Consider the following 71,584-nt stretch of genomic DNA (forward strand, 5'->3'; position numbering starts at 1 on the left):
TGTGTGATGTCTGTGTGGGCTGTGTACAGAAGAGTTATACGTGAGTGCTGGAAATATGTTCTTAATGTGTTTGGGAGGCAGTGCATAAAGCCAGCCAGCCCTAGCCAGAGGAACGTCCGACTGGCTTGGGTACAGGCAGAGAACAACGAAAGTACATTTACAGATAAGGTAAATGAAGCAATGCGGCCGGCAGGGAAGGGCTTAGTGAGCACGCCAGGGACAGAGTCCGCACCCTCAGGAAGTCTTCCTGGCTCCTGAAAAAAATGCAGTCGACTTCCAGGACATACTGTTAGTTAAGGAAGAAAGAGAACGGCCCCCTCCGAGCCCGTGGAAGCTGGGTCCCCTGGCCTGGATGGCTGGTGACGTCGCTGAAACCACTTCTTAGGTAACAATTGTAACGTGCTAAAACTGAGTTGTAGTCACTGGAAAGTCTGCTTTGTTTAGTTTTGTTTGGAACCAATCTGGTCTCTTCTTCTCTTGCTTAGTATCACTTAAATGGCTGTTCTTTGTTAATAAACTGAGTCTTATTTTTCCTACCTATCAATGCTGTTATACTGGAGTGTAGACTGAGTCCTCAGCTCAGCTCACAGGCTGGGGTGTGCTGTGTGTCTCTTTGGAGACAGAAAACTTAGTAACGTTTTGCCAGTGTCCTGTGAGAGCGACTGGACGCTGCAGAGAAATGTCTCTGGGGAACTCGGGAAGTGGAGATCATTGATTTGTTACCTGCAAGCTATGGTAGAGACTGGCAGAGTCTCGAGGAGTTTGCTGGTGAATTGAACAGAAAGGTGTGGCAGGGAGCGGACACCGTCTAATCTCCAGTAAAGCTCACTCTTTCTAAAACAGAGGGGTAACACTTTGGTTTACAGTTCTGGGTGTCCGGAACAGAACTTTACACCCCTCCCACATAGGTTTGATTTTTCTCTCAGGAGATGGGGAGGGAGGTGCTTCTGTAGGTGGGGGCTCAGGGAGACCTGTTTATTGCTGGAGACAGGCCCCCCCACCCAAGTGATCCCTCCTCCCTCCCTCTTGCTCCAAGGAGGCCCCCCTATTTCAGGCTCACCCTGTGCTCTGTTACGTCCCCACAGTGTTTAAGGTGGTGAAAAGTGAGGAATGTGAGTTTTGCACTTCACCTACCTGATGGGGATGACTGTGACGGTGAAGGAGTGGGAAGGGACTTGGAGGATTCTCAGGTCCCCTCGGGGCCATTAACTGCATTATACAACTTCCAAAGGAATGGCAAGCCCAGGCCCCCAGTAAGTGTAAGGGGGCCAGTAGGCCAGGGAAATACCCCAGCCCTGGAGGAAATAGCCACAGGGGGGCAGCACAGGGGAGGAGTGAGACTTCAGCCATGTGCAGGGAGCTGGTCCCAGCGCGATGGAGGGAGGGGTGGGAGAGCTGGGGAAGAGGATTCGGAAGCTGGGCCAGGGGAAGGGGAGTGAGAGCGCGGCCCCAGGGCGGCGTGAGCGAGGGGCCCGGGCTGGATGAATCGGACTCACTCAGGGGAAGGAACCAAGATGGCTTTTCTCCCTCTCTCCCCATATGTTCATTCCACCCAGGCTACATGGCTCCCCCCTGCCTCCTCCCACGTTTCTCATCTCAGCACTTTCCCATACGACCATACAACTAACCTTCCCAGCCCTACTATGCACCCAGTCGAGTCCATCCTTGGTGCTGTCTGTGGGGAGGGAGCTGATGAATCAGAGCTGCCTGACTGTCATGCTGCGGTCAGGCAGGGGAGACTGGAAGCAGGTTTGCATTTTGCTGTTAAAAGGGCTTCATTCTACACCCCTGGTGATGCAACTGATTTAAGATACTGTCCCTGCCTTTAGCAGAGGGTGCAAATGATTTAGCAGCCACACACACACTATGGGAGACACGACATTATCAAAGATATTCACTTTTCCTTTGTGTTCCTGTCTCTGTACTGCCCTGCTGTAACACAACGAGAATACCAGTATAGCTCCCTTGTGTGCAGGGGTGGCAGGTTTGTAGAATTTTTGGTGGTGCCCAGAACGGGTCCAAGTCGTTCCCTGCCCCCTAAGGCTCTGGGAGGGAGTTTGGTTGCGGGAGGGGTGTGGGCTCTGGGAGGGAGTTTGGGTGTGGGAGGCGGTTTGGGGTGCAGGCTCTGGGAGGGAGTTTGGGTGTGGGGTGCAGGCTCTGGGCTGGGGCAGAGGATTGGGGTGCAGGAGGGTTGAGAGGTTGGGCTCTGGGAGGGAGTAAGGTGCAGGGTGCAGGATCTAGGCTGGGGCAGGAGATTGGGGTGTAGGAGGGGGTGAGGGGTTGGGCTCTGGGAGGGAGTTTGGGTGTGGGAAAGGGTGCGGGGTGCAAGATGGGGTGGGGGGTGTGGCTCTTACCTGGGGCAACTCCCATAAGTGACCTGCACCCCCTCTCTGGCAGCAGCTCCTTGGTGGGGAGGGGTCTCTGAATGCTGCTGACTGCAGGCCCTGGCCTCGCAGCGCCCATTGCCAGCAGAGGGGCTCAGGGCAGGGGCAGCATAAAAACATAAGAGCGGCCAGACGGGGTCAGACCCAAGGTCCATCCAGCCCAGTGTCCTGTCTGCCGACAGCGGCCAGTGCCGGGTGCCCCGGAGTGAGGGGACCTAACAGGGAATGATCCAGGGATCTGTCTCCTGCCATCCAGCTCCCTCCCCTGACAAAGAGAGGCTAGGGACACCCTTCCTTACCCATCCTGGCTAATAGCCATTCATGGACTTAACCTCCATGAATGTATCCAGTTCTCTTTTAAACCCTGTTATAGTCCTTGCCGTCACAACCTCCTCAGGCAAGGAGTTCCACAGGTTGACTGTGCGCTGAGTGAAGAAGAACTTCCTTTTATTTGTTTTAAAACTGCTGCCCATTAATTTCATTTGTGGCCCCTAGTTCTTCTATTATGGGAACAAGTAAATAACGTTTCCTTATTCACTTTCTCCACACCACTCAAGATTTTATAGACCTCTATCATATCCCCCCTTAGTCTCCTCTTTTCCAAGCAGAAAAGTCCTAGCCTCCTTAATCTGTCCTCATATGGGACCCGTTCCAAACCCCTAATCATTTTAGTTGCCCTTTTCTGAACCTTTTCTAATGCCAGTCTATCTTTTTCGAGATGAGGGGACCCATATCTGTACACAGTATTCAAGATGTGGGGGTACCATGGATTTATATAAGAGCAATAAGATATTCTCCGTCTTATTCTCTATCCCTTTTTTAATGATTCCTAACATCCCGTTTGCTTTTTTAACTGCCACTGCACACTGCGTGGACGTATTCGGAGAACTGTCCATGATGACTTAAGGTCTTTTTCCTCATTTGTTGTAGCTAAATTAGCCCCCATCATACTGTATGTATAGTTGGGGTTATTTTTTCCAGTGTGCATTACTTTACGTTTATCCACATTAAATTTCATGCGGAAACACACACATTCCCATTAGGGGCCGCAGACGCCAGGCACGGAGCGGGTGGATAGGAAGCCATTTTAGCCCCATTGCACTGCCAGGTGGCAGCAAAAATCACACCGGGGGGCGTGCAGAGGTGGCAGCAGGCATGGCTGCGGGAGAGACCCGGCCTTGAACTTTGGTGGAGCTGGGCCCCATGCTCTAAATATTGGTGAAGCATGGGCACCACCGGCCCATACAACTCACTGTCCATGCCTATGTGCTAAGATGCACCTGCTGAGCATGGCCTTAACCCCTGTCATTTCATAGACCCAATAAAGGTGTCGTTGACGCCCACATTATTTTGTGCTTCCTGTTTTTCTGGCTGTAATTTCTGGCCCATTTACCCACCAAAGAGCAGAATTGGGTTGAAAAAGGGATGGATTCAGTTGTGTGTGTGTTGGGCCCTCCCCTGCCAGCTCTCATAGCCCCAGTGGGAGGTCAGCGGCAGAGAGGTCACCATAGCCCAGAAACAAGTATGGGGAGTTTGAATACATAACTAGTCCCCCTAGCCCTGCCATTGACATTGGCAGCAGGGAGCCCTGGGCAGCTTTGCGTTAACAGGGGTAGAGAGGCAGCTGGAGGGAGCAGCCATGGGGAAAAGGCTGGTGATTAGCATCTGAAGAGGATTAGCTAGGACCAGACAAACCAGGGCTGGGCACCCTCAGTGGGAGATATATGCAGTTATTCCCATCCCTTCCTGTGACCTAGCTGGGCCCTGTTGCTGGTACAAATTGGCCACACATTCCAACATGGCTAGTAATCACCCCAGGGCCCCATTTTCCTGTACTCACAATGCTTTTTTTAAAAAAAAAAAAAAAAAAAAAAAAATCCCCCACACTCTTTCAACTCACTAGGCTGTGGAACCCATGTCCCATGCCTAGTGAGTGCTGTTCAGTTGAGGGTGAGTACCTCAATTGGAAAATGCCAAATGCAGTTCTGTTGTCCTTCATTCACACAACCAGTATTGTTACCCTTGCCTCAATAACAAAGAGACTGGGGATCCCACACCAGCCGAAAGTGACAGTTAGGCCAGAAATCCCATCATGCTGTGCACCTAGGCAGGGTGGGTGGGTCCATGCAAATGAGATCAGCCCCTGAAGTCCTTTTCCACAGCTCACCACCAGATGTCAGGTAAACCAGTGGTTCTCAAACTTTTGTAGTGGTAGTGACCCCTTTCACACAGCAAGCCTTGGAGGGCGACCCCCCCCTTATAAATTAAAAACACTTTTTAAAATAAAAAGAAAAGGAGTACTTGTGGCACCTTAGAGACTAACCAATTTATCTGAGCATAAGCTTTCGTGAGTTACAGCTCACTTCGTCGGATGCATAAAGTGGAAAATGCAGTGAGGATATTTTTATACACACAGACCATGAAAAAATGGGTGTTTAACACTACAAAAGGTTTTCTCTCCTCCCACCCCACTCTCCTGCTGGTAATAGCTTATCTAAAGTGATCACTCTCCTTACAATCTGTATGATAATCAAGGTGGGCCACTTCCAGCACAAATCCAGGGTTTAACAAGAAAGTCTGAGGAACAGTGGGGCGGGGGGGGGGGGACAGGTAGGAAAAAACAAGGGGAAATAGGTTACCTTGCAGAATGACTTAGCCACTCCCAGTCTCTATTCAAGCCTAAGTTAATTGTATCCAATTTGCAAATGAATTCCAATTCAGCAGTCTCTCGCTGGAGTCTGGTTTTGAAGTTTTTCTGTTGTAATATCGCAACTTTCATGTCTGTCATCGCGTTATGTTAATTTCAAAACAAAAGGAAAAAAAGAAAACCACGTCATGTGCTCCATGACCTTCACGCCACCGGGGAAAGAAAACACAAGTGTCAATAGTCCGACAAAGTCTAGGAAAAGTTGTTTCCCAGGCAGCACTGTCAGCTTGTGGTGCATACAAGTGTGTAAGTATCATGAATTTGTTTTCGATGTGCTGCAGGAAATTATTTGCAGATTTCACACAAATAGTTTTGGTCGGTCACAAAAAGGCCAGAGGAATTCATACTATCCCCCCCACCCCCCACCCCATCCCCATTTCACCCGGTGGTTATGGCACTCACCAGGTGTGTGAGGCACCCAGGCTTGAATCTCCAGAATAGCCCCAAAATTGACTTTTTTGATTCACTGGAAATTCCAGAAAAGACCGACTAGTTGGACCTGAAATGATTTTTATTCTGAACTGCCACGGAACCAAAAAGAGCAATCTCCTCAACACTGCCGTTGTCTTCAGCCAAAGGGAGGTACTTGAAAATGCGAGTCTCCTGCTGCCAACCCTTGCAGCTCAGTAGAACTAACGGTGGGTGGTTCTTTAAGGATACCTCTCCTCTCACATTAATTAACTGGAATTACTGTAACTATCCAATTAATCAGCTGCTTTCGCAAACCAGCTCAGGAGAGCTGATGGAATTTAAAAAGCCAAGTGATCTTAAAACTTCTCAGAAGCTTCATTCCAGGATCCAGGAGGGACACAAAGGTGGCACCAGCTAAAGGCGGGTGGGGGGGAAGGTCAGCCTGCCACATGAAGCCCCATGTGACTCCTCCCCACCCTGCCCCCCGCGCTCTCCCTGTCCCTCCCATCCATCCCATGTTACCTGCGGGGGCCTCTGTCCTGAGCCACAAGGCTCTCGCCGCAGCGGACTCCTGGCCCAGGGGTCTGTACAGCCCTGTCAGAGGACAGAGCTGGGGGTGCTCTTGGGATCAGTGGCCCCATGTTCTGCTCCTCTCGCCGCTGCGGTTTGCGGTTGAGCTGCAGGGCTCTCCCAGGAACAGCAGTGGTGAAAGCAGCAGAAAGTGGGGCTGCCTGGCGGCCTCACACTGACAACTCCTCCGGCACAGCCGTTCCGGTACCATCCCTAGCCCTGACGCGGCTCCATCTCTCGGCATCTGTCCAGCCCCGCCAGAAGACAGGGCTTGGGGCGGGGCTGGGGCGGTACCAGAACAGCCGCGCTGGAGAGCTGCTGGCATGGGGCTACTCCTGTGCCCCCCACGGCGTCTGGGGAGGGGCATGTGGCCCTTGCCCCTCCCCTTGTCGCCTCTGCATCTACTTGGTGAGTACTGGCTGCTTGAATATCACCTAAGTGAGCCTTTATCTATTCCATGGGGGAAACGCTGATATCAAATCTCCCATGTTAAATTTGTCTGACATATACATATATCTCATTAGAAATAGAAATTCAAAGCAATATAAACTGTATTTCAGTTCACTTCCCTTGTAACTTGTCGGCGAGGTTCCATGGCCTGCAACGTGCAGGAGGTCAGACTAGATGATCACGATGGTCCCCTCTGACTTCAAAGTCCATGAGCCTATGAGATCTTTGCCCCAGACTTTCAGACCACAGAACATTAGTAAGGAAATAATTGTTTCACACATTATTCATGAAGACAGGACTGAATGACCTCAAAGGGAAATCTGTAATTATCTGCTTCTTTTAATTCAGTTTACAACAATAGATTGATCCAAATTTCTCAGCATGGGACTGCTCCTTCTTTGTTGCCATTGTAATGTTTCAGCTCCGCCTATGGGACTGACTCCGGTCATTTCTAATATTCTGAACAAATCAATTCATCAAAGTATTTCTCTGAACCAGTCCCTACCAAGAGTTCTGGTTGTTCTGCATTCCTTGAAATACTGAGTGGAAAGTCCCCAAGCAAAGATTTTAGGAGGGAATCTATAAGTATTCGGGTTTCAGAGTAGCAGCCGTGTTCCTCTGTATTCGCAAAAAGAACAGGAGGGCTGGTGGCAGCTTAGAGACTAACCAATTTATTTGAGCATAAGCTTTCGTGAGCTACAGCTCACTTCATCGGATGCATTCAGTGGAAAATACAGTGGGGAGATTTATATACACAGAGAACATGAAACAATGGGTGTTACCATACAGACGGTAAGGAGAGTGATCACTTAAGATGAGCTATTACCAGCAGGAGAGCGGGGTGGGGGGGAGAAAACCTTTTGTAGTGATAATCAAGGTGGGCCATTTCCAGCACGAAAGCTTATGCTCAAATGAATTTGTTAGTCTCTAAGGTGCCACAAGTCCTCCTGTTCTTTTTATAAGTATTCACTTCCTGAGTTTCCCTGCCACTGGGTCAGGTGGGGATTGGTTCCCTGCAGTAAAGGCTGTGTGAGACATGCCCCAGACTGGGGGCATCCCCTAGGATCTGCAAAAGTTCAGGGACTTCCACACCCAGACCATTTGATCCCACTTTGATTCTGGGCCTCCATTCCCTGGCAGCAAGGACTCACCATGGCCATGACTGCCCTTGTTCCCATGCCTTTGGGTGAGGGCTCTGGCAACAAGTGACTAGAGCCTGTGGCTACATGGACTTTCCGGGGTCAGTTCTGGGGGCTCATAGGGAGGATTAGATGGTTCTGCCTCATCCTCAAACTGCCCACTCCTCCCCTTGCCCTCCCTGCCTTCATCTCCTCCCTTTCTTGTGGACTGTGGACCATTCAGAGACGCCTTTACAGGGTATGGAAAGAAGAGGGCTAAAATAGCACCAATATCCAGCCTCTCATGTGCCCTTTTCTTCTCCCTTTTTTTTCATACTGTTCATTTTTACTCATTTTTTCTGGCACTAGTTTCCCCTCCCTGTTTATTTCTCTGTCTCTCTCCCACTCTCTTCAAATCCCAGTCACAAGCCACACTCCAGGACACTGTATGTTCCTGTTTTACTTTCATGCACCTTTTATTCTTGTGTCTTCTATTTCCTCTGGTTGAGGCAGCCCTGTCCCTGTCTCTTCCAGTTTTGCCAACCCCGAAAGTTAAAAATCATGAGTCAGATGCTGAAAAATGAAGAGGTTGACCCCAAATCATGATCTTACTTTTAAAGATTATATAAAGTTTTCGGTCTATTTTTTAGATTTTACAACTCCCCCTACCCATCACCCATGTGTGTGTGACTGTCACTGTCTGGCGTGGTTCACAACCGACCTCAGGGCAGACTGTCAGAAACAGGGCAGATACCCCAGACTGGCAGTGTGTTCTATAATTAGATTGCTCCAAGCCGGTAAGAAATGTGAATTCCTGGTTTACCACAGACAGTCCCCATAGACTCTCCAGTCTATCTTGCCACCCAGACAAACTGGACTTAGTGATACATGGTCACTTACACCAAAACTCACACCAAGTTCAGGTTGCTTCCAGTCCCAAGAAACCAGTCACTTACCCCAGATTATTTGGTACCCTAGATCTTACACCAAAGACAATGCCTGTAGCCAATCCTGTAATAAACTATCTGAGGATTTATTAACTATGAAAAAGAAATAAAAAAGTTATTTACAGGTTAAAGCAAGCAAACATACACACACAAATGAGTCACCATATAAATCCTAAGAGTGACAGAGCTGTAGGATCTGTCAAGTTTAAGTGTCTTTCAGGGCACACCCAGGAGGCAGCCCCTGGGGACCTCTGGCTTCACCTTGGTTTCTCTGGCCCTGTGAGAGATCAAACAGTGAAGAGATGGAAAAATTTCCTGTGACCTTATTTTATTCCCTTCATTCAGCTTCCAAGTCCCCAAGGATTAGCTGCCTGGCAGGTAGCATTTTCAAGGTACAATAGGGCCATTACCCTACCCTTTGTGTTGTGATATTCCTTGATGGCCCATCTGATTTTGATAGTCCTTCTGGATGGGTGGGGTGTGTGTGTGATTCCTATGTTTGGGCTCATAAGTTCAGAGCAAACATTTTAAAGCCAAACCTACCTAGGGGTACGTCTACACTACGGAATGAGGTCGAATTTATAGCAGTCGGTGTTTTGGAAATCGGGTTTATATAGTCGAGTGTGTGCGTCCCCACAGAAAATGCTCTAAGTGCATTAAGGGCATTCACTGGGCGGAGCGCTTCCACAGGGCCGAGGCCAGCGTCGACTTCCGGAGCGTTGCACTGTGGGTCGCTACCCCCCAGTTCCCGCAGCCTCCGCTGCCCACTGGAATTCTGGGTTGAGATCCCAATGCCTGATGGGGCTAAAACATTGTCGCGGGTGGTTCTGGGCACATATCGTCAGGCCTCCGTTCCCTCCCTCCCTCCCTCCGTGAAAGCAAGGGCAGACAATGGTTTCGCGCCTTTTTTCCTGAGTTACCCGTGCAGACGCCAGACCACGGCAAGCCTGGAGCCGCTCAGCTCACCGTCACCGTATGTCTCCTGGGTGCTGGCAGACGCGGTACGGCATTGCTACACAGCAGCAGCCACCCATTGCCTTGTGGCAGCAGACGGTGCAATAGGACTGGTAGCCGTCATCGTCGTGTCCGAGGTGCTCCTGGTCGCCTGTGTGAGGTCGATCAGGAGCACCTGGGCAGACATGGGCGCAGGGACTAAATTTGGAGTGACTTGATCCGGTCATTCTCTTTAGGCCTGCAGTCAGTCCTATTGAACCATCTTATGGTGAGCAGGCAAGCGATGAGGATGGCTAGCAGTCCTATTGTACCATCTTCTGCCGAGCAGCCATGAGATGTGGATGGCATGCAGTCCTTCTGCACCATCTGCTGCCAGCCAAAGATGTAAAAGATAGATGGAGTGGATCAAAACAAGAAATAGACCAGATTTGTTTTATACTCATTTGCAAACACCCGCCCCCCGCACCCCGTCTAAGGGACTCATTCCTCTAGGTCACACTGCAGTCACTCACAGAGAAGGTGCAGCGAGGTAAATCTAGCCATGTATCAATCAGAGGCCAGGCTAACCTCCTTGTTCCAATAAGAACAATAACTTAGGTGCACCATTTCTTATTGGAACCCTCCGTGAAGTCCTGCCTGAAATACTCCTTCATGTAAAGCCACCCACTTTGTTGATTTTAGCTCCCTGAAGCCAACCCTGTAAGCCGTGTCCTCAGTCGCCCCTCCCTCCGTCAGAGCAACGGCAAACAATCGTGCATCTGAGTTGAGAGTGCTGTCCAGAGCAGTCACAATGGAGCACTCTGGGATAGCTCCCGGATGCCAATACCGTCGAATTGTGTCCACAGTACCCCAAATTCAACCCAGCAAGGCCGATTTAAGTGCTAATCCACTTGTCAGGGGTGCAGTAAGGAAATAAATTTTAAGAGCCCTTTAAGTCGAAATAAAGGGCTTCATCGTGTGGACAGGTGCAGGTTTACATCGATTTAAAGCTGCTAAATTCGACCTAAAGTCCTAGTGTAGACAAGGGCTCAGAGCCCAGGCAGCAGACCCAGCATCCCGACCGTGGGACGGTCTCACCCTCTGGATCCAGCCCCCCTCCATCCCCATAGCCCTGGGGCTGCTGCCGCTGTGTCTGTGTGACCCACCCTGGGAAGGGGAGTGCCCCACAGCTCTGGGCTGGAGAACCCTCCCTGGGACCAGGCTGGCTTGGGGGATCATTAATGGGGCTGAGAGCCTGTCACCCCGAGGGCCCAGCTGGGACCTGGCCCCAGCTCTGACATGGCGCAAAGCCTGTCCCGTGTGAGGGGGGCCCAAGGGCCTGTGGGGAAAGAGCTGAGTGTCCCAGCCCAGGCCCTCGTGGGGCAGTGTCTCGGTCCCAGTACCCCCACCCCACGGGGAGTGACCAGGCCCCTTGGAGGCTGAGAGAAGAAGCTGAGAAGAAGCTGGGCCTGGAGAATGAGCCCCTCTCTCATCCCTGGGAGAAGCCCCTCCAGGCCCTTGTAGGGAACGTGGGGCTGGGCCAGGTGTGAGGGGAGCTGGCCCTGCCTGGGCTGGGTTTTCTCTCTGGATGGAGAGAGGCCCCCAGTCTCCAGGCCAGCCCCCTCCCCGGCAGATCGTGCAGGCAGTAAATTCCCTGGCAGCAGAGGTCACGGCCCCGTTAGCCCTGCCTGTGGCCCAGCTCCCACCCACTCCCCATCTGGCTCTGGGGGGAAGGAACTTAGAGCAAAGGAATGGGAGGAATAAACACGCTCATGTCTCTGCAGGGATGAGAAGGCCATGTCTCCGCATCCGGTGCCCAAGTCCCCTGAGCTGGAAAAGAGAATCCGGGATTTCCCTCGAGAGAACAATCTCCAGGGGGCTGTGACGGGATTCCTGGGTAAGGGGCGCTGCTGGGGTTCCTGTGTGCCCCTATTACTCGTGGATCAGAGCTTCATTCAGAGCACTGTGACTGCCCAGCCAGAGGGGCCCAGATCCTGGGAGAGCCCTTGGGGTCCCAGCTTCCCTGGCTGCTCAGAGCAGAGCCCAAAGGGGAAGATTTCAGGAGAGCAGATAATTCATAATCATGAATCTGTGTGCCCAGTGCTGTCTCCTGCTCTCTCCCTGGCTATCTGAGGGCAGGGGCGGGTGCTCTTGGTTAACAGGAGACGTTATCACGGATTCTCAGCCTCCCTGACTGACACCAGCTGAGCCTCAGGGCCCTAGTGTTTAAGCACCTTGGGCCACACTTTCAATGGTATTTAGGTGTCTGGTGGGAACCTCCAAAGCACCTAACTCCTATGGACTTGCCTAACCTGCTTCAGCCCTTTTGAAAATCCCATTCTCCAGGCTGTTTCCCTGCCATAGGTCTGGTGCTCTTGAACAGTCCCTGGGAGGAGCTCTTTAGTGTGGCAACCCCTTAAGGTCACACTTTTTCCAGTTTTCAGAGTAACAGCCGTGTATTCGCAAAAAGAAAAGGAGTACTTGTGGCACCTTAGAGACTAACCAATTTATTTGAGCATGAGCTTTCGTGAGCTACAGCTCACTTCATCGGATGCATACCGTGGAAACTGCAGCAGACTTTATATACACACAGAGAATATGAAACAATACCTCCTCCCACCCCACTGTCCTGTTGGTAATAGCTTATCTAAAGTGATCATCAAGTTGGGCCATTTACAGCACAAATCCAGGTTTTCTCACCCTCCACCCCACCCCCCACAAATTCACTCTCCTGCTGGTGATAGCCCATCCAAAGTGACAACTCTCTACACAATGTGCATGATAATCAAGTTAGGCCATTTCCTGCACAAATCCAGGTTCTCTCACCCCCTCACCCCCCTCCCAAAAACCACACACACAAACTCACTATCCTGCTGGTAATAGCTCATCCAAAGTGACCACTCTCCCTACAATGTGCATGATAATCAAGGTGGGCAGACCGCGGGCCAAAGCTGGGCCACCCGCTGCTTTCCAGCAGATCCTGAAATCTTTTGATTGTTTTATTAGATCAGGATTGTTACTAGTTTTTATTGTTTTCTCTGAAGTCTGGACCTTGACGATGCCTCGACCAAGGCATCTGGACCTGACTAAGAAGTAACGGGCTCCCCGCCCCCCAGCGGCCGCCCCGGGTCCGGGGGCCAGGCGGGGAGCGTGCGCAGCGCCCCCGGGCGCAGGGGGGGAACTCAGCCCCCGGGCGCTCGCAGGGGCCCCGGGCACCGGGACGGGAGCTGTCCCCCCGGCGCCCCGTGGCGCTGCGGCCAGCCGGACGAGTCCGTTCCGCGGCCGGCAGCTGGGCCCCGGGGCGCTCGGCGGCCCGTGAGGCCCGGATCCGGGGGATTCAGCCGGCGTGCGCGGGAGCGGGGGGAGGAGCCGGGCCTGGCAGCGCCGCCCCTCCGCCAGGTAGTCGCGCGCCGGCCGCGAGAGGGGGCCGGGGTCGAGGCCGCCCTGAGCCGGCGGCGGGAGTGGGGCCAGCCACGAGGGGGGGGGCGCAGCATAAAACCAGCGGCTTTGAATTCCCGACCCCCCCACACCCAGAGACCCACAGAGAGACCCCCCCACACCCCCGACACACAGACCCAGAGACCCCCCCACACACAGAGACCCAGAGACAGAGACCCCCCCCACACACCCCCCACACAGACCCAGAGACCCCCCCACACACAGAGACCCTGAGACAGAGACCCCCCCCACACCCCCGACACACAGACCCAGAGACCGAGACCCCCCCCACACAGAGACCCTGAGACAGAGACCCCCCCACACACACCCCACACAGACCCAGAGACCCCCCCACACCCCCGACACACAGACAGAGAGACCGAGACCCCCCCACACACAGAGACCCAGAGACAGAGACCCCCCCACACCCCCCGACACACAGACCCAGAGACCGAGACCCCCCACACACAGAGACCCTGAGACAGAGACACCCCCACACACACACCCCACACAGACCCAGAGACACCCACACACACAGAGACCGAGACCCCCCCCACACACCCCCCACACAGACTCAGAGACACCCCCACACACAGAGACCCACAGAGAGACCCCCCCACACCCCCGACACACAGACCCAGAGACCGAGACCCCCCCTCACACAGAGACCCAGAGACAGAGACACCCCCACACACACCCCCCGCACAGACCCAGAGACCCCCCCACACACAGAGACCCACAGAGAGACCCTCCCACACCGACCCAGAGACCGAGACCCCCCCACACACACCCCGCACACAGACCCAGAGACCGAAACCCCCCCACACACAGAGACCCCCCCACACCCCCCCCACACAGACCCAGAGACCCCCCCACACCCCCGACACACAGACCCAGAGACCGAGACCCCCCCACACACAGAGAACCAGAGACAGAGACCCCCCCACACCCCCAGACACACAGACCCAGAGACCGAGACCCCCCACACACAGAGACCCTGAGACAGAGACACCCCCACACACACACCCCACACAGACCCAGAGACACCCACACACACAGAGACCCAGAGACAGAGACCCCCCCACACACACCCCACACAGACCCAGAGACACCGCCACACACAGAGACCCACAGAGAGACCCCCCCCCACACCCCCAGACACACAGACCCAGAGACCGAGACCCCCCCTCACACAGAGACCCAGAGACAGAGACCCCCCCACAAACCCCCCACAGAGACCCAGAGACCCCCCCCACACACAGAGACCCAGAGACAGAGACCCCCCCCACACGCCCCCCACAGAGACCCAGAGACACCCCCCACACACACAGAGACCCGCACACACGTCCTGTGAACCGGGAGTTCTCTGCTATTTCTTAAACCGCGGGCAATTAGCAGCAAGATTTGAGGAGTCCCTGAACTAGTTAATATCCAAGAATAACAATTACTGCAACCCGATCAAGTAATTTTCATAGTGTGTGTACATATAGACACACACACACACATATATTGGGTCTGTCAAGCGATTAAAAAAAATCACGATTAACTGTGCGGTTTTTCAACAATAGAATACCATTTACTTTAAATATTTGGCATGCTTACATTTTCAAATATATTAATTTTAATTACAACACAATACGAAGTGTACAGTCCTCAATTTATATTTATTTTTGATTACAAATATTTGCTCTGTAAAAAACAAAAAAATTGTAAAGATTCTTAAACCTTGGGCCGAGCGCTGTTGCTGTTTTTAGAAATCTCACATTGGTACCTTCTTTGCGTTTTGTCAAATCTGCTGTGAAAGTGTTCTTAAAACGAGTATGTGCTGGGTCATCTTCCAAGACTGCAGTAACATGAAACATATGCAGAATGCAGGTAAAATAGAGCAGGAGACCTACAATTCTCCCCCCAAGGAGTACAGTCACAAATTTAATTGATGTATTATTTTTTTAACGAGCATCATCAGCATGGAAATATGTCCTCTGGAATGGTGGCCGAAGCATGAAGGGTCATACGAATGTTTAGCATATCTGGCATATCTTGCATCGCCGGCTACAAAAGTGCCATGGGAACGCCTGTTCTCACTTTCAGGTGACATTGTAAATAAGAAGCAGGCAACAGTATCTCCTGTCAGTTGTAAACAAACTTTTGTCTTAGCGATTGGCAGAATAAGAAGTAGGACTGAGTGGACTTGTAGGCGCTAAAGTTTTCAACTGTTTTGTTTTTGAGTGCAGTTATGCAATCAGAAAAAACCCAACTGCATTTGTTACACTTTCACAATAAAGAGTTTGCACTTCAGTACTTGTATGAGGTGAATTGAAAAATACTATTTTTTTTGTTTTATCATTTTTACAGAGCATATATTTGTAATAAAAAAATAATAATATAAAGTGAGCACTCTGCACTTTGTGTTCTGTGTTGTAATTGAAATCAGTATTGAAAATGTATCAAAAAATATATAATAAATTGCAAATGGTATTCTATTGTTATAAGTGTGATTAATCGCGATTGATTTTTTTGAGTTAATCGTGTGAGATAACTGATTGACAGCCTTAACGTACATATATAAAATAATACCAAATCCTCAGAACACCAATATAATGGGGAAACTAATTCTTACCTTAAAATGACAAGTGATTTTATGTACTCATGTGGCACTTGTTGGCATTGCCCTAGCAACAAAGCTATTGAAACAGAAAAGCAGGCAGGGTGCGGCAGTGAGGCTGATGCCTCGCAGGGCTACCAGGGGGGAAAAAAAATCTTTTCATTTTGCCTGTACTCCTAAGAGGTTGAAAGTTACCTAAACCCCAAAGCATAAAAGTGGGAGTGGGGGCAGGTGCTTTGAAACTTCCATTCCCAGGATCGCCATGGCAAATGGGTCATGAGAGACAGAGTCTACAGGGCAGGGCTTGCAACTAAACTCCCATGTTTCCCTCAGGATTTTCAAACTACACTGGACCCTCACTAGAATGTGGGATTTGGGATCCATGCCAAATCCCGCATTCTAGCGGGTACTGCATTACAGTGGGGACCACGTTACAATGAAAGTTAATGACGGTTACTAAATTTGGGATCCGCAACCACGTTCTATCAGAATTTGTGTTATATAGACACGTGTTCTAGTGAGGGTCCGGTGTATAACTTTCAGGTTCTCGTCTCTGTCAACTCAGGCTATGTCTACCTTATAGCATTTACAGCGGCACAGCTGCAGTGGGCTAGCCCCTTGTTCTGTGTTTGGGAGTGGCAGGGGATTCCTTCATGGTCTTTTTCCTCTTTCAAGTGCTTTCAAGGGTCATCATGGTGCACCTTGGTAAGTGCAGACAGGGCTTGTTAAGGGTTGCGTGCACATCATGTTGTACTGAAAGACCCCAGTTTCTGCATCCCTCTAAATCAATCACAGTTAGTGGAGAATGTGCAGCCTTCACCGCTGAACTCTCTTAAGGGTTGGTAGAGCAAATCTGTCATCTTTATTGTAAATAAATTGCTTTAAGACCTCAATCTCCTGGCAAGGTACAGACTTCGATTCCATCATGAAGAATAATCTATTGTTGCTGCGTAAGGGAAGGTTACAGCAGTTTTCTTGAGCACATGTCACAAAACCGGTTGAAAAACTTCTAGGTAACTCAGTGTGTTTTCCAATCTCAACTATTTGCTTATTTCTCTTCAAAGACAATAGGTTTTCCTTGGTGATCCTCCGCATACTTGGAGTACCAAAGACTCTTTCTTCATTTCTTTGCATGAATCCTTGAGAATATGTATATATGCAATCACCCTTCTTTTGGCCACAGGAAATGGGATGTTTCAGAGTAGCAGCCTTGTTAGTCTGTATCCGGAAAAAGAACGGGAGGACTTGTGGCACCTTAGAGACTAACAAATTCATTTGAGCATAAGCTTTCGTGGGCTACAGCTCACTTCATCAGATGAATAGAATGGAACATATAGTAAGAAGATCTATTTACACATACAGAGAATCATGAAAAGGTGGGAGTTGCCATACAAACTGTAAGAGGCTAATTAAGATGAGCTATAATTTGTTAGTCTCTAAGGTGTCACAAGTACTCCTGTTCTTTTTGAGGAAATGGGAACGGGTCTCATTTATGGAGACGCTGAGCTGGCCGAGACAGCAGTAAAAGGCACTTCAAGCCACTAGAGGGTTGGTGAGAGAGACAATTACTCTCACTTCTTAAAAGTCTCATTAACTATTGGAACAGTTGATCCAGGGTTGTCGTGAATTCTCCGTCACTGACAATTTAACTTGAGATTGGATGTTTTTCTGAAATATATATGCTAAGAATTATTTTGGGGAAGTTTATAACATGTGTTATATAGGATGTCAGACGAGATAATCACAGCGCTCCCTTCTAGCCTTTGAATCTGTGCGTCTAGAACAGTCATATTGCAACTCCAGCTATAAACATAAATCATCTTTCTTTCAGGTCTTTCTGGATTTTTCCCATTGCATCCTATGACAATCACAAATGCAGAAAGATTAAGGAAGAGAAGAGCCTTGAAAGCCATAACAGCTTCTGAGGAAGAAACTCCAGGTGACTGATAACATCTAACTGAACTGAATTACTCAAAAGATTACTGTACAGACAATGATCAGAACAGTGTGCCAACTAAAAAGGACAATATATTTACTACAGACAAAGAAATAATAGTGGATGTGAATTATTTCATAAGAACATTAAAGTATTTTGAAGCTTTAGGAGTCCTCAGACAAGGATTCTGATTGTCCTCATTTGTTAATTACTTCTTATTTTTCACAAATTATTAACCTTTCATGTTTGTCAAACTGCAATTACTTAGGCCCAGATCCACCAAGGTAAAATTTAGGCTCCTAAATTCCACTGAAATCCAATGGAAGTCAAGAACGAAAATATCTTTGTGGATCTGGCCTTCCAGATTACAGCATTCATACAAACTGAATACAAACTCCCGTTTTCTAAATAGCTCTATTGTGGAGGTAGAGAGAGCGTTACTGACTGTCGTAAGAGTCTAATGTATAGGAAGTTGTGCTGGATCAACGAACAGGTGAGGATGCACCTGGAGGCTTCCTTCTAAACGTCACCTTACCATTACTTAAGACAAGCCACAGTTGGTTTTTAATTTTACAGGGACACTCAGACCTGGCCACTGTTGCTTCTTTATTTTCACCCAATGAAGCTGCAAATAGTGTAAGCAGCAGAAAATCCTTTTTTCGGTGCAGGGGTGCAGCACAGAATGTGACACGAATTACTTAACCACACTACTGTTCTTCCAGAAGGTATCCCACAGAACATGACCACTCTAAACATAGCAAATACTTGGATGGTTTTATACCTTTCTCCCTGAACAGTATTTGATCAAACATTATACATGCATCCCGCTAAAACAATAATTTAAAAATCCAGGAATTACTACATGATGTTCATAGATTATCAGCCACCCATAGCAGCCATTCATATTCCAGCGTGTTAAGTACAATAAGAATTGAGCTATGTTCAGAGGCAGACGGCTATCCCTGTTACTGGGAGGAACTCGCACATCATTCATTCTATCGTCTTCCATCCACATTCTAACTCGCTTAAATGTCTTAGGTAAGGCTTGTACCATCCCCGAAGATCACCAACCTCAGACTCTGGTAGACCAAACAAAGCCACTGAGTTTGAGTCATAGAACCATCACCCCAAAAGCCTTAATGCCAATCAGTGCAAATCTCAGAATTGATGATGGGGAGCACATGAGATCTTTCTCAGCCCACACAGTGCAGCGCATCACCCCTTTTAAAGCACTCGACGTAACAAAGCTGAGAGACGCTCACTGGACGATGACAGTATCCTGCTTATTTAAGAAGAGCACAATACAATAGACCACTCTAGTGCTGACAGAAAAGTCGCCTTCCTCAGCTGTTGCTCCAAGATGGCAATCTGCTGCTGTTCCTGCATGTGAGGAAGTTGGTGGGGCTCAAAAGGAGGGCAGCTCACAGCAAGAGAAATGGCTGAGAAGAGCTAGGCAAGTCAGAGGCACTTGAGATTCATTGCAGGCCTGTGTGTTGCTCCCTTGGCAGCACACCCATAAGGGTGCGGGGAGAACCATGGAAACTCAGCCAGCTCTCACTTGCCAGGCAGCTGGGAATTGGTTACATTTTTAATGGAGAAGTAAAATCTGAGCAAATGTATACATGGAACCAAAGAAAAATAAGATCGTTTGGGTGATACCTGAAGTCCTGCCTGAAAAGGTTCAGGCAGACATGGCTGGTTTGGATTTTGCCTATTAGTACATTTAAACCAGGGGTTCTCCGAACACATTTTTTGGTGGCCTCGAACTGTGACCCACCAATTCTTGCTGGTGGCCGCACTGACACTTTTCCCTAAAATACGTAAGGTGTAGGAAAACAAATAAATATGCAAATACGCGTCTCCAAATCCTTGTAATTTATTTATGTAGGGTTTTTTCAGACTCACAAATAATATGAAAAATTATATTTGTATGTTGAATATTGCTTTTCGCAGCACACTCAGTAGCTAGCTGGGAGTTTGTGAAAAGTGATATTAACAAACATACAAGTATCACTTTTCACAGCCTCCCAGGTAGCTAGTCAGTGTGCTGTGAAAACTGATACTTGCATGTTTCTTTGTTTCGCTTTTCTCAGCAAGCCCCAGGTTTGGAGAGGGAGGCAGCAGGGGTCTGGGGCAACGGGGGGGATAGAGGTGGAACCAGGGAAGGCAGTGGGGGCTGGGGGCGATAAATGGGGGTTCGGGGAGGCGTCGGGGAGAATGGTGAGCCCTGCTGCCATATGGCTGGAGCTGGGAGGCAGCACCCCCAGGGTCCAGAGCGAGCGGCTGGAGCCCAGGGTTGGTGGCGGCTGCTGCTGAGCAGCTGGAGGTGTGGATCAACACCCACCACCCTGGGGCTGGGGCTGGGGCTGGGGTTAGGGAGTGGGGTGAGGGCTGGGGGTCGGTGCCAGAGCCCGGAGCCAGCACTTGCTGCTGCACAGCCGGGGTTAGCGCCCAGGGCCAAGGTCACGTGGCCGGAGCCTGGGTCAGAGCCCGGGGCTCAAGCCGTGCAGCTGAAGCCCTGCGGCCAGGTTCTCACCCAGGGCTGAAGCCCAAGCCCCAACGTGCCCTGCCCACCCCACAGGTGAGTCAAGAACTCACCTGGCTCCTGCAGCATTGTGCCCCACCTGTCTCCAGAGGCGGTGCATGGTGGCTCATGCAGGAGCACCAGGGAGGGAAGGGGAGAGGCTGATGCTTTGGCCTCTCCACCACTGCCCAGGAGCCTGTTAGGCCTGCACAAAAAGCCCCTGGTGGCCGCATGCGAGAAATGCTGAGTTAAACTCACTTCCATGCTCTCAAAACCTTTGCCATTGTACCTCCTAACTGCTGGTTGCTCAGGTCAGAGTGTACTTAAGAGTTAAGTGAAGCGCTGCTGTAAGAATAAGCTTCGTGTCCTTTAAAGGAAACCAAGACAGAAAAAAATACTGATGATTTTTAATATTTTTTCTTTATCTAAAACAATTAATGAAACAATATAGAAAATTCTATTAAACACACCTTTTGCATTTTACAGATTTGTAGTATGCAAAATTTGATTTTATGTAGTGCCCATCCCCATATATATTCCAGATTAGTATAAACCAAGACATGATTTCCCTGGTAACTGGGACCAGTTTTTATTCTGTCTCCTCAAATTTAGAAGTTCATTTGTATGTAGGCTTCGGAAAGAGTTCCTTTCTCATTTCTAAACACACAACTCGGGTTTTCTTTTCTGGATTTCTCGGCCTCAAATACAAGGAGGTGGGTCTGCAGGGTTGCTTCTGGACCAGTCTGAATGAGGGATGGTTTATTCTGCTGTTTAAAAAAACAAAATTATTTCTAGTGTTACAGGAATAAAAGACAGAGAAGTCTGGTTTATAAAGCTGGATCTCTGCATCCCTCTCCCAAAAGGACTGCATGATCAGGCTCAAGGGAGTATTCAGAAATAAATTGTTTATCATCCCTTTAATCGAGTTATACCAAAGCAAGAGTTAGACAGTGGTTGGGCAATCACCATACAGTTAAATGGAGTAAATATTAATTAGAATGTTACTGCCAATAAAGACAGGTGACTCAGTAGTAAAGCTTTGATAATTAGGGGAGGCAACATTGTCTAGTAATAACTGGCTGAACGAAGAGAGGTCCTACACTCAACAGTCACTCCCATGTTGGAGGAATCTCAACTACAAAGCTGAACAATCATCTTCCCAAAATAATTTTAAAATGGTGACACCCCCAATGACTTATCTGTCAGACAGAAAGAAAAGAAAGAATGGTGGGGAGAAAAGGGGACCCTGGTCTGGGGAGAGGAGGCATACAGAAGTTCTGTGTGGTAGGGGAAGGTCAGAGGGCACACAGAGCCCCAGCCTGGGGGAGATGAAGAAACATGGGACAGAGCCTGTGACATGAAAGAGGGGTGAGCAGATGCAGGGAATCTGTGAAACAGAGAGGATGGGAGCGTGGCACATGGGGCGGAGGGGAATGGAGGGCAGCCAGGAGCCCTCAGTGTGTGCAATGAGTACAGCCTACAGAAGCATCGAAGTGTGAGAGGGCCAAGTTCATAGTACTTTGCATGTCTAAAATGACTTTTATCACTGTCCCAAAGACCTTTAAAAATGCAGATTATTTCTTCCCATTTACAAATAAACTCTCTTGCCATGGTTTTCTGGCGAGAGCTGCAGAGTCAGAGTATTAGCTCTGTTTCTGGCTCATGACCAAAACAGATAATCTGTCAACATTTGCTTTACGTGCATGTAGCATTCAGGGGTGGGGTTCTGGGAAGGGGTCAGGAGTGATGCTTATATGCCTAAATCGTCCAGTAGGAGATTTTGGAAGTAAAAGATGTCTGACAGAGGCAGGGTTCGGTATGAACCTAGCTCTCAGGTGAAGCCTGGCCCCTTCTTGGTGGCTGTAGAGCATTCTTCCTTAAAAGACCTAGTCTTGGACTGCAAAGGTGTGGGGATGCATTTCAGGAGCACTGACAGGGGATGCATACTTCCTACTGCCAAGGAGCTCAGCTGCACGGGGCTCACTGCACACCACTATACAGCGGAGATCTGGAACTTGATCAGTGGATCCTTTGTGTTCTCTTAAATAGTAGGGATGAATATTCCTTCCACTGCGGGAATTACTGGGTAAAATCATATTGTTGGTGTAATGCAGGAAGTCAGATTAAAAAACTCACATTAGTCCTGTCCATGGAATCACAGAACTGGAAGGACTGGCCTAGTCCCGTCCCCTGCACTCAAGGCAGGACTAAGTACAGTAGAACCTCAAAAATACGAACACCAGAGTTACAGACGGACCCGTCAGCCAGACACCATGTGGCCCCAGAAGTACGCAATCAGGCAGCAGCGGAGACGAAAAACAAAAAAACCCAACAAATACTGAGCTGTGCCGGCATGGCATCGTCCAGTTAGGCACATCGGGGCTGCCTGTCCCCACCCCCACCCACTCCTTGCCACGCGGAAGGCCAGCCACATACAGGTGAAGACGCTGAGGTTCACAGGCACAGCTGTGAGCTCCCGAGAAGGAGTGCTGGGGTCGGCACTAGCCACAGGGGCTGTTTCCCGCCTCTGGCTGGGAGGGGGACAAGCCTGCAACCTTAGTCTCAGTCCAGGAAAGAAGCTCCCTGAGCTGCTGCTGGAACCTGGCCGAGAGCGTCAGCTGCTGGAGCCCGAACTCCTGCCCGCCTGCCGCGCTCTGGAGGAGCGGCTGCGTTTGAAAGGGCCCCGGCCTGCACTGCGCACCCACTGGTGCCAAAGCGCCCCCGGGTGCCTCACGCATCACCCTTGCCGTCAGGGGGCGAGAATCAGAAACTTGCCGGGCAGCCGCTGCAGAGTGTGAGCCCCCGTTCCCAGCACTCCGCCCTGAGGAGCAGCCCATAACGGCTTGGGCAAAGTTACCAACAACCTCCATTCCCGAGGTCTCCGTAATTCTCCTGTATTATCTAGACCAGGGGCTGTCAACAGGCGAACCACGGGCCAAATCCGGGTTGCCAGACGCTTTTGAACGGACCCCGCAAACTTTTTATTTACATGTTATCATTATTATTATTTTTTAAATGATTTTCTCTGCAGTCTGGCCCCTGACTGTACATTGATGAAGAATTTGGACCTTGACAAAAAATAATTGACTACCCCTCATCTAGACCATCCCTGAGCGGTGACTGTCGATCCTGCTAAGAACCTACAATGACAGAGATTCCACAACCTCCCTAGGTAATTTGTTCCAGTGCTTAACTATGCTGGCAGGAAGTTTTTCCTGACGTCCAACCTAAACCTCCCTCGCTGCAATTTCAGCCCATTTCTTCTTGTCCTGTCCTCAGAGATTCACAAGAACAATTTTTCTCCCTCCTCCTTGTAACAACCTTTTATGTACTTGAAAACTGTTCTCATGTCCCCTCTCAGTCTTCTCTTCTCCAGACTAAACAAACCCAGTTCTTTCAACCTTTTCTCGTAGATCATGTTTTCTAGACCAGCGGTTCTCAACAGGGGGTTCGTGGCCCACTGGGGGTCCTTGAACCCTTTCAGGGGGGCCGCAGGGCCCCGTGGCTAAAATCCAAAGCCCGAACCCCAGCACCTCCCGCAGGGCTGAAGCCGGGAGCAGCAGGGCTGAATTCTGGAGCCCCGAGCCCCGGTGCTTCCCAAGGGACAGAAGCCCTGAGCCCATGGGCAGAGTTGGGGTTACACAGGGGTGTTACACCCCCCCCAAACTACAGTGCAAGAGCAGGGCAGTCCTGGGGTAGCTCCACACCCCCCCTCCACCACCTCCTCTCTCCACCCCCTGGCTAGGTAGGAGGTGGGAAGCCAGAGTCCAGCAGCATGGGACAGCTGCTGCTCTGACTGGTGCCATGGAGCAGGCAGCCGCAGTGTTGCCTCGTCTCCTGCTGCTGCAGGGGGTTGAAGCTGCTCCCCTTTGCTCATGCAGCTGGTAAGAGCTGCCTGGGCGGGGGAACCCGGCTGCTTTGTGGCTGGCAGAGCCCTCAGGGTACAGGGATCGCAGGGGAGCCCTGAGAGCACACAGCCCCTAGCTACCTCCTCCCTGCACCCTGAGCTACCCCCCTGCACACAGCCCCTAGCTATCCCTATCCCTGCACCTCAAACTTTTTGAGCTCAGCCCCCCCACCTTTGAGTTATAATTTTTGGTTGTAGGCCCCCCCCCAAGTCCAGACAGGCGGGTGGCCTGCTGAGGTGAGTCAGGGAGTGGATGTAGCATACCCTTCCCAGACCCCGATGTCGGAGCTGGCTTGAGCCTCACTGGCCCCTGCCCACCCAAAACAGAAGTCAAACTATACCTATGCAAACTTGTTTTCCCCCCTTTCCACAGCCCAGAGCCTCCCCCTCCCACACTGGGCCCTGGAGATTTTAATGGCTTGTTGTGGGTGGCCTCAGAAAGAAAAAGGTTGAGAACCCCTGTTCTAGACCTTTAATCATTTTTGTTACTCTCCTCTGGACCTTCTCCAATTTGTCCACATCCTTCCCGAAATGTGGCGCCCCGACTTAGACACAATACTTTAGCTGAGGCCACATCAGCATGGAGTAGAGCAGAAGAATTACGTCTTGTATCTTGCTTACAACACTCCTGCTAATCCTGCCCAGGATCAGGTTTGCTTTTTTTGCAAGTGTTACACTGTTGACTCATATTTAGCTTGTGGTCCACTATGACCCCCAGATCCCCTTCCGCAGTACTCCTTCCTAGGCTGTCATGTCCTGCTCTGTATGTGTGCAGCTGATTGTTCTGTCCTAAGGGGAGTACTTTGCATTTGTCCTTATTGAATTTCAGCCTGTGAACTTCAGACCATTTCTCCAGTTTGTGCAGATCATTTTGAATTTTAATCCTATCCTCCAGAGCACTTGCAACCCCTCCCATCTTGGTATCATCCGCAAACTTTATCAGTAAAAAGAAAAGGAGGACTTGTGGCACCTTAGAGACTAACCAATTTATTTGAGCATAAGCTTTCGTGACCTACAGCTCACTTCATCAGATGCATACTGTGGAAAGTACACAAGATCTTTTTATACACACAAAGCATGAAAAAATGGGTGTTTACCACTACAAAAGGTTTTCTCTCCCCACACCCCACTCTCCTGCTGGTAATAGCTTATCTAAAGTGATCACTCTCCTTACAATGTGTATGATAATCAAGGTGGGCCATTTCCAGCACAAATCCAGGGTTTAACAAGAAAGTCTGAGGAAGGGGGGGAGGTAGGAAAAAAGAAGGGGAAATAGGTTACCTTGCAGAATGACTTAGCCACTCCCAGTCTCTATTCAAGCCTAAGTTAATTGTATCCAATTTGCAAATGAATTCCAGTTCAACAGTCTCTCGCTGGAGTCTGGATTTGAAGTTTTTTTGTTGTAATATCGCAACTTTCATGTCTGTAATCGCGTGACCAGAGAGATTGAAGTGTTCTCCGACTGGTTTATGAATGTTATAATTCTTGACATCTGATTTGGGTCCATATATTCTTTTACGTAGAGGCTGTCCAGTTTGGCCAATGCACATGGCAGAGGGGCATTGCTGGCACATGATGGCATATATCACATTGGTGGATGTGCAGGTGAACGAGCCTCTGATAGTGTGGCTGATGTGATTAGGCCGTGTGATGGTTTCCCCTGAATAGATATGTGGGCACAGTTGGCAACGGGCTTTGTTGCAAGGATAGGTTCCTGGGTTAGTGGTTCTCTTGTGTGGTGTGTGGTTGCTGGTGAGTATTTGCTTCAGGTTGGGGGGCTGTCTGTAGGCAAGGACTGGCCTGTCTCCCAAGATTTGTGAGAGTGTTGGGTCATCTTTCAGGATAGGTTGTAGATCCTTAATAATGCATTGGAGGGGTTTTAGTTGGGGGCTGAAGGTGACGGCTAGTGGCGTTCTGTTATTTTCTTTGTTAGGCCTGTCCTGTAGTAGGTGACTTTTGGGTACTCTTCTGGCTCTGTCAATCTGTTTCTTCACTTCCGCAGGTGGGTACTGTAGTTGTAAGAAGGCTTGATAGAGATCTTGTAGGTGTTTGTCTCTGTCTGAGGGGTTGGAGCAAATGCGGTTGTATCGCAGAGCTTGGCTGTAGACGATGGATCGTGTGGTGTGGTCAGGGTGAAAGCTGGAGGCATGCAGGTAGGAATAGCGGTCAGTAGGTTTCCGGTATAGGGAGGTGTTTATGTGACCATCGTTTATTAGCACTGTAGTGTCCAGGAAGTGGATCTTAATCGCGTCTCTGCTAAGGCTGCGTCTACACTCCCCCTTGTGTCGGTAGAACGTATGTGGCTCGGGGTGTGAATAAGCCACCCCCTGAGTGACACAAGTTACACGGACCTAAGCGCCTGTGTGGACAGTGCTATGGTGCTGGGAGAGCTTCTCCTGCCAACATGGCTACGGCTGCTCGTTGAGGGTGGAGAGCTCCCTCCCGTCGGCTTCCAGCCGCTCCAGTAGAGACTGCCGCTGGGGGCCACGTCACTCACAGCTGTGAGGGCCGAGCGGTTAAGGCGTTGGACTCGAAATCCATTCGGGTTTCCCTGCGCAGGTTCAAATCCTGCTCACAGCAAGGCCTGTGTTTTAGCCACACTTGCTCACCAGGGCAATACATCTCCACCGACCCTGAGACGCTCTCCATACACTCCCCACCCCAGGTAAACCCTGTTCTGCTCCTTTCATGGGGATGCCTGGGATGGTGCCTCATGCTGTGTCCCTGCGGTCTCAGCTCCCGAGGCCTCTGCCCCTCACCCAGGACCCCCCGGCTCAGCCCCACCCCTGGGTGCTGCTCCTCTCCAGAGCGTGGCAGGAGCTGAGCACGGGCAGCCCGTACAAGAGGCCACGGGAGACTGAGCCTCACCCAAAAGGCCGTCCATGTGGGGCGGAAACGCTGGGGATGTGGGGCGGGTCTCCCATCCGGAGGCCATTGGGCCCGTGGTCATCTTTCGAGCGCTGGAAGCGAAGCTCCAGAGAAGTGGGGGCCCCACCTACACCCCGCTCCCCTCTGCCTCTTAGCCCGATGCCCTGCTCTTGCTCTGCCTCTTCCCATCCCCCCTCCGCCTCTTCCCCCAAAACCTGCGCCCCATCCCCCTCGGCCTTTTCCCCCGTGGCTCCGTCTTCTCGTGCCTCTTCCTGTCCTGCTCCACCTCCTTCCCCAAGGACCCCACTGCCCCCCGCTCACCGAAGACAGAGAAAAGGGACGGGTGCCTGGCCCCATGGCCCCCCGGTAGCCCCCCTTCGGGGAAAGGGGCGGAGAGGAGCAAGCAGGGGGTGAGTGGAGTCTTGGGGGAAGAGGCGGAGAGGAGCGAGGGGCAGGTAGGGGGACCTCGGGGGCCAGAGGAGTGAACAGTGGGTGGGCGGGGCCTCGGGGGAAGAGGATGACTGGGGGCGGGGCCTCTGTGGCAGGGCCATGCTCTAGACCCCGGTGGCCCCCCAACTTCTCGGGGTCATCTGAAACCCAGGATGAAGGTGACACAGGGCCTGGTTCCTCTTTGGGCTAAGATTCCATAACACCTCTCCCTTCCTGGCAGTGTGAAGGGGCTGCACAGGGGCATAAAGCCCTCCAGACACGGCCGGAGACAGGGACAGGGCCGTCAATGCGGAAGAGAATCAGGCCCAGAGTTAGACAAGGGGTGCAGAGAATATTCTGGATTCTGGTCATTGCACTTCGCCCTTGCTCGAAATGCTTCCTCTATTTTCTCCATTTCATTCCCTGACTCTCGATCTCTGCCCCTTTCCCCGTTTCGTCCTCAGAATTAGCATGTTCAGCCAGTTAATCGCAGCAATCCCGCCATAAGACGGCAGCCTGAAATCTCAGCTCTCCCCCACCCCTCGCACGAGACCTGCTGCCAGCTGAACTGGAGAAAGAATGGGGACCGTCTCTGGCAGAGGGTGTGAAACAGACACCCGGAAAAGGTGAGCTTTCACAGGGACTGCTGGGCACGCATGGACTGTGGCTGGGGAGGGGGCTGCCAGACCTCTCTCGGGTGACCAGACAGCAAGTGTGAAAAATCGGGACGGGGGTGGGAGGTAATCGGAGCCTATATAAGAAAAAGACCCAAAAATCGGGACTGTCCCTCTAAAATCGGGACACCTGGCCACCCTAGACCTCCCCCACAGACTGCCACTGAGTGAGTGGGGGGCATTTGCACAGACCTGCAGTGACCACACGGATTGTGAGGTTTGCTCCCCTCCTGTCTCCAGTGGGGCTGAGGTTTCTCCCTGAGCCTGCTGAGCCCTGTGGCCCTTCCCAGCCACGCCCATGGGAGCAGAAAACACCGAAAGACCAGGCCGGGGAGGTCATATGGTTTATTGGACCCGGTTCTGTTGGGGAGAGTGTAGCCAGACAGCCCTGTCAGAGGCCCTGTGACAGACATGGCTCTTAGCCCCTACTAAATAGCGTGATGCACACACACCAACATCCTAGGTGGGAAAATATTTACCCTGATAAAAGAAATGTCCAGTAGTCGACACTTATTGTTTCTCTCCCTTGCAAGTGTAAACTACTCTTGCGAAAGCTGGCGTCACCCCGACAGACCAGCCTCAATTTGGCATAAGAAAGGAGAAAGAGAATAAAGGAGTACAGAGGTATAAGTAGGGGACCTACAGCACCATGATTTTTGAGTGCTTTTCACTATCTATCTGCTGGTCAGATAAGTGACAGCCTCCCAAGGCTTCTGCAGCTAAGAGGGTCCCTACGCCTTGTCCCTTATTCGTCTTTCCGCGGAATTGAGTGACCGATCCTGGCTTGGCACCGCTGGAATCGAGAGATGCAAGGAGGGTAAGAAGCACCCACACCTGATCTCCTATCTTTAGTGTACACATATTTTGAAATAGAGCTCTATACTTTGTTTTCTTTCTTTGGGATTGTGGCTTCAGTTTTGTAACTTGTTTGTGTGTGTAACATCTCTACATTTAAATAAGTAGGCACTAGCAATTTTGTAACCACATGATTAGAATGTAGCTTAATAAATTTTGGTAACCATTTATGCATAAGCCTGACTTGTTTTCTCTGGTTTACTGTAAAGCAGCCAACACAATTAAAGAACCTCAGCCGTTTTGGCTCTAAAGCCTGGCCATTAGGTGAGAGTACTAAGAGCCTAGCGTTGAGTTGTGTCGCCTCCACGGGGCAAACTCTTGGGGCACCTGTCAGTCAATCCTGGCTGCCCGCTGCGAAGGAGCTCTGAGCTCTAGCAGTTAAAGTCACGGGTGGTTAGGACCTTGGGGCATCCGTCAGCCTAGCCCGGGCTGCCCGCCGCGAAGGGACAGTGCATCCTAGCGGTTAAAGTCACGGATGGTATAAACGGGCATAGCTGGCTCCTCCCCAAACATCCTTGGCCGTCGGCTAACAGAGAGAGACCAGGGCCTGAGGACAAGATCTGCGGAGCTCGAAGGCTTGTCTCTCCCCAGCAGAAGTTGGAGAATGAAAGAGATCCCCTCCCCGCCTTGTCTCTCTAATCTCCTGGCACCGACCTTGCAAACAGAGAACTCTGAGGCAGTTCAGTGCTTCCGACCGAGCCCCAGGAGCCCGTATGTAACACGGACGTTGCACTCATTCAAACAGTGCCTAGCACAGCTGGGGGACGGGCTTCAAGCTGCTGCCAGCCACAGCCCCTTCTGTGCCCCAAACCGGGGGCGACTGCGCCTACCGGCCAGACCCCTCTGTTCCAGGACGGAGGTGCCCTTTGGTCTCTCAGCCCGGCGCTCTCACACAACCACAGCAGCTCCAGTCACCAGGTCCCCTCTTGGCGCAGTGGGAGGGGGCAGCAGGACAGAGCAGGCAGGCCACCGAGGGGGAACTGTACTCCAGGAAGCCGTGACTCTGTCAAGGATTTAGGTGTCATACCGCGCAAGCCGCTCAACATCCATTCCCGGTGCGATGCTGTGGGGAACAGGGCCAAAGCCATCGGTGATGACGGGGGGATTTTCTTGGTTTTTCAATGGTTTGCATGCTGTGTGTGGGACTCAGTTTCCCTGGGTGCTGTTTGTTTAACGAGGTGGCACTGGTGGGAGAGGTAGTTTGCTGTTACAGAGGACCAGCGGTGATCTCTCCTGTCAGTTGGGCCCTCAGGCAAAGGCCTGGAGAATGGATACCCCAGCGACTGGTGAGCGGGAGGCCCAGCTTGGAAGTCACAGCCAGGTCGGGCCAGTAGTAGGACAATGGGCTGAGGAGAGAAGACCCGGTGACTGCTTCCAGCCAGGGGGAAAGAAAAGAGGGAGGAGAGGAGAGGCTGAGATAGAGGAGACCCAGGCAGCCTGTTCACCTGGGACAGAAGACAGAGGACACAGGCTTGTGGGAAGGTGATATCGGACGCTTAGCTGGAAGGAGCGGGCTTCTGGACTTGGGGAGAGAAAACAGCCAGAGCCCACACGGGTGCAGGAGAGACCTAGATGGACTGTGCAGAGGGAGGTTAGGCCTGAGGCCCTGAGAGTTTCCTGTGCTGTGTTCAGATGCTCAGTAAACCCCTCTCTTTTACGCTGGCTGAGAGTCACGGCAGTCTCGGGATCGGGGTTGCGTTCTTCCCTCTGGGAGTAGAGGCCCCAGGGGTCCAGAGTGAGGGGACTCCCTGAGGGGGCCCACGGCAGACAGGCATGCTCAAGGCTCAGAGAAGAGGGGTTCCAGGAGGCGGAAGGGCCTACGGCTTAACCCTTGAGAGAGTGGATCTCCAAGAAGGGCTGTCACACTGAAGGGGGTTCCTCCCAAGGACTGTACGAGGCTGAGAGAGAGCACAAGTCCTGTGAGTCCGTGACGCCATCCATGGATACATAAAGAGAGGATGGAAAGGGAGGTGATTCAGCAGCGGGGAGACTGACACTGGAATACTGCATCCCGTTCTGGTGTCCACATTTCAAAAATAACGTTAAAAAAACTGGAGAGGGTGGAGAAAAGAGCCATATTTGAGGGATGGAGAAGACTTATAAGGAGGGATTGAAAAACTCAGTCTGTTTAGTTTTTAAAAAGATGGAGAGGTGAGCTGATGGCAGCCTGCAAGTGCCTTCGCTGAGAGAAAACACCAAGTATTTAAAGGGCTCTTTAGTCTTGCAAAGAAAGGCAGAACAAGAACCAATGGCTGGAAGCAGAAATCAGAAAAATACCATTAGAACAAGGCAGAGATTTGTAAGAGGGAGGGCGACTCATCACTGGAACAAACTGGCAAGAGAAGTGATGGATTCTCCATCTCTTGATGTCTTCCAGTGAAGACTAGATGCCTTTCGGGAAGGTGCTTTCATCAAAAAGCAGCTCTTGTGACACACGGGAGGGCTGGGAGATGCAGGGCGTCATATTAGATGCTCCAATGGTCCCTTCTGGCCTTAAGTCGACTAATTTATGAAAAACTGGTGGTTTATTGTATAGCCGGCTCCATCCCCCGACTCACCAGTCATTGAGTGCGGAGATCCGGGGGCAACAACTGCAAGCTCCAAGAGGCTGGGCAGGGGCAGGACATCAGCTGGGAGGGGAGGGGTGGGGGGGCGGTGACATCACAAAGGCCTTTTGCAGGACCTCAGCACATTGGGCAAAGGTGGTGGGGAGGGGGTGACCTCACAGAGAGACCCCGACATCAGCGGGGCAGGGCCGAGGTGCAGGGCCAGGGCAGTCGCTGAGACCCCCCCGGCTTTGCTGCCGCACGTCTCCTTCTCCCGGTCTCCCCTCGAGGACGGGGAGAGAATTAGGATTCACGTCGTAGCATGAGGAGGAGCCTCTGTGGAGTTTTCTCCTTTCCGACAGCTGATTGTGCCAGAAAACGAACGTCCCTTGGATAAGGTCGGAGGCTGCGAGAGGTTTGGAACCTGTTGGGTCTGATGCACCTGCTGCAAGCAGGATTCTCGGCACAGAAAACACTGGCTTAAGGGGGCAGAATGTGATTTCCTACCGAGCGCTTTGACGCTTGGAATCACTGGGGACCTTGGGGTTTATCCTTTTTGGTTTCCCTTTTCCTCTTTCCTCCCTCCTTTCTCCTCTTCTCTTGCGTCTTTTTCCCCTGTTTCCCTCTCTCTCCCAAGGAGGGGTGTGTGTGGAGGGTGGGCAAGGGGGGGTTGCTCTCATCGCGGGAGGTCCTCACAAAGAGGTGGGTCTGGATCTGAGAGCGATCCGCTCTGATGGTGACCTGGCCGTCCTGTGGGACCTCTGGTGAGACCTCTCAGCCGCCCGCCCCTCAGAGTCTCAGGGCTGGTTGGCCGAGCGGGGGCTATCGACAGCGAGGAGACTCAGGTCCTTTTGGTCTCGTTTCAAATCAGGCAAATAAGTCACAATCAATGCAATGTATGGGATTAATCTTGCTGCTTCAGGGGCGGAAGGAGCCAGGGTCTTGGGGGAAGGGGTGGAGCGGGACGGGGTCTGGGGAGGAGTGGGGGTTGCCCCGGGCCCGCACCCCCCTTGGGACGGCCTTGGCAGCAGTATTGGTCCCACCCCGCGGCAGGGCTGGGCTGCAACCAGGTACGGCCGGGGCAGGGCAGGGCAGGGCAGGGGGTGGGGGAAAGCTGGGCGGGCGGGAGTCGGGGGAGGTACCTCTCTCCAAGCCAGACCTCGTAACCTGAGATCCAGAGAGTCGGGGGGGGGTCAGGACACACCCCTCCCATCGGCCTTTCCCGTTGGTTAGTGTCGGTGTGGAGATGCCTCGCACGCTGGGTTTTGTGGGTCCTACTTTCAGGCACCTCCTTCTTCCTGTAAGCGGGGGAATAGTCCCGCTCTTGTGGGGAACTGTCCTGGCTTCTGCACGACCCCGGAGAAGTGGGCTCACGAAAGGATCTGAGTCCTCGCTCCCACTCCCTTTCCCCAGAGGCCTCCCTACCCTGGAGGACTCCCCTTCCACTCTCCTGTCTGGCAGAGTCCTCGTAACCCCGACAAGGCTGGACCCAGGATTCCTGGGGGTCTCGACCCCCAACCCTGCGGTGGTCACCTAGGACAGGGGCTCGGGTGTCCCTACTCCGGGGTACTCTCTGTACTGGGCACTTCTCTGACCCACTAATCATTACATATAATTTAAAGCAAATGCAAGTTATTTAATCAACAATTAATTTAAAAAAGAATAAGGGAAAATGGGAAAGGTGAAAGGAAACACATCACCCCGCTCTGTGGCAGGGAATATCACAAACAGCATCTCTGGAACGTCAGGGCAGTTCACAGTCTGCTCCTTGTGAGTCCCAGGCCCCTTCTCCGGCCCTGGCCGTGCTGCGGGGATGCTGCGGGTCGGACACTCGCTCTGGTGGTGGCCACACGCTCTCAGGCTCGAAGTGGCAGGACCCTTCTTCCCAGCATCACCCCCGCCCTGTCGGGGTTATGATCCAAGCCTGGCCTGCAGAGCCCCTTGGCTGAGGCGTCTCCCTGTGCGGGGCCTGCTGCCCAGGGTCCCCCTCGCTCTCCCCAGCTGCTCATCACACCCAGCTCCGGACTGCTCCAGCCCCAGCCCCACCACTCGGTCTCTGCACGGCTGCTGCTCTGCCCCCAGCTCCCTGGGCTGCTTCTCTGGCCCCTCTGGCTCTGGTTGCTCCCACGACAGGTCTGCTCTCTCTGGGCTGCTTTACTGGTCCCTCTGGATCGGCACAGCTCCGCTCCCCAGCTCAGCTCGGGACCCTGCTTTCTCCTTAGCTCGACCCCACTCTGTCTGTCTGACCCAGGCAAATCCAGCTCACACGGAGGACGGGACCCCCCTGGCCTCCTGACTCCCTCATTAGCCTTCTTGCCCTGTCATTCAGGCTGACCTGGAGCATTGGCCTCTCCCCATTGTTCCTGGGGACTATCAGTCTCAGGGTCCTGGTTTCCCATCGACCCTTCCCCTTTTAGTACTGGGAGCGAGCAAACCAAAACACCCCCACTGACTGTTAGTAAGGGGGCAACAGTCCCCTTACATTTAGGCTGTAGCTGCGGGGGGTTGAGGATCGGCAGCATCTCAGTGTCAGATTTAGGGAGCTAAAGTGAAAGTAGCAGCCAAGCCCACCTCAGTATTTTTGTGGAGCTAGCCCCTGGTGCCTAACCTGTTTTGAACAGCCCACTAGGCCCCCATCTGTGTTGTCAGGTGCCCGATTCCAGACCTACATTATTTTAAACAGATGCTTTTGAAAAACGTACCAAAAGTCTAACAGGCTCTAAAAATCAGCTGAATACATTCTGGACCTACAAGCACTAAAATACTTTCATCAAAACAGTGTCTTGTGCTTTGAACGGTATCACGACATGGCAGGGGCTGACAGTCAGTGCTAAATGTGTGAAGACCCATTTTTAATGATTCTTGCTAAAGCCAGTCAGCAAATGTCGTCTAGGAGTAAGTGCTGTAATTATGGGGAAGAAAAATCTGCATTTTTCACACGTAACAGAAGTGGAATAACTGTATTCAAAAATAAAATGATGAAAAACTTGAAAGGCCACAAGCCCACTCAGTCCTACTACTTGTTCAGCCAATCGCTCAGACAAACAGGTTTGTTGACATTTGCAGGAGCTAATGTTGCCCACTTCTCGTTGACAGTGTCACCTAAAAGGGAGACCAGGCATTCACAGGGCACTGTTGTAGCTGGCATCGCAGGATATTGACAGGCCAGATGTGCTGAAGAATCATACGTCCCTTCGCGTTTCAACCACCGTTCCAGAGGTCATGCGTCCATGTTGAGGACAGATTGAGATGTCACCAGCGGAAGGTTCATTTTCTTGTTCGGTGGTTTGGATCTTGTCGTTTCCACATTGGCGTGTTGCTCTTTTCAGACTTCAGAAAGTATGCGCCACGCCTCATCCCACTCAAATTTTGGAGTCCAATTTCAGACTCTTAACTCTTGGGTCAAGTCCTGTGGCTATCTTTAGAAATCTCACATTGGTCCTTCTTCGCCTTTTGTCAGATCTGCAGTGAAAGTGTTCTTAAAACGAACACCACGTGTTGGGTCATCATCCGAGATGGCTAGGAGATGAAATCTGTGGCAGAGTGCAGGTAAAAGAGAGCAGGAGAAGACAATTCTCCCCCAAGGAGCTGAGTCACCGATTTAATTCACACATTACTTTTTTTTAACGAGTATCATCAGCATGGAAGCATGTCCTCTGGACTGGTGGCAAAAGCATGCAGGGGCATACGAATGTTTAGCATGCCTGGCACATAACTACCATGCAATGCTGGCTACAAAAGTGCCATGCAAACGCCTCTTCTCAACGTCCGGTGGCCTTGTAGGCGCGAAACGTTGACACTGTTTTCCTTTTGGGTGCAGTTCTGGAACAAAACAAAAAATCTACATTTGTAAGTTGCACTTTCAGGGCCAAGAGCTTGCACTGCTGCACTTTTATGAGGGGAACTGAAAAATGCTCTTTCTTTTATTACTTTGACAGTGTAAATATTTGTAAACCATCATCCTAGAAAGTGAGCCCTGTATTCTGTGTTGTCATGGACATCAGTATATTTGAAAAAAGGAGAAAAACAACCAAAATCTTTAATACATTTCAGTTGGTATTCAATGTTTGACAGGGTGATCAATCATACCTAAAAAAAAATCACAATTAAAAAATTAATCATATTAATTGCAGTTTTAATTTTTTTAATTGCGATTAATTTTTTTGAGTTAATTGCATGAGTTAATTGCGGTTCTCCCTGCCCCAGCCCAGAGCCTGCACCCCCACCCTCTTCCCACACACCCTCTCCTGCACCCAAACTTCCTCCTACACCCCCACCCCTTCCCCCAGCCCAGAGCCTACAACCAAACTCCGTTCCACAGCCTGCAGCCCCTCCCTCCGCAGCCCCTCCCATCCCCAAACTCCCTTCCAGAGCCTGCACCCCTCCACCCATCCTGCACCCCCACCCTGTGCCCCAGCCTGGAGTCTGCACCCAGCACCCAAACTCCATCCCAGAGCCTGCATCCCAGACTCCATCCTAGAGTGGTGAACAGGACAGATTACTAACTCATCACAGTGGGTTTCAGCCCCCTAGGATCACCTGCCAGGATTTTTCCTTCCTTTAAAGAGGGCAGAACCCAAACCCCATTCAGAAGATGCGGGGAATCTTACAGTAAAGTCTTCCCACATAGTTCCCTCTGTAATCCCGTCTGTCAGAGCTTGCCTTAGCACACGAAAATAAGGCCACAGAGTGGTAACCACACAAACAAGACTTTATTTACGATGGGGGAAAGGACTAGGATAGGCTAGAGAAGGGGTGGAGTAACAAAACTTTAACTCTGGAAATGCTCCACTCTCACAAACAATTACACCCACGAGGAAATGTTGATGTGCTTTCTACCTTCTCTTGCAGGGAGAGCGATGGACAGCTTCTGCTCTCTTGACATTGGACGTCAGGGACAGACTTCGATGATGGACACAGGACCGGGTGAGTAGACCTAACTAAAAACCCTCCCTATCCCTCTTTGCGTCGTCTCTGCCTGGATGTTAGACCCTATCTACGCGGATTCAATCCGTGCGTGGGAGTGTGCTTCCCAACCCAAATGAATATAGCCAATGACAAAAGGTCACCAGATTCTTTTGCAAATCCAAGATGGCCACCTTATAGATAACACAAAACGTACATGCCTTTCTTCCCTTCTTTTACGAAAATTTGGCAGGGGCAAACACCATTTTACACACCCAGAGAATGCATTTGACCAATCAGGGGACGTTGCGGGGCAGGGTGACCCATCCAGAAGGGGGTTGTATCTCCCCTCTGAGAACTCCTCCCTCTGTCCTCTACAACTGAAGTGGACGTCAGCTCTGTAGGACCACCCCGAGAGGGGATTTGACCAAATAGGGGAAGTGCCATAGTGGAGTGAGCTGCCAGCAACAGGATCCTGTGGTCCCTAAAAAGTCCTCACACCGCCCTCTACCAATTGGCGAGGGTTTCTCTCCCACCTTAGGCCATCTCAGAAGGGAAACGTGTACCAATCCAGAACAGGTTTAGCCCGAAGGCCTAGGCCATGATTTCTGCAAAAGACATCCTTGGAACGAGATGGGCTCTTCCACGCAGTGTTGTGTTGCGACTTCCAGGAGGATGCTGCCAGCCACGCAAACATGGAGCTTCAGAGATCGGCGGCTTCTGGCCTAGACCTTCGGGCACTGCCTATTCTGATCGGTACGTTACCCTTCTGGGATGGCCTATGGGGTGTGTGAAACCCTGACCGATTAGTAGAGGACGGTGGGGGGATTTCATGGAGCGGTGATGGGCCCCTCTTACGGGCAGGTCACCCCACCACGGCACTTACCCTGTTTGGTGAAATCCCCTCTCTGGCTGGTCCTAAGGGGCTGAGGCTCACCCCAACTGGGAGGAGTTCTCGGAGGGGTCACGTGACCCACTTCCGGATGGGTCACTCTGCCCCAGAACTTTCCCCCATTGGTCAAATCCATTCCTGAGGCAGGTGGATGGAGATAAAACACCCCCAGATTGGTAGAGGAGTGGCAGGAGCTCTTAGAGGGGTCACATGCTACTCCTTGCTTCTACTCATATTTGCATCCTGACCCCGAAAGTCTTATATCATGGTGTGGGTCTTATGGTGACAGACGGGCGATGCCTTAGGGGTAAAGGGGCGAGGTCCCATGGGTGAAACTAAATAACTATCCTTAGACTCAGGGTGGTTTGGCCTTATGGCCAGAGCCAAAATGGCTGCCCTCTGACTCAGGGCTGTGTGGCCCAATGCCCAGAGTCCGTGCGGCCGCCCGCTCCATCCAGGGCTGTGTGGCCCAACGACCAGAGTCCGTGCGGCCGCCCTCTCCGTCGGGGCTGTGTGGCCCAACGACCAGAGTCCGTGCGGCCGCCCGCTCCGTCGGGGCTGTGTGGCCCAACGACCAGAGTCCGTGCGGCCGCCCTCTCCGTCAGGGCTGTGTGGCCCAACGACCAGAGTCCGTGCGGCCGCCCTCTCCGACCAGGGCTGTGTGGCCCAACGACCAGAGTCCGTGCGGCTGTCCTCTCCGTCGGGGCTGTGTGGCCCAACGACCAGAGTCAACGGCTGTGCAGTCTAGTGGCGCAATGGGGACGTGGGCAGCCACCCGAGGATGAATGGCAGCCAGGGCAGGGGGACCCAGACTCTCCTTATTCCCCCTTGCCCTAGCCCAGGGCCTTGTCCGTGGCCAATGTGTTTGCCGTTGAGTCAGTGGGGATCCAACCAGAACATGCTGACGTCACTCAGCATGACAATGGCTCGTTCACCCAGGTGACTTCAGAGGAGAAGTCTCTAGGCCACGGGCTGGGGGTCTCTGGGCTCCCGGCGTGGGAAACTCCCAGACACTCCGATCTCCCTTGCACGTCTGCAGGCACCCGGGGGTGCGGCTGGGTCTCGGCGCCTCGGGGCTTCAGCTGCTTCTGGACTGGAGCCTACAAGGTGCATCCTCCATTTTCGGCGCTCTGCCTAGCGTGAGCTGAGCTGCTCCCTTTCACACTGGTGCTCCAGTTGTAGCGTGTCCGGCAGGGCTGGGGAGGGGCTTGGCTTCCTCCGCCTAGACTGTGGGGTTATGTGGGGCTGGTACACCCCGGCACACGCTGCTCGGCCTCTTCTGTCTCCTCCTTCCCGTGCAACAGCTGCTTTGCCATCTCACAAGAGATGGGATCAGTGGTGGGCTCAGTTGGCTCCTGTTGGCCTCTAGATGTCTGGAAGAGGGAGAAAGGGCAGGAGCACAAATTAGAAAAACAAAACCTTCAAGCAGGGTGGTTTTCCACAGCACAAAACCACCCCACTTTGCTAATGTTCATTTGCAACTTCCCGGAGAGCTGGCATTTCTTAAAGAGAGCACCCAACCCCCGGCAACCGCCACTACCCTGGGGGCTGGCAATGGTTAAAGGGAGTCTGGGAGAATTTCTCCTCTCTCCGCCTGGCACTGATGTGTGAGGGAATCACATGTGAGAAGCTGTGTGAATGTCGGGCTCTGTGCGGTGGGGTGAGATGTCCTACATGGTGCCCAAAGGTGGGGTTGTCCTGGCTCTGCAGTGACTTCATTCCAGGGAGAGAGATGTCAGAGATCACCCTCTCCAGGGTGCTGCCCTGTAACAGTGTGTGGGAATGGGGCAGAAGTGGGGCAATGGTGCACTCAGGAAAGGAGCAGGGCTAAGGGGGACCCGAGCTGCAGCCTCTAAAGCCCCTGTGTGCTGCGTTCCAGCCGGGCCGGCTCTGCCTGGCTGGGGTGGGGGCGAGGCGGCTCCGCGCGCTGCTCTTCCTGTCCCCCGGCAGCCACGTCGCCAAGACGAGCACTGCACCGGGAACCTCTGTCCCGGGGGCTGCTCTTGCCTGTCGGCTCTGCCCTCCCCCCGCGCGTCCCCCCGCAGCTCCCATGGGCCGGGAATCGTTAATCCGGCCCCGGCCCTACTCCCCAGCCTGTTCCAATCCTGCTCTTGACTCCTGACTCCAGCTCCAACCCTTGGCTCCCCTCGGCTCGACCTCCACCACTCTGAGCACTGGGCCCCAGCGCCCCTGCTCCAACCACTGGGCCCAACCAGCCGTGCTTTGGCTTCTGACCCCAGCGATATGGAGGAGTCGTTCACCGCACTGCTTTCCATGTGTATGGCCCTGCCCTGGTCAGCGCTGGTTTTCATCTGCCATTGTGCTGCCCAGTCACATGGCTTGATTAGATCCCTTTGAACTTCTTCAAAGTCTCCTCTAGGCTGATTAATCTGCATAATCTTGTCATCTGCCAATATCCACCTCGTTGTTCAGCCCCGGTTCCAAACATAAGAACATGAGAAAGGCCAGACTGGGTCAGAGCAAAGGTCCATCTAGCCCAGTATCCTGTCTTCCGACAGTGGCCACTGCCAGGTGCCCCAGAGGGAGTGAACAGACAGGAATCATCCAGTGCTCTATGCCCTGTCACCCATTCCTAGCTGCTGGCAAACAGAGGCTAGGGACACCAAAAAGTTGATGAGCGCCTGGTGTACGTACCATAGCAGGACAAAGAGCTCTTCTGTGTCGGTCCCGGTTCCCTAGTCAAATGCAGAACCCGACACGAGATTTACAAGCTTCTGCAACCATTTACAATGTCTGTTGAGGATGTACCACGTGGTCCTGTCAGATTTCAAAGGCACTTCCTGAAAAGCTGAAACCAAGAGGAAACGGGTTGAAAAGCCTCTGGTGCTGATGTGCCTGGTGCCTAGGAAATCTCCACTCCCGATGGCCAACGCCCCCTGCTATTAGCTCCCCAAGAGTCTAAGGGCACAAGAACAACAACTCCGCTCCTCCCAAAATAGCCCTGCACAGAGAGGAGACCCCATTCTTGTCACTTCCCCCTCCGCCGGCCTACACCCGTACACACACCCCTACACGCAGATGGTTGGGGGCACTTGTTCTTTCGATGGAACAGGAAAGTGACAGCCGCAGCGACATTAAACCATCCAACATTTAGGCCGAGATCCACAAAGGGATTTACAAAAAGAAAAGGAGTCCTTGTGGCACCTTAGAGACTAACCAATTTATCTGAGCATGAGCTTTCGTGAGCTACAGCTCACTTCATCAGATGCATTTAGGCTCCTAATGTCTACTGAAATCTTTTGTGGCCCTGTGCCTTCATTCCTCAAGAGGTCACAGGGAGAAGTGTTTCCCATGTGCCCTCATGGGATTTCCTATGAGCTGATGACCAATCTCGGAGGGAATCTCCCTGGCCTGCAATCACTCCATTACAGGGAGGGCAGGTGATAAGGGTAATTGTCATCATCATCATCATCCTTAATAACTACGGCTCTTTTCAATACTGTCAGGCCTTCCATTACAGACTTTCAGACCTTTATGAAGACACTTTCCCCACACAGCTTTAAGGCAACGTCTATACTAGGAGCTAGAGATGGAATTCCCCTGCTCCCATACACATATTGTGGTAGCTCGATGACGCTCACATGACCATCCTTCTTCCTTAAACGCTGTCCTTAGACAGAGAGGGACCTGTGTCCACATTCAAACCTGTGTTCGGGCCCTGTTCTGCACCCCTGTACTTCCCACAGAGGCACAAACACACAGAGATATTTCCTTACCTTCATACAGGCGGAAGATGCCATCTTCATTCACTGTTTCAGACAACAAATCACAGTAATGGTGGATAGTATTTCCTAGACATACAATGAATACAATGGATCTCATTACTTTTCAAATCCTTCGCTGAAAACTGCTGAAGATGCAGCCATTTCCCCAAGACAGCCCTTCGGAAAATTAAATACATTTCTTACATCTGTTCACAAAGCACATTAGATAAAGCATCAGATGCCCAGCAGTTACTGAGAAGCTGATTTCTAAAGGAGACTGAATTCACATCAAACCAGCATGATGTGAATTCAGTCTCCCCTAGGTGCAGCCAAAGAGCTGCTGTGGGCAGGGGAAGTTGGTGCAGTCGATACAGCTAAGTTGCTCCCTTCATCTTGGAATACATGTTAATTCTCTCTCTCTCTTTCTCTCTCTCTCTAACACACACACACACACACACACACACACACACACACACACACCCACACACCCCGTTTTAGGATTCTGGTGCTGTCGGAGGGAACAGAGCAGCTGTCTAGAAAAGGGCTTTGAAGGAAACATTTAAGAAAGCTGAAGTGAATTTGCTCTGCTTACCAATGAACAAGGCTGCAGAGTGTCGTATTGTTGTCTGTGAGCTTTCCAGGTAGTCTAGGGCCTGGAACAGGAATTTGGGGATGTGGCTCTTGTTGTTCTGCATCTGGAAAGAAAGAAGGAAGAAATGCACAATATACAAATGACAGGTTCTCCCCACAGCGAATAGTCCAGGAAAGCCAAAGCATATAGCCAGGCCATGGCAACCGCCAATACGAACCCATACACCAGAGCAGCACCTCTCTGAAGTCACTGTTGTGTTCTCCAGAACCTCCGCTTTCATTTGAAAAGACAAAAGTTTGGAGGTCTGACAGTTGTGGAGAAAAATGTCAACAATGGGAACGGATTGTAACTCCTGCAGAAATGAACCAGCAGAGAGCCTGGAATAGCGTCTTGCAACCCGACCGAAGCGGATGGGTCCTCAGGCTGTGGGGTTAGAAAGGTTTCCCTCAAGTTTCCATTCACCCCTCTCAAGGCACAAGGAATTCACCTACCAGGCACTTCCCGACACTCTTCAAGAGCTGTGAGGAGCCATCCCAGGCCATGCTGCGGAACAGCCTCTTCAAATGAGCCCAGCCGAGAAACACTGCGCAGCGGAAGAGCGTCAGTTTACATCGCTGCAAGAGAAGGGGAGACCAAGAGGGTTCTCACTGAGAGAGGGATAGTATGGGGGACACTGGACCTTCTCCACCCCTTGTGCTGTGTGCTGTGAGGATGGATGAGGCACGAGGCTCCAGCAGGGAGTGAAGCTGGGAGAAGACTCTGCTTGGGCAAGGGGCTCTGGCGATGACTGGAGTGGGGGCCCCTGGGGATTCTGGCTCTTTGCTCTGAAGGAAATAATGTCCGTGGCACTTACCAGTGTCACACTCTCCTCCTGGTCTGCAAGATGCAGCAGCAGCGGGAGCAAGCAGTGGATGATTTCCTGCTGCACGAGGGCTTTGTCCGGGTCCTGCACCCTGCTCACCACGTTGCCAAGCAGTGAAATGGCAGCTGAGCGCACACTGCCCCTCTCCTGGCAATGACACACAGGGGGTGGGGACGCCCGGTTAAAGCCAGGCAGTATCAGAGCAGAACGCGACAGAGTCATAATCCGCCCGCTGCTCCGGTTCCCCCGTGTGAACTGACTTGGGTGGGGGGAGCAGGGCGGACACCAGGCCAGCGCCATAGACATCTTGTGCAGGCCTGAGACCCTGGGCAGGACAGCGCAGCCCCAGGGTGTCCCAGAGGCAGTTTCTGTCTGGAGAGCCTAGAATCCCAGAACCCGAGAAGGTTTGGGGAGAGGGAGGGAAGTCTGCTGGAGACTGGTCTGGGGAAGGGGAGAAGCCGCTGCTGGAGCCTTGCAGGGATTCGCTGCTACAAAACACAGCATTTCTTTTGCTCTTCGGTGCCCCCGAGAGCCGGGCCATTCCCGACCCACCTCTTTCCTGCTGAGAATCTCCACCTCTTTGGGGGCCTGTGTTCTCCAGACAGCTGGGCATCTGCCCAGGGCCAGGCCCCCTCTCCCCCAGGCCAGGCTGCAGCAGGGGCTGGGAGCATGGCGCTGAGACTGAGCTTTAGCGAGAAGAGCTCTGACAGGGAGGTGGCTCAGCAGGACATTCCCCACCCATGGCGGGGGCGCTCCTTGGAGGCTCCATGGCAGCCCTGAGGGGCGGGAGCCAAGGAGATGGGGAGAGAGAGACAAGGGCATCAGAGACAGGTGGAGGGGGGGGAACGGGCTTCTCCTGGGGTTCCAAGTCTTACGTCATCAATGAAGGGGCGAAGGCTGACTGCAATGTCCTGGGAGATGGAGCCAAGCCCCTCCCTCTTGAGGAGGTAGATGATGTCTTGAGCTTTGTGCATGGCCTCCTTGACACACCCTCCATCCCGGTCACAAAACCTGGCAACGGTTCCTGGCAGCTGGGCCTGTAACCATCTCACCTGCAGGAATGAAGAAGGCAACTCATTACTTTCCGGGGTGACAGCCTGTAGCACGTGCTGCACCACTCCTGCCTAGGAGAAACCACGGATGGCAGAGTCCCCCAACGGGGCAGAAAGTCGTTCTCCTGTCACTCTGTGCCAGCTGCTCACTGTAACCTTTGTCGTTGCTCACCCCACCTCCCCCATTGCATCCCATCTGCAATCAGGGCTCCGCTCATGAGAGCAGGGAGCACGTCATGCCTTGATTTGCTCAGGAAAGCACCTCCACCATTTGAGGGCTGTGTGTTAAACAACAAGGTTTATGTGGGGATCTGGCTCTCGTTTCCGAGCTATTTGAGAGACATCGGCTTCCTTGGTCCCCTGGGCAATCCACGCCTCTTACCTTTTCTGGCTGGAACACAATACTGCCAAGGCCTCGTAGACTGAGCTTACATATGACGGGATTTGTGTCCTTGGTCCATTCCATGAGCTGCGCCCGGAGCTCTGATTTTGTCAGCACTGTGTCAATGGAAGGACTCTGGAGAAACTGCAAAGAGGCAAATCAACATCAGGTTGAGGAGCAGAGGTCTTCCTGTGGGGCCTCATTGAGCGCCATGCAGAGACCCCTGGGACAGAAGAAAAGCAGAACCTCAGGAAAAGGTGAGGAGAGAAGCATGGTCTTGGGGCACTGGAGAAACCTCTCCTCTTGTCCCATAATCCCATCGAGGCACATCCAGCCAGGAGCAATCTCACCCTGTCTCTCCCCCCCTCTCTTTGCCATGCCCCACAACCATCCTTGTGCAGAGAGGAGCTAGCTGGCGGTAAGGCTGCTGAGCTGCTGACAATGTGCCCCAGAGCTTACTGGCCTGAGCTGCTCTCCAGAAAGCGCCCTTGTGCCTATCAACTAATGTATCTCACCTCAATACAGAAAGCCATGGCAATTGTTCTCTGCTCCTCCTCCCTCTCACTCTGGATGATGGTGATTGCCTCTCTGAAAACTGCAGGGAGCTGAGGGTTCTCACACTCAATCATGGCTCTGGAACATGGAACAGAAAGTCCCTTGTGATTTTCAAGGGGGAGAGAGAGTTCCTCTCCAGTTGCTGGGCTGAGCTGGCAGCCTGGAACAGAGGAATATTTCACACGGAAATCCCATTCCCAAGAGAGACCCAGTGAGGAGGAAACTTTGGGCTCCTACCTTGCAATCAGGCCAACACCCTGTGAGTAGTAATATCGGGAGGCTATCGTGTCCCAACCCTGCTGAAACTGGATGATGGCAAATTCCTTCCAGTAGCCGGGCATGGAGAAAAGAGTCTTCACAGCCTCCACTGATGTGCTAAAGAGGAGAAAATACCAGTCTCAGGCAACGAGATCAGCCCCAGGCATGGCAAATCTGCACGAGCCCTGGGAAACACAGCGTGGTCAGCAGTAGCTAGCCTCCCCGAGGATAGATCCAGAGTGATATCATGGTGCTTCCCTGCCCAATGGGCCCTGTCTACACTGCAGTTTCATTGAGTTTCTAACCAATTAGTGACAATGTAGCTTCTTAAGATGATTGGTGTCATCACTCCCTATGGCTGAATACTTGACTCTTTACTGTGACAGGTAACAGGACTCAAGCTGGCATGTGGGGTCGGGTCCTTAGTTGGTGTAAGCGAGCAAAGCGATGTCAGTTTACACCACCTGAGGTGTCTTCCGGCGCTCCGGTTTTCCCGTGTAGATGGAAGCCCCTCACTGTGCCCACAGAACCAGATGAACTGGTCCCTCTTCCTCCTGCCTGCCTGTGAGGCTGAGATCCTGCAGGGCCTGGCCCCATCTGCTCCCGGTGTGGCTCTGTCTGCGTTCGGGGACGGAGGCCCCCAGATTTGCTCAGCAGACAGTGATGAAAGCACTGACCCTTTGGCGGGTGGCACAGGTGGATGGATGCACAAACATGGCTGCTGCCTGAGTGTGTGGGGAAAGCAGCTGGCCTGTGGACGGCGTCAGATGAGCGAGTGTGACTCACAAGAACACACGGCTCTCAACCCTGTTCCCTCAAGAGAGACCTGCACCCAACTGAGCCTGGGCCAACGACAGCACCCGAACCACCGATGGCCATGAACGGACCCCAGGTGTTTAGCAGAACAAATCTGTTCTTCCTTTTCCTTTCAGTCATTACCTTAGGAGACTGAGGCAGCTGGATCCCTCCTCGGGGCTGGATGTCTCGCTGGCCATGTAGGTCCCTGGCAAGCGCAGATCCATCACATACTGCACTTGCCTGACGCAGAGGATGAGCAGCTGGGGATACATTTCCAGGATGGCTTCTCGGTATCCCCATAGGAAAAGGACCTCGTAAATGGTCTTCATGGCCTGGAGGGGGGAAAGAATTTCACTCAACTATCCCAATCTGCCCCCTGCCCCCATTGCCATTTGCGACTGTCCTTTTGTCATGTCTCATTTCCTCTCCAGCGTGTTACAAAAGAGGATTGGCTCCTGAGAGGGGAGGAGACATTTGGAAGCTCCTAAACCTTCCCCCATTGCTGGAACAGAAGCAGGATGGAACCCTATGGAAAGATCAGAAGAGTCTGGGTGACGTTATTCCCCGTTATTTCTCTTAATGGTGCAGACCCTGCGCTTTGGCTTTCCAGCCGTGACTGGACGGGCTGAAATCATCCTGAGGAGATGCGTTCTCATAGGCCCAGTGTTTCTGGCCCAGTCCAACGTACTGGACATCTCAAGATCCCATGCTGGGAAGGTTTCTAGCCACAGTTTACAAAGCCATAAACCTGGATACTTCCAAGAGACACCCGAACTGCACCTGCTCACTAAAGGGCCATCTAAAGCAGAAGACGACGGAGCCAGGGTACCAGCAGAGAAACCACTTAAGATCTGTAACTTTTACCTGGGGGAAACTTTATTTACACCTCTTTGGTTTGATTGGAGGTGGCCAGGACACACGAAGGTCTGATCTACACGACAGAGTTAGGTCAACACAAGGCCACTTACCCAGCATCACCCTAACTATGGAATTTCTTTCCCATTGGCAGAACTGCCCCTGGGGGCCAAGTTCATAACTCCACGTCCACAAGGGGCAGAGAGTCCAAGTCAATGCAGTTCAGTCGATGCAGTGTCAGCGTGGACACCGCGTCGTTTACGTCAACTGACCCTCAGGAGCCTTCCCACAATGCCCCACCCTGACCGAGGAATCGCGACAAGCGCTTCTGGTGAGGACGTGCGCTGCTGGCACCAGGGCTGGCTCCAGCTTTTTGGCGGCCCCAAGCGGAGAAGAGAAAGAATAGAAAAACCCGATTGAGCTGCCCCCGAAGTGGCGCTGAAGAGGAAGAGAGGGAATGAAGGACCCGCTGCCGAATTACCGCCAAAGACCCGGACGTGCCGCCCCAACTTTCTATTGGCTGCCCCAGGTCCCTGCTTCCTTTGCTGGCCCCCGGAGCCGGCCCTGGCTGACACAAGCAGCAAAGTGCAGCCCCACCCAAGGGATGGGCTTGCTGTGGCGGCTGTGAGCCGAGGGAGGTTAGGTCAGCTGAGCTGTGTAGTGGAGCTGTGGCCTGAAGCTCAGAAGGGGCGAAGCTCACACACAGACACACACACACACACAAAGATGCACCATCCTCCCTGCGGTGGTGCGTTCGCAAAGTGACATCTCAAATCTCACTTACAGCCAGGGACACATAGCCGCTCTTCTCCTCCCGGTGTCTCTGCTGGAGCTTGTCCAGCAGCTGCCGCAGCACCTCCCTGGTGAGCTGGGGTTCTTCACCCAAGGCCTTCCACAGCTCAAGGGCACATCTGCAGAGTCCGAAACAGAAGTCAGACCTTCCCTGCCTGGCCACCTCTCGCCCTCCCCAGGGAGAGGCTTGCAATGTAGGCAGGAAAGGCATCTCTCAGTGGAAACACCGATTGGTGTGGGGAGGCTGAGGCTGGGCAAGTCCCTTCAGAGAATGTTGTATTTATTCAACGCTGAGGCTGAGGCTCGGCAAGAAATTCAATTTCTTTCATGCTGCTCTTCAATTTGCTCTCCCATGTGACACAGATTTGTCTCTGGGCAGTGCAGAACAGCATTGCAGAAGATGCCGAGGAAAGCCGGAGTTGTGACCTCTGGCTAGGGTCCAAGTTGGGTTTCACGGCCCCTAGGGACATGGGGATTGTGTTCTAAACACCTCAGATGGATGACTCCGCAAAGTGACCAGCAATAACCAGCAGGACTCAGAGTTTCCAACATATTGAGATGAAAAGAGGCACTCACCCCTCTCAGAGCTATTATTGCCGGCTGTCTGCAGACTCAGGCAGGCTGCACTGCATTTACGCTCTGGTCATGTGTGGATGATTTTTTGTCTTTTTTGCAACAATAAGCCCTGGAAATTTCTGTCTTCAGAGATTTACCTCTGCTGCACAGCTCCAGAAGAATGAGTGTATTTTTTGAACTATTCCTCAGCCATGGAATAACTAGGGATCTACGACAGGTAACAATCCTGCCCTGGTCTGCAGAGGATAGACAGATGGGGCTCATGGGCCATTTCCGTCTCTGCCTTCTCTCATGCACTAAGGAGCAGCCAGACCTCATGAGCCAGGGATGTTGAGTGAGCCCCAAAGTCATTTATTGGCCCTGTACTGGATCTGAGAGGAAGTGGGTGACCCATAGAAATCAGGACAATGCTGGAATTCTCCAGAAAACTGGCACGTCTCCATCCCAGGGAGTGCAGGAGGAGGGATTGGCTCCTCAGCGGCTGGGCCTGGCCATCTCCTCTTAGTAAGCATGGACAGCTCTCTGCACAGCAGGAAACTCCCTCCAACTGTGTGAGCCCCACAGACCCTTCCCGGCCTGTGGCCTGTCAGTGGGAGCAGGAAGAGAAATAACAGACTGAGGTGATAACAGAGCAGCTCCCTACCTGTGCGATGACAGCGTGTGAGCCACACAGGTCAGAACCACGTCCTGGGGGTGGGAGCGAGCCAGCAAGGCCGTGGCCCTCAGCGCTGCTTTTCTGGCTCTGGGATCACAGACGTTGTCGAGCCAGATTAAGATCCCTCCCACGACGTCTCCAACCTGAAAGAATGCCAGGAAGTTGAGGGATGGATTAATCAAAGAGTGACCTCCTCCCAGAGAACCCCTCCTGGCAGCCCTGCAAGCCGCCTCTGACCTCAGTTTCCCATCTTGGCTCGTCCCTAATCTGAAGAAAGAGGCTTTGACAAGTCCAGGAACCCCAGTCTTCCTGAGGTCTGGTTTAGCACCTTAAAGCTCAGAAACACACACAAAAGCCTTCCCCAAAACCTAACAGGGGGCACAGCCCAAACTCCCCTGATGTCCCAGGGCCTTCCCTGCCATGGCAAACTGCTCTCAGCCCTGCTCTCAAAGGCTTCCCTGCAGGATCCGTTCCTCAGTCTCTGCAGCTTCCTGTTGCTCTTTCTAGCACAATCAGTTCCTCCAGACCAGGGGTCTCAACCTAGTTTCCATTGTGGGCCACATCCAATCCTACCTGTTTGGCCCTGAAGATGTCCCATGGGGCGCAGCTCTGTGCTGATTGGGCCGCAGGCTGAGAACCACTGCTCCAGACCCCAGAGCCCATCCTAGAGATGGCAGGCCGGGCTGGTTGGATGGGGCGAGCCAGCTCCAGGCCCCAGCCCTAAGGAGAACCTCTGTGCTGCGGGATTGTAAAACCTGCCGTAACAAATCTTAAAGCCGGCTCTCTACCCTCGGGCTCAGGCTCTGGCACCAAGAACAGCAGTGTAGACGTGGTGACTTGGGCTGGAGCCCAGGCTCTGAAGCTCCCCTCCTCCCTGGGCTTCAGAGATCAAAGTCCAGCCCAAGCCCAGAAGAGTCTGCATTCCTCTTTTGGCCCCACAGTGCCAGCCCTGGGAGCCCAAGTCCATAGGGCCAGGAGGCTTTCAGGCTCCTGCTGCAGAGTTTGCAGGACAGGGTAGACAGACCCGAAAGGGACAAGCCACCCCCGAGGTCTCTTCCATGAGGAATTGGTCATGGCTCTTGCCTCTCTCGAACAAGGACCAGGAGCTACAGCCCTGGGTGGAGGATTCGGTTGACCTGTTCTGCTAGCGGGGTGGGAAACGGGATCAGAGCTTGGGAGAGACAGAGAGAGACGTGCAAAGCCAAATTCTTCCTGATACTTCAGCTGGAAAACAAGGCCCTGCAGCATGTCTGAGGAAACCATGTCTGCTCCTGGAGCCTAATGTGGAGGCTCGTCAGCAGACTAGGTGAGTGCTGCCTTGCCAGGGCTGGGGCTGTCACACACCTTCAGTGTGGCTGGGCGTCCTCAGGGAAGTGTCAGAGCTCCTTCGGGCAGAGAACACTTCAAAACCTGACGCCGCGGATCCCCGCAGCCAAGCGCTGAATGGCAAGGGGCTGAGCCAACCTTCAAAGCACCATGCCAGTGTGTCCCAGGAACGGTTTCCTAGGAGAGGCGATTCTCCCGTCCCCCACTCTGCCCAGCATCCCCCTGCCCCACTGCGGGCGTCTCTTACTCTCTCCATCTTGTCTCCGTGGAGAGATACGATGGCCCTCAGCTCTTCCTCTGCGGCTCTAAATGTCTGCAGGGTGGGTGTTGTCAGACCCTGCACGGCTGTCATCAGCAGGGCGTGGAGCGGGTCTGAGGAAGGGTGCTCCCCGAGGGTCTGCAATGAACAGGGACAAAGCCTGTGGGGACTGAGTTTTTCCCTCGGGCAGCTGCCCTGGAACAGTCTGTCCCCGGGGGAGGCTGCCAGCGCCGAGGGAGCCTGGAGACTCCGGCTGAGCCCGTTTCTTAAAAAGCCTCCCCAGATGCCAAGGTTTCCTCAGCCTTTCGTCCACGCTCTGTCCCCCTCTCCTGAGAAGAGACGGGAGGTTCTCGGGCAGTGCGGGGACCCCAAAGGCCACCCCATTTCCTCCCTCTCTAGCCCCTCCTCCCAGGACACCCAGCTGTTGCTGAGAAAGCCTCAATGTCCTGCAAAGCCCATTCGAGTTGCTCCTTGAGTGTCGCCGAGGGGTCACTGGAGAACCTGCCCCATGTCCCATCCCACCCCGAGCGCCTGAGGAGATTGGCTCAGCAACTCTGGCAGCCCACAGTGTCTGCGAGGAAAGGAGTGAGAATAGGGCCCAAAAGGGAAACGCCCTCTTCCTTCCCCACCCCGCAGCGTGAGGCGCTGCCAGAAAACAGGCAGGAATCGCCGGCAGGAGAGAAAGTAGTAGAGAGAAAGTAGAGACTGAAGGAGCGAGTCTGCCTAGCTGAGGAGAACCCAAAACTGTGGGCCTCCGGGGCCAGGCTCCTGTGGGTCAGAACTCACTGGGCACAATGTTACTCCTGGGGGCCCGGTTCCAGGGTCACCTCAACCCAGGGCCTGGGGTACTGGAGGCTTTGCCCTTGTGTCCCAGGGCAGCCCCTGGGGATTGCTGCGGCTGGCCTGCGTGGCGCTGGATTAGCACCGTCTGTCCTGGATGCCCGCAGCTGAGGACGCAGTAGAGCACACCGGAGTGACCGACTCGCCTCCACACTCCAGCCCCCCGGCACCTCAGGAGCTCCCAGAATTGCAGACTTTTGTATGCGCTGCAGGGTGCTCTGTCCCTGACAGCAAGAGTCACAAGGGCGTCGAGGTGCCTTTGTGACTCGGACGGAGCCCAGATGTTGGCAGGCGGGATCGAACCTGGGATCTCAATGCAGGAGCCCCTGCCACAGGAGCTAAAACCCATGCGGCTGTTAGCTCAGGCTGGAGAGCAGACTCATCGGTTCTGTCTCGAAGTGGTCCTGGTGCCACGAGATGGGCCAGAACCCCACAGCCAGGAGATATGCGGGTCACCCCGACAAGGGCAGGGATGGGCCTGGTCTGACTTTCAGCCGTGCCTGTGGGCCATGGGAAGTGCCTCAGAATCAGGCACCTGAGCCAGGCACGTCTGCCAATCCCACGAAGCACCCCTGGGCTTCTTGAGGTGCCTAAACCCCCTTGTCAAACTGGGCCTCCTTCGACAACCCAGAGAAACTCGTAAAGACTGGCTGGAGTTGATCACACTTCAAGAGTCTTCCTTTTCAGCCCCCTGAGCAAGGGGCAGGTCGTTCTCCTGTCAGAGATCCCAGCTCCGGGAGATATGAACACACACAGCAAGGGGTGCTTTCCATGAGCACAGCCACACAGCGTCATTACCATCGTCCTAGGGGAGATGCTCGTTAATGAGGAGACGGGAGTGCGCTCTTCTTCCTGCTCTTCTGGGCTCCCTCTTTCCCACTTCTCCTTCGTCTCCGACGGCTCCTTCTTCATCCCTGCAGCAGAAAGAAACATCCTTAACATTTTGCTTTTCCATGTCTTCTCCCTGGTTTCCAGAGGGTGGAAGCTGGGCACAGAGCCCTGAAGCGAATTGCCCCGGCTCAGACTGAAGGTTGTTGGCAGAGCTGAGCAGAGAACTCCAATCTCCTGACTCTTAGCTGGGGGCTTTTACCAAACAAGGCTTCCTCTTACCTAGGGGCCAGCTTCTTTTCTATTCTACTCTTCCCCTCCCCTTGCCCACCTTTCCCGTCAGTGACGGGCAACAGGCCTCATTTTGTATTTAACCCCCCAAGAAGCAATGACTCAGCTCTGGTACGGTTCCCAGGTGTGACCTGCTGAGACCTCGGGAGCATTTTCCTGATGAAAGGGACCCGATCCAGGAGAAAAGAAATGATTTCCTACAGCGTCCAGCCTCTCTGTTCCCCTTACAGCCTGGAGTAATGTTAGTACTCCCCACCGCACAGGGCCAGAACCCAAGAGGGGGTGACCTGACATTATCAGCTCTCCCCACCTCAGCGATGGACCTCTGCCACCTTCTCCAAGAGGATCCGGCACTAAATGGATTCCAGAGTCTGAGGTACCCATCACTGTCCCATGAGACGGCCCTGATGTGGAAGTGTAAGGGGACTGTTGGCCCCTTACTCAAACTCAGTGGGGTTTTTGGTTGGCTAGGTCCCAGTCCCAAAAGGAAGGGGAAGGGTGGATGGGAAACCAGGACTATGATACTGACAGTCCTCAGGGGCCATGGGGAGAGGCCAACGCTCCAGGTCAGCCTGATTGACAGGGCGGGCAGGCTAATGACGGAGTCGGGGTCAGAAAGGTCCCCGTCCTCCATGTGAGCTGGAATTGCCTGGTTCAGGCAGCGTGGGGCCGAGCTAAGGAGAGAGCAGGGGCCCGAGGTGAGCTGGGGAGCAGCGGTGGGCCAGCCAGCGGGGCAGAGACACAGCCCAGGGAGAGCAGACCCTGGGCTGGGAGCAGGGCTGCAGCCACAGAGCCAGCGGGGCCGGAGAAGCAGCCCCGGGGGCTGGAGGCAGAGCAGCAGCATCCGTGCTGAGGCAGGGTGGAGCCGGAGCTCGAACAGTGGGGCTGGGGCTGGGGCTGGAGCAGTCTGGAGCTGAGTGCGGAGAGCAACGGGGGCCAGCCAAGGGGGGACCCTGGCAAAGGGCCCAGCGCAGAGAGACACCCCCAGCCGAGGGTCTTTGCAGGCCAGTCTGGGAGGGGGATCTGAAGCCGGCGGGAAGGAGGGTCCCACTCCCCAAAGGCTGGAGGGGTGTGGTCACCACCAGAGCAAGTGTCCGACCAGCAGCATCCCTGCAGCACAGCCAGGGCCGGAGAAGGGGCCTGGGACCTACAAGGAACCAACTGTGAACGGCCTGACGTTCCAGAGACATGGTTTGTGACGTTCCCTGCCACAGAGCGGGGTGATGTGTTTTCCTTTCATCTTTCCCATTTTTCCTTATTCTTTTTTACATTAATTGCTGATTAAATAAACTGTATTTGCTTTAAATCGTATGTAATGATCAGTGGGTCTGGGAAGCGCTCAGTGCAGAGAGAGCACCCCGGAGTGGGGACACCCTAGCCCCTGTCCTAGGTGGCCACAGCAAGGTTGGGGGTCGAGCTCCCCAGGAATCCTGGGCCCAGCCTTGTCGGGGTTACGAGGACTCTGCCAGACAGGAGAGTGGAAGGGGAGTCCTCCAGGGCAGGGAGGCCTCTGGGGAAAGGAAGTGGGAGCGAGGACTCAGATCCTTCCTCTAGCCCATTTCACCGGAGTAGTGCAGAAGCCAGGAAAGTTCCCCACAATAGCGGGACCGTTCCCCCGCTTCCATAAGGCTTGTAGAGTGACTGGTATGAGTATTCCTCACATGCTCCTTGCTAACCATGTGATTTGTATCCTCACCTGTAAGATCCAGTTCAACTCGGTCTTGCTTCTCCTGCAGCTTCTCCTCCTCTGACGCCACCTGGTTCTTGGCTGCTTTCTTCTTCTTCTTCTTCTTCTCCTTCTTCAGGGAAAAGCACGTCCACCTTCTTGGAGAGGAAACTGTTCTCTCCTCATCGCTATCTGCCATCGAGTTGTCAGACTGGCTACAGACACAGAGTCTTTTCATGCCTGATAGGATCTTCCACGAGCATTTGCTTCTCATGGGCTTCTCTGGCAAGGCCTGTTCTTGCTGGCTGATGGCAGAGCATGCCTCCATGGCTGCCGGTTGGACGACCACCGTGTGCACATGGCTCTCTCTGTGCTCCCGAGAGGTGAGTCTTTGAAAAAAGGAACGAAGCCTGGAATAGAAAGACGGAGGAAATGGGTTTTTCTGTCCTACTCTAAAGGAAGGGAATTAGTCTGCCCAGGATTCCCAGATCCAAGAGAGTGGTCTTTTGAAGCCATCTGCTCCTCTAATAGTCAGGACTGGTTCATACAACAAAAGAATATAAACAACAAAAGACTGGCCACATTGGCTCAAACGAAAGGTTGATCTAGCCCTGTATCCTGTCTTCCGACAGTGGCCAGTGCCAGGTGCCCCAGAGGGAATGAACAGAGAATCATCAAGTGATCCATTCCTGTTGCTCACTCCTGGCTTCTGGCAAACAGAGGCTAGGGACACCATCCCTTCCCATCTTGGCTAACAGTCATTAATGGACCTATCCTTCATGAATTTATCTAGTTCATTTTTGAATCCTTTGTTTCTTTGAAATTTGCTGCTTATTAACAAAGGCTTCAATGGGGGCACTTCGATTTGAACCAAGGACCACTTAATGTGCAGTCAAACACTCTATCACTGAGCTCTACCCCCATGACTAGACCCAGCCCCAGGTGAAGACACTTGGGACCATGGTGAAAGAGGAATTCTTCTGGGAAAGTTCCAGGGCCCGTCTTATGCAGGAGGTCAGACTAGATGATCAGGGCTGGCCTTAGAGCCTTTGAAACTGTGAATTTATGAACCTCAAGTTGCCTTTAACAGCTAATATGAAAGTTGCCGCTCCTCTCCAAGAGGAGATGCTTTGAGGTTTCCTTGGGGAGAGGCACCAGGATCCCCGTTCCACCTTTGTCACAGCCTTTCTTGGACACAGCACATCATAGCTTCTCCCCTTTTGCTCTATAACAAGAAACCTCCACGCACCAGATCTGTAATCCCGTCCTAGCACAGTCACTGGCTCCAGTTGCTAGCCTGACTCTCACCCCATGGAGCTCACGCCTTCTCTGCCAATGGACAGATATGGAAACAGCCAAGGTCAATTTCTGTTTTCTTTGCTCATTGCCTGGGCCTAGTTGCAAAAATGCTTCATTATTAACCCCACTCCTTTCTGCACAGAATGTTGGGACTCTGGGAACAGACAGGGCCAAGCCAAAAACCAAGACACCTCTGTTCCCAGAGAAGCCAGGAAAAGGAACAAAGATTCTCATCTAGAAGGCTTGAGGGTCTGGAAGGATGGATTAGGAGCTGCAAATATGTTGACTTACTCTCAACTATTCCAAAATCTGGACTGTATTAGCAGGGGGAAAATAACCAGTAAACTTTAACTGAAGAATTTCCCATACTATTTATAACGTCCAATCAGAACAATAGGCCACCCAAATAATGACAAAGAAATCACAGCGAGACCCATGACAAATTTAGGCTGCAGTTTATTTAAACCCCTTTTCTGGAAAGGAATTGCAGGGTGGATTTAACACGTCTATTTTATGTAGCCCAATGGGGGAATAGTAGAATTTGTAGAGAGTTTTGAAGTCTCTCTCCATGAGATTATTTCTGAGAGAACTACCAAGATGGCAGCCAGGGGATGGGAGTGGAGCTGGGTCACTTTCAATAGCTTCAGATTTCTTTCTTCTGCATATCTGAGCTCATTTATGTGTCTTTCAATCATGTAAATTCTGAGACCGATCTTGTCTCACTACACATACATTAGACAATCATGACATGAGACAGACGGTTTCTATTCACTACTTGAAGGCAAGGAGTGCATTAGGGGCAACTCCGAGGGAAATACTATTGATGGAGCTATCAGTCTAAATTCTACACCAGTTTTTTATCTTCCCTTTAGGTTATAGCCATGGAAATTCACCCATACTAGTCTGCTGAAAGATAAAAGCTTCGAAATCTGCCTCCAAAGACCGTGACAGGCTGAAGCAGACGGAGAAGGGAGAGATGCCCACATTCAAATCAAAACGGAACGCTGAGACCTGACTGTTGCAACGCTGGCCCCCACCCGTCCCTGCAACGGGGGGGGGGCAAGCTGAACCTGAGAAGAGCCAGAATTGACTAATGAACATCGCCAAAGAGCCCCAGTAACACGCCAGCAGCCCCCCATCCACCACCCCCTCCAGCCCCCAGCACCTCCCGCCCAGCGGCAGCCCCCCCCGTCAGCGCCTCCCCCTCCCTCCCCACTCCTCCCGCCCGCCGCAATCGGCTGTTCTGCAGTGCGCAGGAGGCTCTGGTGGGGAAGGGACAGGAGCGAGGGCATGGCAGGCTTGGGGGAAGGGGCAGGGGCCTTGGGGGAAGGGGTGGAGAGGTGGCAGGACCTGGGGCAGAGCAGGGGGTTGAGCAGTGAGCACCCCACAGCAAATTGGAAAGTTGGCATCTGTAGCTCCAGCCTCAGAGTCCGGGCCTGTGCAAGGAGCCGCGTATTAACCTCTGACGAGCCGCATGCGGCCCCGGAGCCCCAGGTCGGCCACCCCTGCCAGTGGGGAAGGAGGCACCAACCTGTCATGTGCGATCGAAGGAGCAGGAAAAGAATCTGGGAATTACCTTCTGTAAAAACTCATCTTTTGTCGAAAACCTGTGGAAAAAGCTGATGCAAGAAGTTGTTGACAGAGGGATAGTCCGCGTCTCTCAGCAGCTCCTTGGGTCACCAACCGTTGTCAACCAAGCCAGTTGGCAGACTGAAGGCAGGGCAAGAATGCTGAGGCCGAACAGTCTTTGCTGTTGGCATCCGCGACCTCACAATCAACTTAAGCATCAACACACACAGACCCCCCCACCCAGAGAGACACGCACACACAGAAGCTGGTAACATTTACAACATGTAGAGATGCACCCAAAATCTCGAGGACTTTTGATTTGGGGGAGGGCATCATCGGCGCTGACTGCATGGGTGCCCCGGGGCTGGAGCAGCCATGGGGAAAAATTAGTGGGTGCTTAGCACCCACCGGCAGCCAAGCTCTGCCCTCCCCACAGAGCATCTCCCGCTGACCAACTCCTCCACCACTCTTCCAGGGCCTTCTGCCCACCACAAAACAGCTGTTTGGCTGCATTCAGGATGCTCCCATTTGGTGGGGGAGGAGCAAAACCATAACTCACCCAGAGCTGTGGTTTTATTAAATGGTTCGGAGGCTCAGAAACACATAGAAAATGTTCTAAGGCCCTGAGCTAGTGAAAGTGCCAATCACCCAGAGAGCAGTGGGAGCAGGTCCAAGATGTAGCAAAGAGAGTTTCCTGCAGGGAGAAGGGAAGCAGGGAGATTGCAGCTCTTTGGGACAGAGACTGTCTGTTTGTTCTGTATTTATGCAGGACCTGGCACAATGGGGCCTGATACCTGAGTAGGGCCTGGACACAGTGCTAATAAAGCAAGGGCATTTGTTGAATTACTGAAGTGCCCTGAGTCCCCTGAGTGGAAAAGTTGCAGGTGAAGCAGGGGCAAACCCTAGACAGATGGGATCTGCCCAGCCTGGGGCAGCATGTGTGGGAAGGGGAAGAGGAAAGGCCATTGGGAGTGTTTCCACAGAAGGCAAGAAATCAGGGCACCAGCCCTAGCATGGCTGAGTGAGGCTCTTTCCTGGGATAGATCTCCACAGACAGCATTCGTGGGCAGGCTGGGAGGGATGGCCTGGATTCACTTTGGAGTGGATCCAGTGTAAATGAGACTAGACTTGTCCCAGAAGGGCCCAGATACAACAGTGACAGACACTGTAGGTGGAGCCTGTGAATAAATAAATGAGGTGCATTATAAAACAGTAGTAAAATAATCCCCCTGCTCTGGGACCCCAAGTCTGACCTTGTACCTGTCAATGGGGCATCATCACTGAATGGGGGAGCTGTTAATGAGGCCCCACAGGGATTGGCTGTAGCCCCCTCACGTCTCAACTTTTTAATTAACGATCTGGAAGTAAGTATAAAATCACTGTGGCTAACACAGCTTGGAGGAGTGGTAAATAATGCTAATGATGGGGCCGTTGTATGGAGCAGCCTGGATAGTTTGGTAAACTGGGATTAGTAAAACAAATGCAGCCAAAAGCAAGGCCCTAGAGCTGGGAATGGAGACGGGTGGCCGCACCTAGAGCCTCGGGAACGGTAGCCTGGAAAGCAGTGACTAGGGAAGGATTTATGTGTCACAGAGGACAAAGAGCTGAACACCGACTCCCATTGCTAATGTGATCCTCGGACATAGAAACAGGGGAGCAGCCTTGGCTTCTTTGTGTATGTAATTAAATCACCTCTTCATTTCTTTAAGTAGCTCGTTGCTTGTTTGGGGGCTTTTCAGGGGGCTCGGCTTCTGCTTTGGTTTTGGTTTTGTTTAAATTTCCCGCCGGTGAGGGTGATTGGCTCCTGGTTGTGCAATCGACTCAAAAAAAAGATTTCAAGGGCTGCTGGCTACTTCCTCTGCTCAGGAAAGTGCGGGGGCGCCATGGCTGCCGGGGACCTAGCTGGGAGCTTGCAGGACGAAGTGACTTGCTCCATCTGCCTGGAGTATTTCACAGACCCGGTGACCATTGAGTGTGGGCAGAACTTCTGCCGGGCCTGCCTCAGCCAGTGCTGGGGGGAGCCGGAGCCAAACTTCTCCTGCCTCCAGTGCAGAGAAACCGCCCTGCAGAGAGACCTGCATCCCCACGGGCAGCTGGGGAACCTGACGGAGCTAGTGAAACGCCTGAGGCTGCAGCCGGGGCCAGAGCCCGAGGGGCAGAGAGTGGGTGACAGGCACCAGGAGGCTCTGAAACTCTCCTGCGAGGAGGATCAGCCCCCCCTTTGCTTGGTGTGTGACCGATCCTGGGCGCACCGCACTCACATGGTGGTTCCCATGGAGGAGGCTGCCCAGGAGCACAGGGTAGGGAACAGTTATCTGCATGGTTGGAGTTACAGGGGCAGCTTCTCTGCAGCTACAGAGCCCGCCCGTGTGTCTGACCAGCCCTGGGTTAGAGCCAGGGAGCTGCCTAATAACGGGATTGTTGTGCAGTGGGAATTTTTCATAATAGTTTGGATGAATATTTTGTGTGCCTCAGTGTCCCCTACGTGGTGCATGTTTAACACCCACAGACCCCCATTGTCCTCAGCTGGGATCAAAGAGGGGGACCTGTGGAGCTTAATGGACGAGCCTCTACTGCGTGAGCTAAAAGACCTGTTCTCCTCTCCAAGACTGTAGGAGGTTCACACATCTTTAGTTGGTCTAGGTGCTGCTGAAGGGGGACAGAGCGTCACACCAAGCAGGCATGGGTTACACATGGCTAAGGCTCTGAGTTTTTCACAGAGGTTGCAGAAGTCATGGAATCCGTGACTTCCAGAGACCTCTGTGACTTCAGCTCGTAGCTCCAAGCGAGCCCCCACAGCTGCCCAGCCACTGTGAGCGGTGTGGGGACCCCGCAGCTGAACTCCCCGTGGGCTTCTGTGAATTTTTCTTTATTGCCCGTGACCTGCCGTGACTTTTACTAAAAATATCCCTGACAAAATCTTAGCCTTACCCATGGTTAAGTAGGTGAGGGGAGGGCGGAAAGGTGTTACTTGTAGAGACCCAGAGATACAGGCATGAGGGACAGCTGGCTGTCTGGGGCCCCATGCCCATGGAGTGTCCCAGAAGACAATGGCCATTCCAATTGCCTGGACATTTGGCACCACACAATAAATGACCATGGACGGCCCACCCTCCATGGGAAGCCAGCCAAGTGTGCCCAGCTGGAGGACAAAGGACTGGGCTGGGGTTCTAGGTGTGGGCTGCTGGAAGCAGGAGAGGAGCTTGTGGGCTCGGACGACAGAGGGGACAGAGGGCTCTGGGACTGACCCAGATGGACCTTTCCGTTCTCTGTCTTCACTAAGCACTGTCTGCGCTGTGTTCCAGACATGTCAAAAAACAGGGAGAGTCAATTATTTTTTATAAAGGTCCAAATTTCTTGGTCAAGGCATAGTCAAGGTCCAGACTTCAGAGAAAATAATAAAAAATAATAACAATCTTGATCATAATAAATTAATAAAAAGATTTCAGGATCTGCTGGAAAGCAGCTGGTGGTTCAGACTTGGCCCACGGTCTGCCTGTTGACTGCCCCTGTAATAACCCCTCCTGCTTTTGCAGTGCTGGTTGAGAGTCACTCCAGGGTAAGAAAGTGGGGGTACATGGCTCCCTGGGGCCTACAAGTCGCCCTTGGGTGTCCAACTCAGGTGGACTTGCTGACGTGAAGCAGGGGTGTTGAAGGCTCTGAGATTCAGAGTCAGGAGGCGGTGAAGCCAAGTGACTTTCCTCATTGGAAAAAGTGTGACCTTAAGGGGGTTGCCACACTAAAGAGCTCCTCCCAGGGACTGTTCAAGAGCACCAGACCAATGGCAGGGAAACAGCCTGGAGATGATGGTGCTGGGCCGGAGCAGGCCAGGCCCAGCAGCTCTGCGGGGGAGCTACCTTGAGCTGAGGTCACTTTTTCAGAGGGTTGGAGAAGGGGGACCTGCTCCCACAGCCTCACTCTGCTCAGTGACGATGTTATCGCTGGGCCCAAACCAGTGACCCCAAACCAGCCCCCAGAGCCATTGTCTGTTTGCAGGAGCAAATCCCGACCCGCCTGCAGCATCTGTGGGAGGAGACAGAAGAGCTCCTGGGCCTGAAATCCGACTGGGACAAGGAGAGGGAGAGGCTCCTGGTAGGTGCCCTGCCCTGCCCGGCCGCTTTGCACAGGGGTGTCAGCAACAGCAGCAGGGGGGCTCTGCGCTGCTTGGGGTCTGGGTCATTCAGAAGGTTAAAGGGTTTCCAGGGTCGCTACAGGGAGACAGGTCAGGGCCATTTTAACCAGGGCAGGGCAGACTCTGCTCTCAGGTACCTGGTGTACATCAGGAGTGAGCCCACCGAAGTCAGTGGGGTCAGGTCAGACTCCTCTGGGACCCTGGTGTTAGTTCCCACTGGGGTCAATGGGTTTACACCAGGGTAGCTGGGAGCAGCCTCTGGCTCTGGCTCTCTAGCGCTGGGAGGGGGGCGGAGGGAGAGGCCAGTAAAACACTGAACAGGCGCAGATGTGGCAGGGCTCGGGGCGGAGCAGGGGGAGACTTTTCCTGATCCCAGGGTTCGAGTGTCAGACGTCCCAGTGATGCCATTGGGCAGTTTGGGAAGCACCATTTGCCACGGCCTGGTCTGCACTTCACTCTGGTGCTGGGACAGTGGTGGGGACGGGCTGGGGGCTGGTGATTTTGGGTCACGTTTTTATACTAGCAAAAGCTCTAGTGTAGCCACGGTTACTCTGGCAAAGAGATTGAATGAAACGCTCTGGGGAGCCCGGACAAGGCTTTGTACCATTTCCCAAGACACCCACTCTCCCCGTGTCCCTGCCCTGCCCCTGCGTCTCTCTGTGCACCCCAGAGGCAGACGGAAGTGGAGTGGCCGCTGGTGGTGTCCAAGTGCGAGGGGCTGCACCAGTTTCTGGCTGAACAGGAGCGCCTCCTCCTGGCCCGGCTGGGAGAGCTGGGCGAGGAGATTGGGAGGAGGAGGGAGGACAATGCCACCCACCTGGGTGAGGAGATTTCCCGGCTCAGCGCCCTGATGACGGAGCTGGAGGGGAAGCATCAGCAGCCGGTGCTGGAATTGCTGCAGGTGAGACAGGGTCAGATGCACCCAGAGCCCAGTGCAGGGAGGGGACGGCCCCTGAGTCACTCGGGCTGACAGGGTAACTCAGTGCAGGGAGCACGGCCCGGGGCGTCTGCAGGGCCAGGGGCCCAGGGCTGCAGAGAGACAGGAGTTTGGGCTGTCGGGGAGGTGGGGGGAGGCTGGTGAAAGGCTGTTCCAGCCCTGGGCTCAGCACAGAGGACCCGGCCGTCCCGTCCCTGCGGAACATCTGGTGTGAACGGGGCTCTGCTCCCTCTAGCACAGCCCTTCAGAGTCTCCACCCCACTGGGGGAGCAGCCTGTGGGGCCGGGCTGGGGGAGCAGAGTGACCCGTCTGGGGCAGGGGGCCGGCTGGGCCATGGCCACTGACTCTCTGCTCTGTCTCTCCTTCCCCTCTGGGGTGTCAGAAGTGCTGTGAGCAGATATATCCGGGCTCCGTCTGCCTCCACGCCTCGTTGTGCTAGGAAAAGACTCAGGGTACGTCTACACTCCGGAATTAGGTAGAATTTATAGAAGTCGGTGTTTTGGAAATCGGTTTTATATAGTCGAGAGTGTGCGTCCCCACAGAAAATGCTCTAAGTGCATTAAGTGCATTCACTGGGCGGAGCGCTTCCACAGGGCCGAGGCCAGCGTCGACTTCCGGAGCGTTGCACTGTGGGTCGCTACCCCCCAGTTCCCGCAGCCTCCGCTGCCCACTGGAATTCTGGGTTGAGATCCCAATGCCTGATGGGGCTAAAACATTGTCGTGGGTGGTTCTGGGCACATATCGTCAGGCCTCCGTTCCCTCCCTCCCTCCCTCCGTGAAAGCAAGGGCAGACAATGGTTTCGCGCCTTTTTTCCTGAGTTACCTGTGCAGACGCCATACCACGGCAAGCCTGGAGCCGCTCAGCTCACCGTCACCGTATGTCTCCTGGGTGCTGGCAGACGCGGTACGGCATTGCTACACAGCAGCAGCAACCCATTGCCTTGTGGCAGCAGACGGTGCAATAGGACTGGTAGCTGTCCTCGTCATGTCCGAGGTGCTCCTGGTCGCCTGTGTGAGGTCGATCAGGAGCGCCTGGGCAGACATGGGCGCAGGGACTAAATTTGGAGTGACTTGATCCGGTCATTCTCTTTAGGCCTGCAGTCAGTCCTATTGAACCATCTTATGGTGAGCAGGCAGGCGATACGGATTGCTAGCAGTCCTATTGCATCATCTTCTGCCGGGCAGGCAAGCGATGAGGATGGCTAGCAGTCCTATTGTACCATCTTCTGCCAAACAGCCATGAGATGTGGATGGCATGCAGTCCTTCTGCACCATCTGCTGTCAGCCAAAGATGTAAAAGATAGATGGAGTGGATCAAAACAAGAAATAGACCAGATTTGTTTTATACTCATTTGGAAACACCCCCCCCCACACCCCGTCTAAGGGACTCATTCCTCTAGGTCACACTGCAGTCACTCACAGAGAAGGTGCAGCGAGGTAAATCTAGCCATGTATCAATCAGAGGCCAGACTAACCTCCTTGTTCCAATAAGAACAATAACTTAGGTGCACCATTTCTTATTGGAACCCTCCGTGAAGTCCTGCCTGAAATACTCCTTGATTTAAAGCCACCCACTTTGTTGATTTTAGCTCCCTGAAGCCAACCCTGTAAGCCGTGTCCTCAGTCGCCACTCCCTCCGTCAGAGCAACGGCAAACAATCGTGCATCTGAGTTGAGAGTGCTGTCCAGAGCAGTCACAATGGAGCACTCTGGGATAGCTCCCGGAGGCCAATACCGTCGAATTGTGTCCACAGTACCCCAAATTCAACCCAGCAAGGCCGATTTAAGCGCTAATCCACTTGTCAGGGGTGCAGTAAGGAAATAAATTTTAAGAGCCCTTTAAGTCGAAATAAAGGGCTTCATCGTGTGGACAGGTGCAGGTTTACATCGATTTAAAGCTGCTAAATTCGACCTAAAGTCCTAGTGTAGACAAGGGCTCAGAGCCCAGGCAGCAGACCCAGCATCCCGACCGTGGGACGGTCTCACCCTCTGGATCCAGCCCCCCTCCATCCCCATAGCCCTGGGGCTGCTGCCGCTGTGTCTGTGTGACCCACCCTGGGAAGGGGAGTGCCCCACAGCTCTGGGCTGGAGAACCCTCCCTGGGACCAGGCTGGCTTGGGGGATCATTAATGGGGCTGGGGGCCTGTCACCCCGAGGGCCCAGCTGGGACCTGGCCCCAGCTCTGACATGGCGCAAAGCCTGTCCCATGTGAGGGGGGCCCAAGGGCCTGTGGGGAAAGAGCTGAGTGTCCCAGCCCAGGCCCTCGTGGGGCAGTGTCTCGGTCCCAGTACCCCCACCCCACGGGGAGTGACCAGGCCCCTTGGAGGCTGAGAGAAGAAGCTGAGAAGAAGCTGGGCCTGGAGAATGAGCCCCTCGCTAATCCCTGGGAGAAGCCCCTCCAGGCCCTTGTAGGGAACGTGGGGCTGGGCCAGGTGTGAGGGGAGCTGGCCCTGCCTGGGCTGGGTTTTCTCTCTGGATGGAGAGAGGCCTCCAGTCTCCAGGCCAGCCCCCCGGCAGAGCGTGCAGGCAGTAAATTCCCTGGGCAGCAGAGGTCACGGCCCCGTTAGCCCTGCCTGTGGCCCAGCTCCCACCCACTCCCCATCTGGCTCTGGGGGGCAGGAACTTAGAGCAAAGGAATGGGAGGAATAAACACGCTCATGTCTCTGCAGGGATGAGAAGGCCATGTCTCCGCATCCGGTGCCCGAGTCCCCTGAGCTGGAAAAGAGAATCCGGGATTTCCCTCGAGAGAACAATCTCCAGGGGGCTGTGACGGGATTCCTGGGTAAGGGGCGCTGCTGGGGGTTTCTCTCATTGTATTCGAGCAGGGCAGGGGGCGGGATTTGGCCCAGCAGGTTGGGTTATTATCAGTTCCTGTGTGCCCCTATTACTCGTGGATCAGAGCTTCATTCAGAGCACTGTGACTGCCCAGCCCAGAGGGGCCCAGATCCTGGGAGAGCCCTTGGGGTCCCAGCTTCCCTGGCTGCTCAGAGCAGAGCCCAAAGGGGAAGATTTCAGGAGAGCAGATAATTCATAATCATGAATCTGTGCGCCCAGTGCGTCTCCTGCTCTCTCCCTGGCTGAGCGCAGGGGCTGGTGCTCTTGGTTAACAGGAGACGTTATCACGGATTCTCAGCCTCCCTGACTGACACCAGCTGAGCCTCAGGGCCCTAGTGTTTAAGCACCTTGGGCCACACTTTCAATGGTATTTAGGTGTCTGGTGGGAACCTCCAAAGCACCTAACTCCTATGGACTTGCCTAACCTGCTTCAGCCCTTTTGAAAATCCCATTCTCCAGGCTGTTTCCCTGCCATAGGTCTGGTGCTCTTGAACAGTCCCTGGGAGGAGCTCTTTAGTGTGGCAACCCCTTAAGGTCACACTTTTTCCAGTTTTCAGAGTAACAGCCGTGTTAGTCTGTATTCGCAAAAAGAAAAGGAGGACTTGTGGCACCTTAGAGACTAACCAATTTATTTGAGCATGAACTTTCGTGAGCTACAGCTCACTTCATCGGATGCATACCGTGGAAACTGCAGCAGACTTTATATACACACAGAGAATATGAAACAATACCTCCTCCCACCCCACTCTCCTGCTGGTAATAGCTTATCTAAAGTGATCATCAAGTTGGGCCATTTCTAGCACAAATCCAGGTTTTCTCACCCTCCACCCCCCCCACACAAATCCACTCTCCTGCTGGTGATAGCCCATCCAAAGTGACAACTCTCTACACAATGTGCATGATAATCAAGTTGGGCCATTTCCTGCACAAATCCAGGTTCTCTCACCCCCTCACCCCCCTCCCAAAAACCACACACACAAACTCACTCTCCTGCTGGTAATAGCTCATCCAAAGTGACCACTCTCCCTACAATGTGCATGATAATCAAGGTGGGCCATTTCCAGCACAAATGCAGGTTTTCTCACCCCACCCCCACCCCCATAGACACACAAACTCACTCTCCTGCTGGTAATAGCTCATCCAAACTGACCACTCTCCAAGTTTAAATCCAAGTTAAACCAGAACATCTCGGGGGGAGGGGGATAGGAAAAAACTAGGGGAAATAGGCTACCTTGCATAATGACTTAGCCACTCCCACTCTCTATTTAAGCCTAAATTAATAGTATCCAATTTTCAAATGAATTCCAATTCAGCAGTTTCTCGCTGGAGTCTGGATTTGAAGTTTTTTTGTTTTAAGATAGCGACCTTCATGTCTGTGATTGCGTGACCAGAGAGATTGAAGTGTTCTCCGACTGATTTATGAATGTTATAATTCTTGACATCTGATTTGTGTCCATTTATTCTTTTACGTAGAGACTGTCCAGTTTGACCAATGTAAATGGCAGAGGGGCATTGCTGGCACATGATGGTATATATCACATTGGTGGATGTGCAGGTAAACGAGCCTCTGATAGTGTGGCTGATGTGATTAGGCCCTGTGATGGTGTCCCCTGAATAGATATGTGGGCACAGTTGGCAACGGGCTTTGTTGCAAGGATAGCTTCCTGGGTTAGTGTTTCTGTTGTGTGGTATGTGGTTGTTGGTGAGTATTTGCTTCAGGTTGGGGGGCTGTCTGTAGGCAAGGACTGGCCTGTCTCCCAAGATTTGTGCTGGAAATGGCCCACCTTGATTATCATGCACATTGTAGGGAGAGTGGTCACTTTGGATGAGCTATTACCAGCAGGATAGTGAGTTTGTGTGTGTGGTTTTTGGGAGGGGGGTGAGGGGGTGAGAGAACCTGGATTTGTGCAGGAAATGGCCCAACTTGATTATCATGCACATTGTGTAGAGAGTTGTCACTTTGGATGGGCTATCACCAGCAGGAGAGTGAATTTGGGGGGGGTGGGGGGGTGGAGGGTGAGAAAACCTGGATTTGTGCTGGAAATGGCCTAACCTGATGATTACTTTAGATAAGCTATTACCAACAGGACAGTGGGGTGGGAGGAGGTATTGTTTCATATTCTCTGTGTGTATATAAAGTCTGCTGCAGTATCCACGGTATGCATCTGATGAAGTGAGCTGTAGCTCACGAAAGCTCATGCTCAAATAAATTGGTTAGTCTCTAAGGTGCCACAAGTACTCCTTTTCTTTTTCCAGTGAGGAAAGTCACCTGGCTTCACCGCCTCCTGACTCTGAGTCTCAGAGCCCTCAGCACCCCTGCTTCACGTCAGCAAGTCCACCTGACCTGGACACCCAAGGGCGACTTGTAGGCCCCCAGGGAGCCATGTACCCCACTTCCTTCCCCCGGAGTGACTCTCAACCAGCATTGTAAAAGCAGGGGGGTTATCACAGGGGCAGCCAACAGGCAGACCGCGGGCCAAAGCTGGGCCACCAGCTGCCTTCCAGCAGATCCTGAAATCTTTTGATTGTTTTATTAGATCAGGATTGTTACTAGTTTTTATTGTTTTCTCTGAAGTCTGGACCTTGACGATGCCTCGACCAAGGCATCTGGGCCTGACTAAGAAGTAATGGGCTCCCCGCCCCCAGCGGCCGCCCCGGGTCCGGGGGCCAGGCGGGGAGCGTGCGCCGCGCCCCCGGGCGCAGGGGGGGAACTCAGCCCCCGGGCGCTCGCAGGGGCCCCGGCACCGGGACGGGAGCTGTCCCCCCGGCGCCCCGTGGCGCTGCGGCCAGCCGGACGAGTCCGTTCCGCGGCCGGCAGCTGGGCCCCGGGGCGCTCGGCGGGGAGTGCTGCTGGGGGCGCGGAGCCCCGGGAGCCCAGCACCGAGCGGGCCTCGCCCGGAGAGCGGGACGGCCGGGTCGGGCCGCGGCCACGGCGTGTGCACCGCGATGCCTGATGGGAAATGGAGGGTCACCCGCGGGGCCCGGCTTCGCCCCCCGCCCCGGCCGCGCGGCCCGTTCCGAAGGTGGGGGGAGCGTCGCGCGTTGTGACATCATCTCGGCGCGACAGCCACGGGGCGGGAGCGGAGCCTGCGGGGTGACGTTCGTGTGCACGCTGCGTCTCCCAGCGTGCCCGGGGCCGCGCGGTGGCTGACGGGAGTAGTCCCCACGCAGCGACTTCCCGCGGGGGCCGATGGGAAAAGCGGCCGCGAGACACGGGCGCGCACGGCGCAGGCGCGCTACGGCTCGGTCCCGACAGCGCCGGCGGGACGCGACCCGCTGCCGCGCTACGGCGGCCCGTGAGGCCCGGATCCGGGGGGTTCAGCCGGCGTGCGCGGGAGCGGGGGGAGGAGCCGGGCCTGGCAGCGCCGCCCCTCCGCCAGGTAGCCGCGCGCCGGCCGCGAGAGGGGGCCGGGGTCGAGGCCGCCCTGAGCCGGCGGCGGGAGCGGGGCCAGCCACGGGGGGGGCCGCAGCATAAAACCAGCGGCTTTGAATTCCTGACCCCCCCACACCCAGAGACCCACAGAGAGACCCCCCCACACCCCCCCACACCGACCCAGAGACCCCCCCACACACAGACCCTGAGACCGAGACCCCCCCCGCACACCCCCCACACAGACCCAGAGACCCCCCCACACCCCCGACACACAGACCCAGAGACCCCCCCACACAGAGAGACCCTGAGACAGAGACACCCCCCCACACAGACCCAGAGACCGAGACCCCCCCACACACAGAGACCCTGAGACAGAGACACCCCCACACAGACCCAGAGACCCCCCCACACACAGAGACCCTGAGACCGAGACCCCCCCACACACACAGAGACCCTGAGACAGAGACACCCCCCCACACCCCCGACACAGACCCAGAGACAGAGACACCACCCCACACAGACCCAGAGACAGAGACACCCCCCCACACAGACCCAGAGACCCCCCCACACCCCCGACACACAGACCCAGAGACCGAGACCCCCCACACACAGAGACCCTGAGACAGAGACCCCCCCACACCCACCCCACACAGACCCAGAGACCCCACACACACACAGAGACCCAGAGACAGAGACCCCCCACACATACACCCCCCACACAGACCCAGAGACCCCCCCACACACAGAGACCCAGAGACAGAGACACCCCCCCACACCCCACACAGACCCAGAGACAGAGACACCCCCCACAGACCCAGAGACCCCCCCACACCCCCGACACACAGACCCAGAGACCGAGACCCCCCCCACACAGAGACCCTGAGACAGAGACCCCCCCACACCCACCCCACACAGACCCAGAGACCCCACACACACACAGAGACCCAGAGACAGAGACCCCCCACACACACACCCCCCACACAGACCCAGAGACCCCCCCACACACAGAGACCCAGAGACAGAGACACCCCCCCACACACACGGAGACCTGCACACACGTCCTGTGAACCCGGAGTTCTCGGCTATTTCTTAAACCGCGGGCAATTAGCAGCAAGATTTGAGGAGTCCCTGAACTAGTTAATATCCAAGAATAACAATTACTGCAACCCAATCAAGTAATTTTCATAGTGTGTGTACATATAGACACACACACACATATATATTGGGGCTGTCAAGCGATTAAAAAAAATCACGATTAACTGTGCGGTTGTACAACAATAGAATACCATTTACTTTAAATATTTGGCATGCTTACATTTTCAAATATATTAATTTTAATTACAACACAATACGAAGTGTACAGTCCTCAATTTATATTTATTTTTGATTACAAATATTTGCTCTGTAAAAAAACAAAAAAATTGTAAAGATTCTTAAACCTTGGGCCGAGCGCTGTTGCTGTTTTTAGAAATCTCACATTGGTACCTTCTTTGCGTTTTGTCAAATCTGCTGTGAAAGTGTTCTTAAAACGAATATGTGCTGGGTCATCTTCCAAGACTGCAGTAACATGAAACATATGCAGAATGCAGGTAAAATAGAGCAGGAGACCTACAATTCTCCCCCCAAGGAGTACAGTCACAAATTTAATTGATGTAATATTTTTTTAACGAGCATCATCAGCATGGAAATATGTCCTCTGGAATGGTGGCCGAAGCATGAAGGGGCGTACGAATGTTTAGCATATCTGGCATATCTTGCATCGGCATATCTGGCATATCTTGCATCGCTGGCTACAAAAGTGCCATGGGAACGCCTGTTCTCACTTTCAGGTGACATTGTAAATAAGAAGCAGGCAACGGTTTCTCCTGTCAGTTGTAAACAAACTTTTGTCTTAGCGATTGGCAGAATAAGAAGTAGGACTGAGTGGATTTGTAGGCGCTAAAGTTTTAAACTGTTTTGTTTTTGAGTGCAGTTATGCAATCAGAAAAAACCCAACTGCATTTGTTACACTTTCACAATAAAGAGTTTGCACTTCAGTACTTGTATGAGGTGAATTGAAAAATACTATTTTTTTTGTTTTATCATTTTTACAGAGCATATATTTGTAATAAAAAAATAATAATATAAAGTGAGCACTCTGCACTTTGTGTTCTGTGTTGTAATTCAAATCAGTATTGAAAATGTATCAAAAATATATAATAAATTGCAATTGGTATTCTATTGTTATAAGTGTGATTAATCGTGATTGATTTTTTTGAGTTAATCGTGTGAGATAACTGTGATTGACAGCCTTAACGTACATATATAAAATAATACCAAATCCTCAGAACACCAATATAATGGGGAAACTAATTCTTACCTTAAAATGACAAGTGATTTTATGTACTCATGTGGCACTTGTTGGCATTGCCCTAGCAACAAAGCTATTGAAACAGAAAAGCAGGCAGGGTGCGGCAGTGAGGCTGATGCCTCGCAGGGCTACCAGGGGGAAAAAAAAATCTTTTCATTTTGCCTGTGCTCCTAAGAGGTTGAAAGTTACCTAAACCCCAAAGCATAAAAGTGGGAGTGGGGGCAGGTGCTTTGAAACTTCCATTCCCAGGATCGCCATGGCAAATGGGTCATGAGAGACAGAGTCTACAGGGGCCAGGGCAGGGCTTGCAACTAAACTCCCATGTTTCCCTCAGGATTTTCAAACTACACTGGACCCTCACTAGAATGTGGGATTTGGGATCCATGCCAAATCCCGCATTCTAGCGGGTACTGCGTTACAGTGTGGACCGCGTTACAATGAAAGTTAATGACGGTTACTAAATTTGGGATCCGCAACCACGTTCTATCAGAATTTGTGTTATATAGACGCGTGTTCTAGCGAGGGTCCGGTGTATAACTTTCAGGTTCTCGTCTCTGTCAACTCAGGCTATGTCTACCCTATAGCATTTACAGCGGCACAGCTGCAGTGGGCTAGCCCCTTGTTCTGTGTTTGGGAGTGGCAGGGGATTCCTTCATGGTCTTTTTCCTCTTTCAGGTGCTTTCAAGGGTCATCATGGTGCACCTTGGTAAGTGCAGACAGGGCTTGTTAAGGGTTGCATGCACACCATGTTGTACTGACAGACCCCAGTTTCTGCATCCCTCTAAATCAATCACAGTTAGTGGAGAATGTGCAGCCTTCACCGCTGAACTCTCTTAAGGGTTGGTAGAGCAAATCTGTCATCTTTATTGTAAATAAATTGCTTTAAGACCTCAATCTCCTGGCAAGGTACAGACTTCGATTCCATCATGAAGAATAATCTGTTGTTGCTGCGTAAGGGAAGGTTACAGCAGTTTTCTTGAGCACATGTCACAAAACCGGTTGAAAAACTTCTAGGTAACTCAGTGTGTTTTCCAATCTCAGCTATTTGCTTATTTCTCTTAAAAGACAATAGGTTTTCCTTGGTGATCCTCTGCATACTTGGAGTACCAAAGACTCTTCCTTCATTTCTTTGCATGAATCCTTGAGAATATGTATATATGCAATCCCCCTTCTTTTGGCCACAGGAAATGGGATGTTTCAGAGTAGCAGCCTTGTTAGTCTGTATCCGGAAAAAGAACGGGAGGACTTGCGGCACCTTAGAGACTAACAAATTCAATTAAGCATAAGCTTTCATGGGCTACAGCTCACTTCATCAGATGAATAGAATGGAACATATAGTAAGAAGATATATACACATAGAGAGAATCATGAAAAGGTGGGAGTTGCCATACAAACTGTAAGAGGCTAATTAAGATGAGCTATAATTTGTTAGTCTCTAAGGTGTCACAAGTACTCCTGTTCTTTTTGAGGAAATGGGAACGGGTCTCATTTATGGAGACGCTGAGCTGGCCGAGACAGCAGTAAAAGGCACTTCAGGCCACTAGAGGGTTAGTGAGACAGACAATTACTCTCATTTCTTAAAAGTCTCATTAACTATTGGAACAGTTGACCGAGGGTTGTCGTGAATTCTCCATCACTGACAATTTAACTTGAGATTGGATGTTTTTCTGAAATATATA

The 71,584-nt window shown here is 52.8% G+C and overlaps 1 non-coding gene across 1 annotated transcript; it reads left to right on the forward strand.

The window, feature by feature from the left end:
- The first annotated feature begins 26,428 nt into the window (after positions 1–26,428).
- Positions 26,429–26,510, forward strand: TRNAS-CGA (transfer RNA serine (anticodon CGA)). The gene has a single exon. It is a non-coding gene; the product is annotated as a tRNA-Ser (tRNA).
- The last annotated feature ends 45,074 nt before the right edge of the window (positions 26,511–71,584 follow it).

The sequence above is a fragment of the Eretmochelys imbricata genome, chromosome 11 (genome assembly GCF_965152235.1).
Source record: "Eretmochelys imbricata isolate rEreImb1 chromosome 11, rEreImb1.hap1, whole genome shotgun sequence".
Classification (NCBI taxonomy): Eukaryota; Metazoa; Chordata; order Testudines; family Cheloniidae; genus Eretmochelys; species Eretmochelys imbricata.